The sequence below is a fragment of the Xenopus laevis genome, chromosome 2L, assembly GCF_017654675.1.
Source record: "Xenopus laevis strain J_2021 chromosome 2L, Xenopus_laevis_v10.1, whole genome shotgun sequence".
Classification (NCBI taxonomy): Eukaryota; Metazoa; Chordata; class Amphibia; order Anura; family Pipidae; genus Xenopus; species Xenopus laevis.
Window position 1 is genome coordinate 180,073,133 of NC_054373.1, and position 72,089 is coordinate 180,145,221.

At 41.2% G+C, this 72,089-nt stretch overlaps 2 protein-coding genes and 1 long non-coding RNA gene across 3 annotated transcripts; 1 reads left to right on the forward strand and 2 right to left on the reverse strand.

Moving 5' to 3' along the window:
• Positions 1-304: 304 nt before the first annotated feature.
• rrm1.L (ribonucleotide reductase M1 L homeolog) lies at positions 305-21,788 on the forward strand. Its single transcript, NM_001090843.1, is given in 19 exon segments — positions 305-417; positions 1,744-1,832; positions 3,247-3,424; positions 4,509-4,609; positions 4,799-4,858; positions 5,299-5,338; positions 5,649-5,811; positions 6,683-6,824; positions 7,123-7,206; positions 7,396-7,557; positions 7,998-8,077; positions 8,799-9,000; positions 15,479-15,628; positions 16,403-16,624; positions 16,765-16,841; positions 18,768-18,903; positions 19,296-19,391; positions 19,628-19,816; positions 21,338-21,788. Coding segments are annotated over 19 exon segments (2,394 nt in total). The 5' UTR covers positions 305-398; the 3' UTR covers positions 21,542-21,788.
• A 4,593-nt stretch (positions 21,789-26,381) lies between these two features.
• On the reverse strand, positions 26,382-27,450 carry LOC121399751 (olfactory receptor 52K1-like). The gene has a single exon (XM_041581311.1). It carries the CDS (start codon positions 27,448-27,450, stop codon positions 26,464-26,466), a length of 987 nt encoding a protein of 328 aa, XP_041437245.1. The 3' UTR covers positions 26,382-26,463.
• Positions 27,451-33,790: 6,340 nt separating this feature from the next.
• Positions 33,791-34,577, reverse strand: LOC121400070. The gene is made up of 2 exons (XR_005965533.1): positions 34,489-34,577; positions 33,791-34,090 (listed from the first exon to the last, which is right to left on the reverse strand). It is a non-coding gene; the product is annotated as an uncharacterized LOC121400070 (long non-coding RNA).
• Positions 34,578-72,089: the final 37,512 nt, after the last annotated feature.

Below are 72,089 nucleotides of genomic sequence, written 5' to 3' on the forward strand. Positions count from 1 at the left end.
TACTTTATTCACTATATACGGCAGATAAATGGTAACACCCCACGGTTTCTTGTCTGTCTGTGTCGCCTCAGGTTAAATTCAGCTTGTTCCGCCGCTCCGCCCACACACATAACCCCGCCCTTTGTGAACGTTTGCCTGATAGCTCCTCCCCTAGTGTCAGTCAGAGGGTCCCAGGCAGGTGATTGAATGGAATAAGTGTCAGTCAGTGCAGATTCTCGTGGTGTTTTTGTGGAAGCCCCGCCCAGTACCTCCCCCACGTCATTATTTGGGGCCGAATTGGCGCGTAATTTGTTTGGCCTTCGCGCCTTTTCCTGACAGGATTTTGGGTTCCAGTCTCTGCGGTGTCTCCCCTTGTCTGGAGCTTCCCGAGCCCCTGACTCTGCCCCTCAGCCGGTAATATGCACGTCATCAAGCGAGGTGAGAGCCCTGAGATTATAATCCCTCCTGATCATTTACTAATTGTCTGCGGCTCCTTATTGACTCCTGTTCTACTGTCTCACTTTATCCGCCTCATTGGTCCATTATTCCCCCCGGAACCGCATTAACCCCTTTCACTGACAGTCTGACACTTTATATTATAGTCTGTGCCCCGTCTTGTCTCCTCCTGTGTCATTCACTTTATTCTCTTCATTCTCTTCATTCTATTCCCTGTGTCTTGTTTCCTATTCATTCCTGTATCTGTCCCATTACTTGTCTCTCCTCTGTCTCATTCTGTTCTGATCAGCTCAGTGTCTCACTATTTACTCTTATCCTCTGGGCCTTGTCCTTCTCTTCTGTATAATATGTTCCCCCTTATATTTGCAGCCCCAAATCTACTGATCAATTCACACTGAGCTTGTGTCTCTGTATCCCCCCCCCACACACAGACATGTGCCCCAGGCTCCTTATTTCCCCCCAGATTATTGTCTTTGTCTCACTGTAACCCCCACTCCTTCACCTGCACCTCCCCTGTCCTTCTGTCACCCACATTCTCTTGTCTCTTGTGCCCTTATCTCTCATACCCACAGCCTATCCCTCCCACACATCCTCCATCTTTATTTGTTCTATTACATGTGTAGGAGGCTGCAGGGAGTGGCAGATTGAAACAGAATGTTTCACCCATTCAAAATAAGCACTGGCTTTGTGTGTATCTGGGAGGGATGGAGTGCAGTAGGAAGGGGTGTGTCTGGGAGGGAAGGGGTGGGTCTGGGAGGGAAGGGGTGCAGTAGGAAGGGGTGGGTCTGGGAGGGATGGGGTGCAGTAGGAAGGGGTGGGTCTGGGAGGGATGGAGTGCAGTAGGAAGGGGTGGGTCTGGGTTAGTTCTGGTAGAGAAGACACAATGGGAGAATAAGTGGGTACCAAGGTATAATTGATTTTCATAGTGTGACACCTGCTGTTACATAAGTGTTGGACAGTCCTGTTGGATTTGTCAGTTTGGACTGCTCTCTATTTCTCTCTCTATAGATAGAGCTATATCTGTTAGACTGTGTGTATGTGTATATATTATTTATATGTATGTGTGAATGTGTATATAGGGGTAGAGAGAGAGAGATTTACACACACGGTCTATCAGAGCCTCAGTAGTTCCATTTTAGTGATTTTCTTTTTCCATTATCCTTTGTTATTGCCACCAGTAACTTGCTAGGAAGAGGTTGTCGCCCATCTGGAGCTCTAGTCTCCACCTAACAGGTGGCTCATTCTAGCTTTTTATTTGAAATGGTAGAATCTCTGCTAATAGCAACTGTTGTGCTGGTTTACCCACAGATGGAAGGCAGGAGCGTGTCATGTTCGATAAGATCACGTCACGAATCCAGAAGTTGTGCTATGGACTCAACTTGGAGTTTGTTGACCCAGTAAGTACTTGCTCTGCACCAGAACCTCTCGACATATTATAATATTCAATGCCCCTTGTATCTGGTTATGACTGTTAAAACTAAATGTTTAATAAAATCTGCAAAACTGGACTAAATGCCAGGACGTTTCCTTTTCTTCACCAATCTATGATGATGACATAACTAATGTTGTTCAACTGCATATTTGGGGCAAAAAATGACTACCATTGCCACAACCTCCGTTAAAATGGCAAATTTGCATATTTTGTGCTTTCGACGTTTGATTATGCTACTCTTCTGCAACTTGAGATGTAAACTGAACCTCTACACTAACAGTCTTTATTCATCATAAAAATATCTTCTAAAAAATGCAAATTTGCTTTTCAAGGAACAGTTCAGTGTAAAAATAAAAACTGGGTAAATAGGCTGTGCAAAATAAAAAATGTATCTAAAATAGTTAGTTAGGCAAAAATGTAATGTATAAAGGCTGGAGTGACTGGATGTGTAACATAATAGCCAGAACATTACTTCCTGCTTTTCAGCTCTCTAACTCTGAGTTAGTCAGTGACTGTAAGGGGGGCCACATGGGACATATCTGTTCAGTGAGTTTGCAATTGATCCTCAGCATTCAGCTCAGATTCAAAAGCAACAGATATGACCCATGTGCCCCCCCAAGTCGCTGGTTACTGCCTGGTAACCAATCTGTGGAAAGCAAGAGAGCTGAAAAGCAGTAAGTAGTTTTCTGGCTATTATGTTAGACTTCCAATCACTTCAGCCTTTATACATTACATTTTTGGCTAACTAATTATATTAGATACATTTTTTATTTTGCACAGCCTATCTATTTATTTTTATACTGAATTCCCTTAAGAATTAACAAATGGGTTAATAACTGTGCAGAAAATGTGATAAGATTTGATTGTTTTATTCTTATGGGATGTGAAAACTGCTCCTAAGGGTTGTTGTGTATTATTGGGCAGGTGTTAATTGGTATGCCCAAATGTATTTTTAGCCCTTAATTACATTGAAGTGTGACTAAGCTGGCCATAGACATGCAGATATACCTTCAATATCAGACAAACTATCGTGAGGTGCAATCTCCCGACCTGCCACTAACCATTCAGATCAAATAAAGTAGTAAAAGAACAGATCAGACAATGTTCTGCCCCTGACGGCAATCCTACAATAGTTCTGTCTGTCAAAAACTGCTAACAGTCTCCCACTGATATTGTCAGATAGTCAATACATTCAGAGATATTATCTTTTGCAGACTAATCTTCTTACCTGTCTGATTCACTGAACACCTATTGCTGTAGCACGAAAAATGTTGGGACAATCTATACACAGTCGTAACGTTTTACGATTGAATCTGAGTGTATGGCCAGCTTTAGTCTCTTTGAGCTTTCTATCTGAAAAAAAATCCTTTGTTTTCCAGGCCCAAATTACTATGAAAGTAATACAGGGTCTTTACAGTGGGGTCACAACTATAGAGCTGGACACACTTGCAGCGGAGACGGCAGCCACCCTGACAACTAAACATCCAGATTATGCCATTCTGGCTGCTCGCGTAGCTGTTTCCAACCTGCACAAGGAAACAAAGAAAACATTTAGTGGTAAGTATGTGCTCCCTTGTGTTTGCTGCTGTCATGTAATACGATTCCAGCTCTTCAGTAGCTCCTGGAAACTGGCAGACATTGTAGCGTCAGAACGAATTGTGCAAACGTGAGCCAGTTTGCTCTGCAGCAGAATTCTGTATCTTTGTCTTACTCTTACCTATACAGGAAGAAGAGAGCAGGAATAGGGAAATAAATCCAAGTAAAGACAATACAGATGCCCTAAACCAAATGACCACACAAGCAGAGGTTACTACATGAACTTAAGTGGAACCCTTAGAGGTCCTATAACTTGCTGCCATCAGATGGTTGCAGAATGATAGTGTTGGAGACGTGCAATTTCATAACTTGTTTTTAAATCTCTTGTGATTTTTATGGTGTCGTTTTTATTTCTAAATGACACTTTTTAAACTGCAAATAATTCATGCTACCATGTAAAGTAATTCCTAACCCAATAAGTGCATTTTTAGTTGTAATATTGCTGTGTAGGCAGCCATCTTGGGTCATTTTGCCTGGTCCTGCTTTTAGAAAGAGCCAGTACTTCAGGATGGAACTACTTTCAGGCAGGCTATTGTTTCTCCTACTCGGTGTAACTGAAGAAGTTTCAGTGGACCTGGATTTTTTTCTATTGGGAGTGCTGTTCTTAGATCTACCAGTGTTACCTTCCCATTGTTCTACTGATGGGGGGGGGGGGGCTGATATTCCAACTTGCAGTGCAGCAGTAAAAAGTGAAGTTTCAGAGCACAAGTCACGTGACTGGGGTCACCTGGGAAACTGACTTTCTAGCCCCATGTCAGATTTCAGAATTGAATAAAAAAATCAGTTTGCTCTTTTAAGAAATTGATTTTAGTGCAGATGGCTGCTGGAGCAGCACTATTAACTGATGCATTTTGAAAAAAAAAAATGACAGTTTGCCTTTAACATTAACTGTTTTCCTTCTTGCAATACATTGCCAATAGTTTTATGGTTCTGTATATTGTCCTAGCATGTAGTTGTCCGTATCATTCTGCTGTTGAAATTAACTGGGTGCTGACTTCGGCCTGCTGGTTCCCTCTGTTTATATTCAGCCTTCTGCTTTCTTTAGATGTGATGGAAGATCTGTACAACTATGTGAATCCTCTAAATAGCAAACACTCGCCCATGGTCTCGAAGGAAACCCTTGACATTGTGCTGGCAAATAAAGATGTGAGTCTGATGGGGCTTGATGCATGTTTAAAGCTGAATGTTATGTGTAAATGCAAACCTTTATACTATTAAACTTTGTGGTTTATTTTAGATTGATTTATTTATGATGCGAAGTAAAGATGAATAGTGTCTACAAAACTTGTCTCTGCTACTATTTAATTTAATGCTTTTTTCCCCCCTTTTCACCAGCGTCTCAACTCCTCCATTATTTATGACCGTGACTTCTCCTATAACTTCTTTGGCTTTAAGGTAAGGAAATCAAAATGATATCTTCAATTTATGTAAAATGAATTTTCTTCTGACCCAGATCTCCATGCCAATCTTGAAATGTAAAGTTGCCCGGCAGGGATTGTGACTGCCATGACGGACCACTTCTCTTCCATTTCTCTGTCTGGCAGCAGTCTCAGACCAAGTCACTGTTGGAGTATAAAACTAGAAGACCAGCATCCTCTCATAGCGCCTGCTACAAGTAAAGCAGCTGTGTGTGTGAGGCATTATGTGGCTTGGCTGACAAATGTAGGTTGTAATTCTACTACAAGCAGGCTAAACCTCTACAATATTTTGTCTGTGAAGCATCTCTAGCTTTTCTGACCAGATGGGAATAGGGAACACTGTATTGGCTTGTAGATTGGCAGTTGTTCTGTGTTTATACATCGTTCTCCTATCTAAACAATATTATTCTCTCCTAGACACTGGAAAGGTCCTACTTATTGAAAATAAATGGAAAAGGTAATTAAACATGGTGCTTGTGGGAAGTTAGTTAAATCTTGAAAATCAAATTCAAAAATGTTTAAATATTAACTAGAATTTGGATAATTCCCTATTTGAATTTGATATATTTGACCCCAAAAAGAACTTGAAAATTCAAATTTTTAATTTGATCCTTAATAAATCTTCCCTTTTAATGTTAAGAACTTCACGTATGCTTTAACTTATTGGTTTTTATACTTTTCATGAGACATTTTAAGACTAGGGACTTCAGTATTGTTGGAGAGTAATTTTTTGGAGAAGACTAAATGACTGGTTTCTTTTCACACAGTGGCAGAGCGACCACAACACATGCTGATGAGGGTATCCGTTGGCATCCATAAAACTGACATTGATGCAGCTATTGAAACCTACAATCTGTTGTCTGAAAAATGGTTCACACATGCTTCTCCCACACTGTTCAATGCTGGTACCAACCGCCCACAGCTGTCCAGGTATGTTTCCTTACTAACAGTTTGTCAAATGAAAGTTGTTTATGTATTCTATATTACATATTCAACGTTAAGATTTGCAAAGATGAGGCATATTGTATAGTTTCTCGTCCCTCCAGAAATTTGCTTTATACAATTTTTAACGGTATGTTTCAAACTGCGATGAAAATCCAGATTGGGTATATCTGGTCTTTGTAGGGTTTTGTCTCCGTTGTACAGGTCCATTTGATAGTAAGTCATTAGCTCAGGTTTAAGTAAAAGTAAAAAAGACTTTATTAGGACATACAAAAAGCCTGTGTTTTGTGCCTTAATGGGCACTTACTCATAGGCTATAGGTCTCCCCTTGGCACAATCCTTATAAAGGGGTGTCGACCTATTAAAATACAATACATCACTGTTACATCACACTTAGTATTAACCAATGAGTGAGAGGCTCAATACAAAAATGACAGACCAATAGGAAAAAAGTTTCTGACCAATGAGCATAGGTTGTATAGTGTCTTACCCTGTAGGATAAAAATACCCAAAAAATGTGTATCAAAAATTGTTTGAAATATGCTGCACTAATAAAAAAATATATATAAATCATAGAGAAAACATTGTGTAGCCAAATCTGCTTTTGGACGTATCCTTTACTTGTGTGTCCTGCTAGATTGGATTGGTCTGTTGGAAGCTGGAATTGTTTATTTTAAAAATGTATTTGGGTATGAGCAAAGCTTTCATATGGGATGTAGGTGAACATTTACACACACAAGATGGTATTTGCTCCGTGCCTTCCTTCTACAAAATATAGAAATTGATATTTTCTTTTTGTGTTCTCCACCTGCCCCCACAATTCCCAACTTAAATGTCATAATTTTTTTTCTTTTAACAGCTGTTTCTTGCTCTGTATGAAAGATGACAGCATTGAGGGGATCTATGACACGTTGAAGCAATGTGCTCTGATCTCAAAGTCTGCTGGTGGTATTGGTGTTGCAGTTAGTTGTATCCGTGCCACTGGTAGTTACATTGCTGGGGTAAGTTTCTTATCATCACCTTAGATAAAAACTAACCTTGAACAATGCTGGTCTCTACAAAGTTAACACATAAAACCACTCCTTTGTAAAACCCTGCATCGTTTAAATTAAACCATTTTTTATAACTACAAATGGAACCTTGAACTCTTCTGTACGGCAGAACTTCTTTTCGCCAGTGTGTGCTTGGAAGTGTTTTACACATTTCCGATTGCTGTCTTGGACCTTTTGAATATAAAACTAACCCTATAATAGCATCCACTGTGGCAGATTGGTGTAAATGTCTTCCACTTTTCTTTAGACAAATGGCAACTCGAATGGCCTTGTACCAATGCTGAGAGTGTATAACAACACTGCACGATATGTGGATCAAGGTGGAAACAAGGTTGGTACATTTTTATTTATTTTATTTACACCACACTACAGGGATGCAGGAACTGAAGCTTATTCTTCTGAGTGGGACCCCCTTTTCTTTGCAAATCAATTTGCTAAAGTAGCAGTTTTCTTATCCTTTTAAGCGATTGACAAACTTGTGGCAGTGTATATGAGTGCATATACTTGTCTCTCACCCCAGAGGCCTGGTGCATTTGCCATATATCTGGAACCGTGGCATTATGATGTGTTTGATTTCCTGGACCTAAAAAAGAACACTGGAAAGGAGGAGCAGAGAGCCAGGGATCTATTCTATGCCATGTGGATACCTGATCTCTTTATGAAACGTGTAGAGAATAATCTGGTAAGGGAATGCTGTGTTTCATATGCATTTAAGATGTGCTTATTTGAATAAAAATATACGGAATGGGTTTGCATATAATGCTTACAGCCTTTTTTAATTTCACACTAAAAAGATGTCTATTTCTAAATATACACAAACTACAGATTGACGGAGAATATTGCGGTCATTCAACGCTTGTGTTAGAATTTTGCCTACTGGGGAATCAGGTGGTAGTGTCTAGCTTGTATGCATTCCTCCTGATTACTGCCAGTAATCTAATCTGAGAACACCGGTCATGTGCAATATATTTCACCCCTTTCTTTGCCAAACTAGACCACCTATTTGCCTTTTTATCATCGGTAACGTTACCTTCAACACTGGAGTGGTTTTGACTAATGTGCCATCAAATATCCATTTGGGGGGCAGAAATAAAACTGCATAACCGTTTTTTTCTTATTCAGGATTGGTCTTTAATGTGTCCCCATGAGTGTCCTGGCTTGGAAGAAGTTTGGGGAGACAAGTTTGAGGAGCTCTACGAAAAGTAAACTCTTATTCCTCCTTATATAATTGTGTGTAATTGTATATATATTGAGGTGTTGGTCTACCAGTTTGTGCCAGCAGCTTAAGGGGGTTGTTCACCTTCCAAACAATTATTTTTTTTCTTTTTTTTTGTTCATTTGTTTTCAGATTGTTCAGCAGAAATACTTTTTTTTTTTTCCCCCCCCCCCCCATTTTTTAGTTTTTCAAAATACTAAGTTTAAAGCATGTCTCTGTTGTTTGAGTCTGGCAGCTCAGTAATTCAGGTGCAGACTCTAAACTGTTAGTTTTGTAACATTTAGTGGATACATTTAGCAACTATTGCATCAATTGTAACAGCTGCTTAATGAATTCTGTTCAGCAGAACAAACGTAAGAAATGGATCAACTAATTGTATCAATTTAGAACAGTTTCGGCAAACCCCCCCTCCCATCCCAGAGCTGGTTTAGAAGGTGAAAAATTACATTTTACACTTCAGTATTAGTAAAAGGTTTAACACATGGAAAATAAATCATTGGAAAAGGTTATTTGTGGTGAACCATATGAAACCAACTAGGTGTTTAAAAGGTTTGTAGTATTAGAATTAACATTTGTTGCGCAGATTAGTCTAGTCAGTGGGAATTTTCTTGTGCTCTAACTCGTACAGATTTGAGGTATAATTTAACATTGTCTTAAATGTTATTGCTGACGCGTATTTTCAAATGTAATTGAAATCCCTTCCATAGATATGAGCGGGAGGGACGAACCCGTAAGGTGGTGAAAGCACAGCAGGTATGGCATGCCATTATAGAGTCGCAGACTGAGACTGGCACTCCGTACATGCTGTACAAGGATGCCTGCAACCGCAAGAGCAATCAGCAGAACCTGGGCACCATTAAATGCAGTAACCTGTGCACAGAGATTGTGGAGTACACCAGTGACAAAGAGGTAATGGCAGGGAAATGTTTTCTTTTGAAGGTTTGCCTCTTTGAAAATCACATTCAGATTAAGCCCCTTGATAAAGTGCCTGGTAGGCTCGAAACGTTGCCTTTTTACATATGGGCTTAATAAATTTTCATTTTTGAACACTATTGCAACCTCATTCAATGTGCTGCTGCCATTTGTCTGGACATTGTTTTGACCCGGCGACAGAAGTGGGTCTCACAGTACAGCACCTGACACTAGAAAAGTGTGATTTGGGGAGGTGAGCGCTCATTGCGTTTATAGTGGCTGTGTAGCCGTTTTTGTTTCTTGAAGCACTTAGAACCGCAAAGGAAGGCTAGTGTGTAGGGGAAAGCGCACTAGAAGACCTGAACCTTGTAAAACTTCATAGGCTCCTTTCAAATAGGGAGGTTTAGCTATACAAATTTAGAGGGGTGTTAACGATGAACAGTTCTTTTACAATATTTAAGTTTTTCTTCTGGGGCAAATGTTGCTGCAGACGTTCTTTTTGGTAATGCATAATTGTCAAAGCACATTTCTCTAGTGTGTGCTTGGGGGACACAGGGAACCATGGGGTATAGCTGATGCCATTAGGAGGTAGGACACAACAACTGAAAAACAAGCTCCTCCTCCGCTGGCTATACCCCCCAGCAGGCGGAGCCTACTCCAGTTTTTTGTTGTGTCCTCAGGAGGTCAGGACATGTTCCTTTTTCTCTCAAGAAATTTTTATTTTTATGACATAAGGAGTTATACCAGTTGCCTACACTGTGTAGGATGCCTTGGCATATATTCTCCCATCGTGGGAAGTGTTCCTGGGGTACTTGCTGCACAGCTACTACCATCCAGTTGCCTTATCACCCTCTCTCATTGTGCACAGGAGGAGTGAACTGGCCAGGACACGGAAGGCGTCGGGACCCTGGGGGAGGGTAAGTATACCTGTGTTTCCCCTAGTCTCCGGTATCTCAGTAAGAGCCTTCCTTCTCCCCCTCCCTCCCCCTTGGACCGGAGGGGAGAGTAGACTGTCACCTTACCCTACGCTACCAGCGACACACAAGGAAAGGTAACAGTGCGCACAGACGGCTTATCCGCCTAACTGATAGGGGAACATAGCCGCGGGTTCTGCCGGCATCTTTTTTTAACATGCGCGCTCCTTCTTTTATACCGCATAATTGAGGAACAGCGCACATACGCTCACAAGCGTATTACTATAGCGCTTTCGGGTAAGTGCAGCCGCATACCACGTGACGCGCACTGGCGCGAAAGCAAGGCGGCTTCAGGGGGAAAATTCTCCAACCGGAACAGCGCATTCTATTCAGGCTGCAGTCAGCGCGTATCCTGTGACTCTCAGTTGTCGGGACGGCCGCTTATTAAGCAGCGCAGCACGAGCAGGGAACTGTATATCTGCAGGACACGGTGACTAGAAAACTAGCCCCTTTTTCCCTGACTTACTCCCTAGCTCTGTCAGAGTATCTTTACTCTTATCTGCTTACCATATCATGTCTGAGGAAAACAGTGAGGCCATTTTTTCCAGGGGGAAAACAGCCTCTGTAAGATACCTTGCATGTGCCAAGTGTCGCAAAAAGCTTCCCTCAGGGCAAAAAGAGCCTATTTGCTCTAAGTGTAAAATGGCTGAGTCTGATAAGGAACCCCCAGCCCCTGCTCCTATTCAAACAGACCAAATTCCTCAGACACCTGCTGTGTCTATTCCAGACGTTTCTACTCCAGTACAGACAGTTATTCCAGACTGGGCAGCCCAGTTAGCTACTGGTATACCTAAATTAGCATTGTCTTTGGATAAAATCCTGTCAAGACTAGATAAACCCAGACATAGGGGATCAAAACGCAGAGCACCTTCGTCATCAGACGAAGAGAGTGATAATTATTCCAGAAGTTCGTCTCCAGTGCCCCTAGGCAGGGAAGAGACCCTTGGTTTATCAGAAGGGGAGTTATCTTGCAGTTCAGATACGTTAGATGAGGAACCTTCAAAATTCTCAGCTGAATCGATAGATGACTTAATCACTTCCGTTCTGGAAACTCTTAACATACAGGAACCAGAGACAAGTACAGATAAGTCTAAGATCCTATTTAAAAGAAGTAGTAGATCTTCACCTACTTTCCCTTCTCACGCGCAGCTTGAACAAATAATTCAACAAGAGTGGAACAAGCCAGAAAGTCGTTTCCAACCAAATCGCAGATTCCTCAAACTCTACCCATTCTCTGCAGATACCACAGAGAAATGGTCTTCCCCTCCTTCAGTGGATGCTCCAGTCTCTCGTTTATCCAAAAACACAGCTCTTCCAGTACCAGATGCTTCGTCCTTTAAGGACCAGATGGACAAGAAAATGGACGGGTTACTACGCTCCCTTTTCTCAGCATCAGGCACTGCCCTTCGCCCAATCCTGGCTACAGCATGGGTCAGCAGGGCAGTGCAAACATGGTCGGATTCCCTCGTTCAAGCGATCCTTTCGGGAGTGCCAAGACAAGAACTTTCGCAGCTGGCGACGCAAATTAAAGACGCAAACGAATATATTTGCGAGGCGGCATTAGACGCAACCCAGGCAGTTAGCAGAGCTTCAGCACTATCTATTGCCACTCGGCGGTCACTCTGGATGAAACTATGGTCAGCTGATTTATCGTCCAAAAAATCGCTTACATCATTGCCATTCAAGGGAAAACTCCTGTTCGGCCCAGATCTGGATAAGATCATTAGTCAAGCGACAGGAGGAAAGAGCACGCTACTTCCTCAACCAAAAGCCCGTTCTTCCTTTCGGAGAGGGAGGTTTTTTCGGCATTCACAAAACAAGAGCTCGAGACACTCTCCACCACGGAATACAACATCCAACAGAGGACGCTTCACGGGTAAACCCAGAACCTCTTGGCAGGCTCGCAAACCCTCTACCAGAACGTCGGACAAGCCCTCCACCGCATGACTGGGGGCCTCCGCCACATGGAACACCTCTGGGGGGGAAGGCTAATCCACTTTTCTCAAAGGTGGATAGAAATCACATCAGATTCTTGGATACAGGAGGTGGTAACTCAGGGTTATCACCTAGAATTAGATTTGTTGCCCCCTCGCAAATTTTTCATGTCAAGAATCCCAAGAGAACCAGCCAAGTTCAAGGCTTTTCAAAACGTGCTGTATACTCTTTCACAAACAGAGGTCATTTCCTCAGTCCCCCCAAAGGAGCACTTCAAGGGATATTATTCCAATCTTTGTCGTTCCCAAAAGAGACGGTTCAGTACGTCCAGTACTGGATCTAAAGTGACTAAACAAATTTATTCGTCCAAGAAGGTTCAAAATGGAATCTCTACGCTCTATCATTGCAGCAATGACCCCAGGCCAATTCATGACGTCCCTAGACATAAAGGACGCCTACCTACATGTGCCAGTCTTCCCTTCTCATCAAAAGTATTTACGATTCGCCATACAAAACCGCCACTACCAATTCAGGGCTCTTCCTTTTGGCCTCACACCAAGGGTGTTCACAAAAATCATGGCAGTAGCCACTGCAGAGATACGGCAGTTAGGCATATCCATAACCCCGTATCTCGACTATCTGTTAATCAAGGCACCCTCCTTAGCAGAAGCACAAAGAGTAACCCATCTTGCTATGAACAAACTACAAGAACTCGGATGGTCTATCAACCTAGAAAAATCATCCACAACACCCAGTCAGTCTATGGTGTTTCTAGGACTACTGTTCGACACACGGACACAAAGAGTGTCCCTGACTCAGGAAAAGATTGTTCATCTCAAAGCTCTCATACGTTCCTTACTAGCAAAGACAAGCCATTCGACCAGATTCTGTATGAAGGTACTGGGGGTCATGGTATCTACAATAGAAGCGGTTCCATTTGCCCAAATCCACATGCGGGAACTTCAATGGAACATTCTTACATTATGGAAAAGAAAACACTTGTCTCAAGAGATCCGTCTCTCTCACAAGACGCGAGTATCCCTGACCTGGTGGCTACGAACACAGTGCATCTCCAAGGGAAGACCTCTCGGAGAACCACAATGGAGACTAATGACGGATGCGAGCCTGTCAGGTTGGGGAGCGGTATTAGAGGGCAAATCAGCACAAGGTCTGTGGACTCAAGTGGAAAGCCGCTTGCCCATAAATCTTCTGGAGATCAGGGCTATTCGTCTAGGACTCAGGCACTGGCAAACAGAACTAGCAGGCCAACCAATAAAGATACAGTCGGACAATTCAACAGCGGTGGCCTATATAAATCACCAGGGGGGCACAAGAAGCAAGGCAGCCTTACAAGAAGTCAGGCACATTTTTCAGTGGGCGGAAAAGAACAACGCCAGACTATCGGCCATCTTCATACCAGGTCTGCAAAACTGGGAAGCAGACTTCCTCAGCCGACAAACATTAGACCCAGGAGAATGGGCGCTAAAGGAGGAGATTTTTCAAGAAATAACTGCCAGATGGGGTTTGCCGGAAGTAGACCTAATGGCGTCTCGCCACAACAGACAGGTACCAACCTTCCTTGCGTGGTGACGGGACCCTCTGGCACTAGCAGCGGACGCTCTCACAGCCCCGTGGGATTTTCAACTAGCCTACGCATTTCCTCCAATTCCACTGATACCCAGAACAATCAAAAAGGCACAAAAGGAGAACACCACCCTCATTCTCATAGCTCCGAATTGGCCTCGACGGTCGTGGTTCTCGGACCTCGTAAATATGTCGATAGAGGAGCCGTGGATTCTGCCAAACGTGTCAGACCTATTACATCAGGGCCCAATTCTACACCCGAAGCCTCACAGCCTCAACTTGACTGCGTGGCTCTTGAGACCAGCATTCTGAAGCAGAAGGGATTCTCGGACGCTGTAGTTCAAACCATGCGAGCAGCGCGAAAGCCTTCTTCGGCCAGATCATACTATCGGGTATGGATTAGTTACAGACAATGGTGCTACAGACATAAAGTAGGCTTTAAGTCTTTTTCTACGGCAAAATTGTTGGAATTCCTCCAGGAAGGTGTGTCTCTAGGATTATCTCTCGGTTCCCTCAAGTCACAGATTTCTGCCCTCTCTATTTTATTCCAGAAAAGGCTAGCCCTCCTATCGGATGTCAAAACATTTTTACAGGGAGTAGCACATGTGGTTCCTCCTTTCCCCAAATCCGTTCCGACATGGGATCTTACCTTGGTTCTTAAAGCACTACAGAGAGCTCCCTTCGAACCAATGGCATAAATACCATTACATTTGGTAACATTAAAGACAGTGTTCCTATTCGCAATTACCTCAGCAAGACGAGTGTCCGAAATCAGTGCACTATCTTGCAAATCTCCGTTCCTCACTTTTCAGCATGACAGAGCAGTGCTTCGTACAGTACCTTCCTTCCTACCCAAGGTGGTATCGGCATTTCACATCAACCAGGAAATAACTATTCCTACTTTCTGCCCTTCACCAAAAAACCCCAAGGAAGCAGCACTGCATACTTTGGATCCAGTACGTGCCTTAAAGTTCTATCTACATAGAGTACGGGAAGTACGAAAGACGGATTCTCTTTTCGTGTTAACCTCAGGTCCAATAAAAGGATCTCCAGCCACTAAGGCTTCCATATCCAGATGGATCAAGCAGACGATTCAAAGAGCTTATGTAGCACAAGGTTTAACACCTCCGGATAAAGTGAAAGCGCATTCAACAAGGGGAATGAGCACAACCTGGGCTTTTCGGAATCAGGCCTCAGCAGAACAGTTATGCAAAGCAGCTACGTGGACATCCATCCACCCCTTTGCAAAGTTCTATCATTTCGATTCATTTGCGGCACATGACACACGCTTTGGTAGAAAGGTGCTTCAGGCCGCAGTCGAAAAATCCAGTTAGGGCCTCTCCCGCCCTGAGACTGGGGGACAGCTTTGGTACGTCCCCATGGTTCCCTGTGTCCCCCAAGCACACACTAGAGAAAATGAGATTTTGTGTACTCCCCGTAAAATCTTTTTCTCTCTGGTGGCTTGGGGGACACAGGGCTTCCCTCCCTCGTGGAGGCCTCTTCTGTTTTTTCTCAGTAACATGTGTGATAAGTTTTCAAGTTAATTGTTGAAGTTTAAAAATAGTAAAACCTCCTTCGTTCCTTCTTTGGGACAAACTGGAGTAGGCTCCGCCTGCTGGGGGGTATAGCCAGCGGAGGAGGAGCTAGTTTTTCAGTTGTTGTGTCCTACCTCCTAATGGCATCAGCTATACCCCATGGTTCCCTGTGTCCCCCAAGCCACCAGAGAGAAAAAGATTTTACGGTGAGTACACAAAATCTCATTTTTACAATTTGCTTACCAAAGAAATAACTTGCACTATTCCCATATCCGCAAAGCTCTAATTATAGTAGACTTTAATCTTAGTTAGAATCTTTTTTTTAACGATTGTGCTAAAATTAAAATGTCTGCTGTATCTGTCAAGCCACATACAGTGATTTCTTTTATTTCATTCTCATTTAATCTCTCGGGTTATTAATCTGTTGAACATTCCTCCTCCCTTTAGGTTGCCGTCTGTAACTTGGCCTCTTTAGCATTGAACATGTACGTGACCCCAGAGCGAAGTTTTGACTTCAAGAAACTGGCTGACGTTACCAAAGTCATTGTCAGAAACTTGAACAAAATAATCGAAATAAACTTTTATCCAGTGCCAGAGGTGAGCCTCGTTTTATTTTCAATGTATGGGACTTTGGCTGTAGTACCATGTGCTTTAGTCCCATGTAGCTAATTTCTGTACAGCAGTTTCTTGTATATGCTATTGTGGGACAACTAAGCAGTTCTATTTAAAGGATAAGTAAACCTTTAAAATTAGTAATACTGATGAGGGGTCTATTCTAAGAACACTTACAATGTACGTTCATTTTTTTAATTCTAAGATATTAAATAAGTGTACTGTTAATATGAATGCATTTTGTTACAACAGCACCACCTGCTGGTTATTTTCCCACAGTCTGACCACCAAGTAGTCAAGGAAGTTTGTTAGGAGAAAGAAAGAGGCTGTTGTGATGTTCTTCTACTTAGGAACATCAGACTGTTTCTTTCTCCTGACAACTTCCTTGACTTCTTTCTCCTGACAACTTCCTTGACTAGTTTGTGGTCAAACTGGTGGAAAAATGACCAGCAGGTGACGTTACAATTCATTCATTTTAACAGTACATGTATCCTATTATATATTGAAATACAAAAAATAATGTACATTGAAGCGTTCTTAGAATAGCACTCATCTACTGTCACTTGAATATCCTTCTGCATCTTTGTTGTACCTCTTGTCTTTCTTTGGAAATGATGGTTAATAAAAATTTTAAATTAAAAAAAAAAAGAATAGCACTCATCAATTTTAGATTCACATTCACTTATTAAACGTTTACTTGTCCTTTAATGTCTGATCCACTGTTTTGCACTATTTTTATTGTGATCCATTTTCTAACAGGCAGAATATTCCAACAAGAAGCACCGGCCTATTGGGATTGGGGTGCAGGGCCTGGCAGATGCTTTCATCCTCATGAGATACCCATTTGAGAGTGAGAAGGCTCAAATGTTAAATAAACAAATATTTGAGACCATTTATTATGCTGCATTGGAATCTAGCTGTGAACTGGCCAAAGAGCTTGGTCCATACGAAACATATGAAGGATGCCCTGTCAGTAAAGGGGTAAGCATTGCCCATAACTTGTGATAAACCCGGCTAGTGTAGCTAAAACAGACTCCATTGCCTGTAATTTGTGGACGTGTTTTCTGCTTCTTATTTTACAACTTACAGCTGGGTTTATATATGCAATTATTTTCTTGCAGATCCTGCAGTATGACATGTGGAACGTAACTCCTACAGATCTCTGGGACTGGACTGCCTTAAAGGAGAAGATTGCAAAGTTAGTAGCTATTGTCTGTTTGGCTTCAGCTTATAATGCTCCTCCTGTTAGGGCAGAGAGACACACTGGGAGATTAGTCGCCTGGCACCAAATCTCTTCTTCAGGGCGACTAATCTCCCTGAACTTCCTTCCGCACATTAGAATAAAAATCGGCAGCAGAAAGGCACTCTGAGCGCTTCGTTTTCTGAAGTTGGCTCACAAGGAAATTTTGGGGCGACATCAGAAAACGAAGCGCTCAGTGCCTACCCTCTGGCGATTTTCATTCTAGCCGACGGAAGGCAGGGTAAGGCAGTTCGGGCGGTGTTTGTCACCCAGAAGAAGAGATTTGTCGCCAGGTGACTAATCTGCCTGTGTGTCTGCCCTTAATGCAATAACATGAAAACAAAAAAAGAGGAAAGCACACTCTGTAAATAAATAAAAACAAATTTTATTACATGCTAGTTAACCCACATGGCAACAGCATGTCGCCCTACGCGTTTCGACCTATAAAGGTCTTCATCAGGGGCACAAAAATTAAAAAAAAAGGCAGAAAGAGCAATACAAGTGAGACAGTTAAATACCTTGTGGCACATACAGTCAATCAGTGGCAATCGATCGCACATCAGCGCGTGTGAAGTCACTTCCGGTTTACAAAGTGAGCAAACCATCCCCAATGCATTATGGGAGTACTTCCGGAACGCAAATGCGTTCCAATAACCGGAAGTGAACGACACTCGTGCATTTAATAAGAGAAGAGGAAACGAAACACAATAAATTTGGTGCTACCATATAAAAAATGCAATAATATGGTGTTCAGACTCATGTTGGTTATGTCTAACGCTCCAAACTACAGTTCTGTATAACAAGATGCACTATGGGATACCCTGTGGAACGCAAATGTGTTCCACCATATAGAGGTCCCCAAATAAATGAGAATGAAGGGCCATAAGTGGGACATTCACTAAGTATGAAATATGCAGAAAATCTACAACATATGGAACAAGCATAAGAAGCAATGTATCTCAACCATTAATGCTTTTAACACTTTGAGTAACGCGTCCCTTTGGTCCACCATCTCACACGGGCACATAACCAGCATCTAGTGGGGTAATGAGTTTAACCCCTAAAACAGAAAGAAAAAATGTGTTATTAAATAAAATAAATACGATATTCACCACAGCCATTGTATATACCAGGGCAGTCATACATACCAGGAGGTATATCTCTTATGAGTCTTAGAGCATTTCCAAAGGCTGAGCATAGGCCATCCAAATTATCTGGTCTGTAAAAAGCAGGATAAGTTCAATGCATCATTTAGACCCATAGGAGTAACGGTGTCAAGGCGGAAAATCCATTCCGCCTCTCTCCTCAAAAGTAAGGTATTCTTGTCAATACCCCCCCCCGGAGGAGATTATTTGATCAATTCCCATAAGACGTAAAGATATGTTGTGCAATAATGCAATAACAAACATGGCATTGTAATTGCTGCAAAAGCTTTACCCATCCCAGGCATTCTTTCTGTCCAATCAGGCAAATTGGGTAGCAGCATGTTGGTTATATGCATCATAGCCTTTAGGTATCACAAGGAACGAAGGCTCCATAAAGTTCATATTAATTGCGGTTACTTGCATGGCTTCATATACATGAAACATTCAACAGCCCTCTGAAACAAATTCCCCATGCTGTACCATCTCATGTGTCTAACCTGTGTATTGATATGGCTTAATTGAGCTTATTTAATGAATAATTGCTAGTTAGACTTAAAGTACTTTCTAAGCATGCTCCTCTGGGAAAGATGTGTATATAACTAGAGCTACCAAGCTATTACTGGAACACACCCACATCCCATAAGCAATATACATGCTATCAAACTTTTAAACACTGCTGTTAGCCCTATATTTTAACCTGCTAGAATTCCACAATTTAAGGTTTATTTTGCTTCTACAGGTATGGCATCAGGAACAGTTTGCTTCTTGCTCCAATGCCCACAGCTTCCACTGCTCAAATCCTGGGCAATAATGAATCCATTGAGCCATATACCAGCAATATATACACACGCAGAGTCCTCTCTGGAGAGTTCCAGGTAAGAGGTGCTTCCGTTATGGGATCTGTTATTCGGAAACCCATTATGTGGAAAGACTCTCTCCCGTAGACTCCATTTTGTCCAAATCCCAAATTTTCCTTTTTCTGTGTAATAATAAAACTAGCTTGTACTTGATCCCAACTAAGATATATATATATATATATATATATATATATAATTAATCCTTATTAAAGGCAAAACAATTTGCTGGATAAAATACTTAATTTATGGACTAATACAAGTTTTAGTGATTTTAGTGTGACAAAAATGACATCACTACTCATTGCTTATAGCTACCATTTAAAATATATTCATGGACAATAAAAACAAAGGCTCTGACACCTGGGAGAGGCCTCTGGGTAGTTGTTCATTTTTATTTATTTATTTTTTAGATTGTGAATCCACATTTAATGAAAGACCTGACTGAGCAAGGGCTGTGGAATGAAGAAATGAAAAATCAGATTATCGCTAACAATGGCTCCATACAGGTATGATATCCTTAAATTAAGGTTATTTTATGGCTGAGCCCAATGTATTAGTATATATGCACATGTTAACACTTAATATCATGCTGGCTGGGAAATTATATATTATTGGTTACAAACCTGATACTTGCCTTGTTTGGAGGTCAGTGCAGAGGATATCCTGCTCTCAGTCACTTGCGTCTTTTTGCTCCTCTTTTACTTGCTTCAGAATTGTCTGACCTATTATCTTGTCTCTCTAGAACGTCCCAGATATTCCTGCTGAACTGAAAGAGCTGTACAAGACCGTGTGGGAAATATCACAGAAGACAGTCATTACAATGGCAGCAGACAGAGGAGCTTTCATTGATCAGAGCCAGTCATTGAACATCCATGTAGCAGAACCCAACTATGGCAAGCTGACCAGTATGCACTTCTATGGCTGGAAGCAGGTAATGGATTCCAACCAAATTTACAGTGCGTCCGTTACTTTGTCAATCATTTGGGTTATTCTTCCAACTTGAATTTTATTCAAATTTCCCTCTTGAATTCGTGCTGACCATGTTTTCACGATACATTCATTATTCATTCATTATTTAGACCCTCATGATTCAGTCTCTCGCATCGTACTAGCCAAAAGCAGCTTTTCACCCCCTGTGTTTTATGATTTGGGCTTTGCCCAGTGACCTTGTGCAAAGAGGGGGTTGTTCTCACACTTTGGGGGGTTGCTTTCCTGGCTACAGGATGGAGCATCTAAAGTGCTGTCTTTGGGATCAACCAAGGGAAAATAATAGATTTGCTATGGGACCAGAAACCTCAATTATGGAAAGCCCATCTCCCACAGACTCCATTTTATCTAAATAATCCTAATTTTTTAAAATGGATTTCCTTTTTTGTGTAATCATAAAACAGTAGCTTGTACTTGATCCCAGCTAAGCAAAACCAGCCAGTTGGGTTTGTTTACATGATTTTCTGGTAGACTTTAGGTATTAAGATCCAAACTAAAGAGAGCTCCATTATCCGGAAAGCCCCAGGTCCCGAGCGTTCTGGGTAACTGGTCCCATACCTGTACTTTACATGAACTCTTGCCAGGAAATCTCAAATTAGGTTAATATACCCCAATAAACTGGTGCAATAATCTTCTGGCACATATAACATTTAAATGCACCTCTGTTGGTTATATGAAAGAATAACAGTGCGTCCTCTGTTGGTTATATGAAAGAATAACAGTGACTGCAATATCACACAGCACCTTCTGTTGGTTATATGAAAGAATAACCGTGCGCCCTCTGTTGGTTATATGAAAGAATAAGTGACTGCAATATCACTCAGCGCCCTCTGTTGGTTATAGGAAGGATTAACAGTGATGGCAATATCACACAGCGCCCTCTGTTGGTTATATGAAAGAATAACTGTGCGCCCTCTGTTGGTTATATGAAAGAATAACAGTGACTGCAATATCACACAGCGCCCTCTGTTGGTTATACAAAAAATTAACAGTGATGACAATATCACACAGCACCCTCTGCACATGACAGTGGGACAATGCACATAGTAATCCGTTTGGCAATTCTCACCATCAACTTTGCAAAGAAGTCCGGTTGGTCGCTGGTGGGGGTCGCTTTGGCGGAATGTGCGCTGCTGGGAGACAAGGCTGTAGTTGTGTCTAGGCTTATACTCGAGTCAATACGTTTTCGTAGGTAAAATTAGTTACCTCGGCTTATACTCGGGTTGGCTTATACTCGAGTATATACGTTAATTGCTTTTTAACTTTACCTGAATTGACAGGTCAGATTTCTGGCTCATTTACAAACACTGGGAAGCGCTAACTCATAGTAACCAGTCAGATTTCAACTTTCATTGTTCTACCTGTAACTGGAAGGATGCCAATCCAGTGTTGGTAACTGGGCACAGATTTTGGTTGGTTCTGTGTGTAGAATGTCTTAACATTTTCTCCCATAATCTCTTGGCAGGGTTTGAAGACTGGCATGTACTATTTGCGCACACGCCCTGCTGCCAATCCCATCCAGTTCACACTTAATAAGGAGAAGTTAAAGGAAAAGGAGCTGATCGCCATGGAGACCACGGAGAAGGACAAAGAGGAGAAAGAGAAGAACAAGGCGGCCATGGTTTGCTCGCTGGAGAACAGAGATGAGTGCCTTATGTGTGGCTCATAGGGGAGTTGCTCTGTTTCAATGAGTCTTGTGTAGATCTGATAAGAGACTGGAAAATCTTGTGCCGTTTCTCTGGGCCTATTAGACGCTTACTTCCCTGAGGGTAGCTTTTATTCCTGGACTCTCGAGTGTTTCTAGGGCCCTGTCGAGAGATTTGAGTTACTGTGGCACCAACCACAAATCTAAAATATTAACTGGAGCTTTTGCCTGTTTTTTTCAGAAAAAAACATTAAAATAGGAATAAAAGCAATTGCGCTTTAATTTTGTTGTTTATGCAGGAACAAATGCATCCACAGTGCTCGCTTTCACTTATCATTTTAAGAGACGTTGTGGGTAAAAATCATTTTACACCAGTTATTGTGCCTGCCACTTTTATTATAGGGAGGGCACTGCAGGAGCAACAGTCTCATTGGCTAATAGCAGGTACATGCACCGGCACATACTGTATATGGGTACCAAAATCTACCCTCTGGGGTGTATTTTTCACACTGGAGACAAACTTCGCCAGTGGTGGTTGCCCATAGCAACCAATCTGCAAATATATCACAACAGTCACAAGTTAAAATATAAAACCAGAAATCTGGTTGCTTTACTTTCCCAATCGCCCGAAAATTCTTATTAGTGATTGAGAGGGTGGGCCGGTCATCTCTAGTCAATATACTCCTCATCAATACAGGTGTTATCCAGCATTCCCGGGGCTTTCCGTATAAGGAAATTTTAATATCTTTACCTAAAGTAAACTCCTATGGGATTGTTTTGCTTCCAAAATGGGTTCATTATATCTTTGTTTGAATCAAGTATAAGCTACTGTTATGTTACTACACAGAAAAAGTAGTGTTTACGAAAATATGAATATATGAATTATTTGATAAAAAATGGCCTGTCAGATGGCTTTCCTATCAGAACTTTTTCAACTGGTTTCTGGATAATGGGTCCAAATTACCAAATTGTACCAAATTCCTGTATTAGTCTTGCAGTGCATGTGTGTGATCAGTAGGTGTCACTTCATATGCAAAAAATTTGTCCCGAGTGCAGTTTTTTCTTCTTCAAATTTTACATCCAGCAGAAACAAATGTGTGATATATAAATAGGATTCCCTCCATAAAACTCACATCTGCCTTACAGCACCTTTGGGGTACTGGGTTTAAATCCAGACATGGAGTGTCCATGTTCTCCCTGGGTTTGTTTGGGTTTCCTCCAGGTACTCCTGTTTCCCCTCCCACCCTCCAGATATACACAGGCAGGTTGTTAAAATTTGAATGTTCTAGTTTTCTCTTGTGTAGAACAGTGAGGAGTATGTTGGCACTCTATAAAGGATATTATGATGCAGCAACTCTTCCTTCTTTCTCTTCGTTTTCCCCTTCTCTCTTTTTCTCCTGGTTTTTTTTTTTTTTTTTTATTTATTTGGTTTTTTTTTTTTCACTTGGGGGCCCCCCCCGGCCATGACCATCTTATCTGTATACACCTTAATCTCTGCTTAAAGGAAAACTATACCCCCAAACAATGTAGGTCTCTATTAAAAGATACTGAGTAAAACAGCTAATATGTAAAACCCTGCTTCATGTAAATGAACCATTATCATAATAATATACTTTTTTAGTAGTATGTGCCATTGGGTAATCATAAATAGAAAATTGCCATTTTAAAAAATAAGGGCTGCCCCCTGAGATCATAAGATTCACTGTGCACACATACAAACCACATGTAAGGTCACATGAGCCAATTAACAGACAGAGTTCTGCCTTTTGCTTCCTCACTTCTTCCTGTTACAGTTAGTGTTGTATTTCTGGTCAGGTGATCTCTGAGGCAGCACAGAGAGTCACGACATGGTGGTTCAAGGCATGAGATGTTAAAAGGCAATTTTATTTAAATATATATTCCAGTTTGGTAAGATTCTTTAATATGTCATTCAATTTGATATTAACTATCTGTTGCTTAAGTATTCATTTTGGGGGTATAGTTTTCCTTTAAGGGCGTGTATTACACGCAGATCATAAAAGGGGGGTTAAGTTACCCAGACACCAGTTTTTTTTAATAAGGCTGGGTCAGTAACACTTTGGTATTCAAGGCACTGCCCTTGTAGACTTTGGCACTATTACAGATCATAGGAAACTCCTATGTAGGGCTCAATTGGCAACACGTAATTGCTGCTCCTCCTGTCTCTGTACAATAAGAATACCTGGCCCCAAGAGGGTGTGTTTGGTTAAGAGTACAGGTGTGTAAAAGATATAAAAACCCCTGTAAGGGTAAGATCTTTTATTTTACATGTTCTTGTTCCTCCTGTCCATACACCTCCTCCCCCAGTGCCAGCACATCTGTTACTTACTCCTGAGACTCTCAAAACATTTAATCCCTTTATCCTATCGCTCAGTGCCCTGCCAACTGGTCATCTTTCCCAGTAAGATGTTGAATTGTGGCAAAAAATCCCCCCCCCATGGGATTGTCACTGTGTTGGGCCAAGAAATCGAGCCCCAGGTTTCAGGTCCTTGGCATGCCACATTTAAAGCTCTATCATCTCAACCAACTTACATAATTGTTACCTTGGTTAAGTGAAGTCCCCGTCCAATGATGTCACAGCACCAACTTTGTATATTTCTGACATTGGTGGGGCCGTGCGGGGTCAGGTTATAAAATCTACAGGGAATGTTACATGCTGCAAATTTTCTGACCACCTGTCCCTATTTCTTTTAGGGGTTCCCTCTGGGATCTGGGTTTTTTTTTTTTTAATATATTATAATGGGTATTCTTCAAGTTGGTCATAAATTCACTCGGATCATACTGGTTCTAGTAGGGCTAAGTCTTAAAGCAACTGGACCTGTTGAGTTGTTTCTTCTGCCATAACATAGGGTAATGGCTCATGGGGCTGTTTGGGGCCCTTTAATTATTTTATACACCAAGTTATTAAGTTGCCCAAACATGTGCTGTTAAAGGAGATGTAAACTTTGCAGTGTTAAATAACTAAACCTGAATGCAGTTACAATATAGAGGATGCATCACTAAGATTTGGTGTATTTGGCTTGTTTAATATCTTCCTAGCGACTCTCTCCCATCAATGTTTCCCTGACAGAGCCGCCATGATAAAGTCTCTACTTGGCATCTGTAGTCTCCTCCCCCTGTTTGACATCACCAGCCAGGTGTGTGTCTGCATTAACAGGCTGAGCTTTCATGATTAAAAAAAAATATCCTGCACATGCTCACTGGGATTTTCTCTGGAAGAAGACATGCTCAGTAAAGACCTTTTTGACTAAGTACATAGTTGCATATCTTCCCACTGGTACAGGAAGTGGAGGATTTGTGCTTTAATTATGTGAATTTGGACCCCCCCACAGACTCACACTGCTTCCAGATGACCTGACACATGGCAGTTAAAAAATGGCAGTGAGTACAAGTTGGTAAGACTGCAGAGTTAGTCTGTAGTCAATGGTACCAGGAACAACCAGCTTGAGTTTCATAATGGGAGAGGTAAGTAAATATGTTTATCTTTAATATACATACACTTTTGTGGTGTATTTATCAATGGATTATTCTTTCATACATCCGTAACTTGGCTAATAGCTGCCTGGCAAGGCTCAATGGATCTCTGGTGACTCAGTCTGCTTGTTTAAAGCTGAGAAGAAGGCTGTATGTACTGTGTGCCTTTGCGCAATGTGTTGTGCTTTACTGCATTACAGTCAATTTAATGAAATGTATGGGGAGGGGTCTAATGGAGCTTTTCTGATAAAATAGTCACCAGCTAAGGATGTATGAGTGGACAACCTGTTCAGAACTCCTGAACTGTTTCCACCTCACTGCAAGAAAAGCCACATATGGTCATTGTTTCTAACCCCCCCCCCTGTCTGTTTAACCACCATCATCATCTATAGTTCTTCAGATTTCTCGTATGTTCAATCCTCAACGGGGTTTATACCATAAAGGTCTGCAACCCCAATACACAAATGGAAGTTTCACATACAGAGGCAGTGCTCCCAGCACTCAACTGTACAAGCCACTCCAGGCTGGTCCCTCAAGTGATACATCAGGATCCATGTATATGTTATGCCCTATGGTGATTATAAGGGTCCACTATACAATGGAGAGCACAAATTGACGCAATTCATTAAGGTACTAAACTCCTGCGCTTCCATCTGGTTGCTAGGCAGTTATGACTGGATGATTCGAGCACAACCAAGCATATTGATACTGGGAATCCTGGAGTGATCCCAAATCAGTAGCTCAAAAACACGTTGCTCACCAACACCTTGGATGTTGCTTATTTTTGAATTTATTTGCATGAAAGCACGTTTTGGTTGTGTAAAAACCAGATCTACTGCCAAATAGAGCCTCCTGTAGGCTTCCAGTCCACATAAGGGCTGCCAAATAGGGAATCACAGCCCTTATTTGGTAACCTCTGGGAACATTTTTCATGCTTGTGCTGCTCCAATTATTTTTACATTTGAATGGATAAAAAAAGGTATGGGACCCCTGAAGAAGAAAATGCAGAAGGATACAAGGACTGGCTAAGTCTTGTAACCTTCTGCCCAAGTCTCTCACAACCTCGTACCTGATTCTACCCCGCCTTGTACCCAAGGCTCTCACAACCTTATACCCAACCTTCTATCAATGAGCTGGCAATAAAGACAATGAAGGCTTATCTAATTGAATTATTTGAATATTTTTATCATCGGAAACAGCAGAAAACTTACATTCTCATCCCATTACCCAGAAAAGTGAAGATCAAAGGCTCTGCTCCTGCATTCTGAGGTTTTTAAGCTCATAGGCCCAAGACCCTCTTTCTGCCTTTTCTTTATTTCAAGTGCTCAGAACATGTAGTTGCTTTATATACAAATAAAAAACCACAGCAGAGTGATTAAGTAAAGCTCCCAAATACTGATATAGAATACCTGATTGACAAGGCTTCTCATCTCAAGTTGCCTGATGTTGGTCAATTATGTATGTCCCTGTCCAACTCTGTCTTCCTTTACTAAATTCCTTCCGTAGGATTTCTTTAAGCAGAGTCTGATTTCCTTTACACGTAAGCCATAAATAAGTGGGTTGACAGCAGGTGGAACCAGGTAGTATGTGACACTGATCATATTCTGAACAGTAACAGAAACAGACAAACCTAATCTTGATAATATGCCACAGGAATAGATGAGTGCAGCCACCATCAGGTGTGTCCCGCAGGTATTCAAGGCTTTATTTTGGGCTTTCCCTGAGACCAACTTCATTGCAGTGTAGAGAATTTTAATGTACGAGAGCAGGAGAATGCCTCCATCTACCACTGAAACCATGGTCCGAACCAGCAGTCCCAACATATGCATACTTGAGACATCTCCGCACGCTAAGTTTATGAGTCCCAGGTTTTCACAAGCAAAGCTAAAGATGATGTTTGATCTGCAGAAGTGAGCCTTAGAAAGGGTTATAACAACTGGAGACACAAGCAAGACACTTCTAGACATGTTGATGACATTCAGCCAGATCAGTAGACGTTTGGTCATGATGGTGTGGTAGTGCAATGGCCGGCAGATGGCTACAAACCTGTCCAGGGCCATTACCAAGACTAGCGCAGACTCAAACACTAATGATGAGTAGATGAAGAACATTTGAACAAGACAGCCACCCAGGGAAACCTGATTCAAGCCAAAGGCAAGACCCAACAGGAACTTTGGCATGATGGAGGTGGTGCAGTACAAGTTGACGGCAAATAGAAGAGAGATGAGCCAATACATGGGATACTGAAGACTTGGTTCCACCCAAATCCTGTACATAAGGAGAGAGTTACCAGACCAGATCATGACATACAATACTAGAAATGGGATAAAGAGGACAGATCTGGATACAGTGGTCCCAGGAAATGCCAAGAGAATAAACTCTGTGTGGGAGAAACTTGTGTTGAAGGCGTCCATCATAGTCAGTGATGTCAGGTCAGTCATGTCTGAGGAGGAACAAGGAGACACCTGATGGATCAGCTGCTCTGTGTATATATATATATATATATATATATATGTGTGTGTGTGTGTATATGTATATATATATATATATATATATGTATATATATATATATATATATGTGTGTGTGTGTGTATATGTATGTGTATATATATATATATATATATATATATATATATATATATATATATATATATATATATATATATATATATAGACAAATACAAGATTCCTCTGCACTCAACCCATTATCAATATATTTAAGACAGAGACATTTTGTGCTACTGCTACTGAAAAATGCCTTACCCTTTAAACAAAACAGGGATTGTTTGTCCATATATTGCAATATATTTAAGCTGAACAACTACGTCAAAGTCATCCCATATCTGGCCAGTCCTACGCTTAATTTTCATCTGATTCATTAAGAATTCTATGGTTTAATTATCTGGACTGGCCAGATATGGGATGACTTTGGCATTTTTCAGTAGCAGTATGCACAAAATGTCTCTGTCTTAAATATATTGATAATGGGTTGAGTGCAGAGGACTCTTGTATTTGTCTATATGTATTTTGTGGTCACACCCTCATTGCACCCCCGCCTAATGATTTTAAAAACTAGTGGTGAGCACAACTTTCATTCATTCATTCTTAATGAATCAGATGAAAATTAAGCGTAGGACTGGCCAGATATGGGATGACTTTGACGTATGTATATGCTCAGTCCTATGCTCCATTTTCATCTGATTCATTAAGAATTCTATGGTTTAATTATACATTTTATAAAAGGGACGAATACGTTTTACCTGCAACTTACTAGCTGCTTTCAAAGTAAAACTCCCAAACTTGGCTGCCCTTTTATTAGACACCAGTGGGATCACCTGACTATAGTTGGAGGGGTGGGAGCTACAACATAGAGCTGGTCACTGCACCTGTATAACTATAACAAACAAGGGAAAGTTGTGCTCACCACTAGTTTTTAAAATCATTAGGCAGGGGTGCAATGAGGGTGTGACCACAAAATACATATAGTCAAATACAAGAGTCCTCTGCACTCAACCCCATTATCAATATATTTAAGACAGCGACAAAATGCACACAAAATGTCGCTGTCTTAAATATATTGATAATGGGTTGAGTGCAGAGGACTCTTGTATTTGTCTATATGTATTTTGTGGTCACACCCTCATTGCACCCCCGCCTAATGATTTTAAAAACTAGTGGTGAGCACAACTTTCCCTTGTTTGTTATATGTATATGTATATATATGTATATGTGTATATATATATGTATATGTATATATGTATGTATATATGTGTATATGTATATATATATGTATATATGTATATGTATATATGTATATGTATATATGTATGTATATATGTATGTATATATATGTATATAGTGAATAAAGTACCTCCTTTTGTAAAATATAAGGATATTATAAGTTACAGAGGAGTTTCATGACCATATAAAAGTACGAGGCCGAAGGCCGAGTGTTTTTATACAGGTCATGGAACTCCAAGGTAACTTCTAATATCCTCATATTTTACAACTGGGGGTACTTTATTTATTATAATACACGAATTTCAGTGAGTCATGTGACAGAAATGACATCAGAACTCACCGTTTATAACTGATGACATCTGAACTCACCGTTTATAAGGATATAATTTACAGGATATGCATGGCTTTTGTGTATTATGTATTAAAATATATATATATATATATATATAAATATATATATATATATATATATATATATATATATATATATATATATATATATATATATATATATATATATATATATATATCTATTGGATTTCATGTTTATATTCTGTTTTGAAAATGTAAGAAATTGTAATCGTGGGAATCTAACTTTCAGTATTAAAAAAGTGTGAATTGTTTCCTGGCCTTCCAAACCATAGTAACCTTGCAAATAATACAAAGAAATGTACGGTTGCAATGTAACCAAGGGCAATTTCTCTCTCCTGGATTTCCTCAACCTCTGTGGAGCAGATTTATCAGATAGTGGGTTAGTTTCAATTTCATGAGTAAAGGTTATTTTATGGTTTATCACATTAAAAATTATGGATGAGATTCAAGACGCATTTCATTATTTCAAATGGGACTGTACTCACACAGGCGCGTGTAGGCGCCGAACGCATGAAAAATGCAGCATGTTGCATCTCAACCTGCGTTCGGCGCCTACATGCGCCTGTGTGAGTACAGCCCCATTTGAAGTAATGAAATGCGTCTATTCCTGCGCTCCCCTGCGGCTGAACGCTGAGAAGGGGAGCGCAGGTAAAAACGCTCATGAGTAAGAGCCCTTAGGGAAGTCCGAACAATCCTTCGAAATTATCTATTCGAACAATCGTACATCAATTTTTCGGTCAGGAAATTGATCGGCCAGGTCAAAAAATCTTTGTTGGTCCCAGTGCAATCTATCTATGTTTGTAGGGCCCAGCAGGCAGCTCCTCTTTGTTTTCCTGGCAAATTGGTCTTTTTAGTTGATGGTCAATTCGTACGATCGTTCCGAGAAGATTGTGGTCTCACGATCAGGATCTGAACTTTAAAAAATCTCAACATCTATGGCCAGCTTAATGCAATTTTTAGCAGAGAAAAAGCGTAAGGGGAGTTAAGTGGGGACTGAATGATAATTCTCAGCAAGAAGATTCAATGGGTGTCTGTTTTTGTGTTGGTAACTTCAGCTTCACTGAAAATCAGAACCCTGCTGCTGGCACCCCAATATATATATATATATATATATATATATATATATATATATATATATATATATATATATATATATATATATATATATCTATCTCGTGAATTATTTTTAATTCGAATATACTCACAATTCGACTGGGAGGTTTTTAAAGAAAAAATTTTAATGTCTAATATTTGATCGAATGGTTCAGAGGAAAAAAATTCTAATCGTATACCGTTCTTATTCCATTCGTAGAAATCGAGTTTTTCTCCCGAAAAAACGTGAATGTCAGGGAGGCTATTATCTCCAAATGTTAACGGACTTCTGCCATTGACTTGTACAAGAACTAGGCAGAACTAGGTGGCCAGTATTCAAATTAGGACCGTTTCCATGGTCGAGCTGTGATAAATCTCACATTCTAATTTACATTCCAATCGGGGATTACAATTCAAATGTGTAAATTTTGAAACTGAAAAATTCGAATTTACTATTAGACTCTTGATAAATCTGCCCCATAATGTAACCCTATTTTAGCCCAGACAAAGAGCATTGGTTATACTGGACCCTCTTTCAGCTGGACATCAGAATTTTGGACGTCAGGAGTACTTGAACCAATAACCGTATCAGGTCCTGCTGCCACGGACAATATAATGCGGATTAAATACAAGCTGCCATTGACCGACACATGATAAAATGACACCCACAACAGGAGGAGGAGGCCACAATGTGCCCCATGATAACATCTCAGAAATATTTGATCTAATTCTAATAATATTAGAGCAAATTTGCTGTTAGGCAACATCTTCCCACATGGAAATGGATTGTCCACCCTAAAGAACTTGTCTCCGGCCACTGTACTTACCCTTTGTGCTGAATTTGTAATGGGGAAAAAACACCCCAATAAGTGACCAAAGACAGATTATATTATATACAGTCATATGAAAAAGTTTGGGAACCCCTCTCATCCTGCATAATACTTTACTCCACTTTTAACAAAAAAGAAAACAGTTGTATGGATAACAGTTGTATGTCTTTCATTTCCCAGCAACATCTGAGTACTGAGATGTTTTTTGAACAAAGATTTTTAGTGAAGCAGTATTCAGTTCTATGAAATTAAATGTGAAAAACTGGATGCGCAAAAATTTGTGTACCCTTGTAATATTGCTAATTTGAATGCATGTAACTGCTCAATACTGATTACTGGCAACACCAAATTGGTTGTCTTAGCTCATGAAGCCTTGAACTTTATAGGCAGGTGTGTCCAAGTTGTGCTTGTGATTGACAAGTGAAAGCATGGGATCCTCAAAGCAACTCTCAAAAGATCTGAAAACCAAGGATTGTTCAGTATCATGGTTTAGGGGAAGGCTACAAAAAACTATCTCAGAGGTTTAAACTGTCAGTTTCAACTCTATGGAATGTAATCAGGAAATGGAAGGCCACAGGCACAGTTGCTGTAAAACCCAGGTCTGGCAGGCCAAGAAAAATACAGGAGCGGCATATGCGGAGGATTGTGAGAAATGTTACAGACAACCCAAAGATCACCTCCAAAGACCTGCAAGAACATCTTGCTGCAGATGCAGGTGTATCTGTACATTGTTCTACAATTCAGCAAAGCAATTTGCACAAAGAACATCTGTATGGCAGGGGGATGAGAAAGAAGCCTTTTCTGCACTCACACAGTCACTTGTTGTATGCAAAAGCTCATTTAGACAAGCCACAGTCATTTTGGAACAAAGTGCTTTGGACTGATGAGACAAAAATGTAGTTATTTGGTTATAACAAAAAGCATTTTGCATGGCGGAAGAAGAACACCGCATTCCAAGAAAAACACCTTCAGTCAGGCACTTAATATTGTTCCCAGATACAAAGTAATAAACCCTTGTCTCATACAGTAACATAACATACAGTGACTTGCCCCGTCCTACCTGTATCCTCCGTGCCCCTCTCTTTCTTGTCCCCCCTGCTCCTCCATTATTATTCTCTACTGTTTATACCCCAGGGCCTCATTACTTGGCTGAAAGTAATTAAATGAACTAATCATGCCTGACTAATAGAGATTGTGTAATTGCATTTAGATCAAGTACCCACAAACCCCTGTGCTCCAGAGAGATGGCAACCATGGATTGATATGAATAAGAGACTGGAATATGAATAGGAGAGGCCTGAATAGAAAGGTGAGGAATAAAATAACAATACATTTGTAGCTTGACAGAGTATTTGTTGTTTACATGGGGTCAGTGACCACCATTTGTAAAGAGTCGTAGGCAAAAAAAAAAAACTATAAAAAAATAAATATCGAAGACCAAATGAAAAGTTATTTAGGATTGATCTTTCTATAACATACTAAGAGGCATGTTTATCAAGGGTCGAATTTAGCGTTTATGGAAGTTTATAAAAACTCCTTTAAGCTTGAAATTTGGGGAGAAAAAAACAACATTTATTTTAAAAAATCAAATTTTTTTAATTCAGGTGAATAGGACGCAAATTCGAATCTAATTCGATTCGTGTTTTTTCACAAAAAAAACCATGATTTACAAAAGTCCACCAAATGACTCAGAATTGATTGTAGGAGGTCCCCAGTAGGCTTAAACATCAATTTGGCAGGTTTTAGATGGCGAATAGTCAAATTCGAATTCCTAAAGGGACAGTACATGATAAATTTAAAAATTTGTATTTCGAATCTTTTTAAAACTCAAATCGAGTTAACTAGCTGAATTACACTAAAATAAACTCTAAATTCTAATTTTTAATTTCAAATTTGAAATTTGAATTTTCACTTCGTCCCTGCCCCTAAAAGTTAATGTAATGGTGAACCATCCCTTAGTCCTCATGGGAGGATTCTGGGAAGAAACCTTTTGACCTGTAGCGAAAACACCAATGTAACAAAATATCGAAAGCTTGACTACATCTAGTAACCCATAACAACCAAACAATTGACAGGACAGTCTTCTTGCTGATTGGTTGCTATGGGTTCAACCTTAAGTGAATATTTGTACCCTGGGTACCCCTGGAACTATAGCAGGGTGACCGTTACCCCAATGTTTCTATACATCTGTAACCTTGTTATGAGCTAAGGGGGCCCAGTCTGAAGGCCAGTTAGGGGGAGATTTGGGGTGAGTGTTTATTTGTACCCTGGGTACCCCTGGAACTATAGCAGGGTGACTGTTACCCCAATGTTTCTATATATCTGTAACCTTGTTATGAGCTAAGGGGGCCCTGAATAAATGTTAGTCCTCCAAGTATGACAACACTACAATAAGCCAAGGGTTATGTTAAAAATGCTCAGCTTACAGCTTCTTGGGACATTTCCACCCCCTAAAGATCAGTAACAGGATCTGTTTTTGAGGCAGGAGGCACGCAATTGAAAATAAATTATATCACTGGTTACCTTGTTAAAGTTCTAGTGACATGTTCACTGTATAAATGGGAAATACAACACTGAGCAGTAATAAGTATATGTAGGGGGTGAAGGCTTACCAACCTTTATTTCATGTAATCCCATTTTAAGGTTGTGTGAAGCACTAGTAACATGGCGAGTTTAGTTGGGAAGTCTTCTGCCAATCTTTGGTTAGTGCTGGCCAAAATGAAGAAGGAAACACTAAAAACACAAATTTGGGTCTAAAAATTGGTTTTATTGAGATTCTGTAAGTTTCTAAAAATCTTCATATTTACATTACATTAAACACTAACATATCATTTAAACTAAATCTTGACATACAAATACCAACCCTTTCACATACCCCAATACAATGAAACCTTAATTAATTAACAGTTCACACAATGAGTAACACCAGTAGGCCCACACCGTGATTACTGTCACTGGTCTTCACCAGAATATAGTGTATTTCTCCAATAGGATTATCATTCCCATTCCTTAGGTTCAGCAACATCATTCCATAAGGATTGTATGACTGGTATACAGAAGAAAACAAAAGATTATACAGTACTCTATAATCTATATCTATGTCTCCTCAAGCAAGTACTCTAGTTCCCTCCCAACAAGGTGTTCTAATGCCCCTTTCTTGGATAGAAAGGTTTAACACAAGGAGAATGAGTGGGTAAGAATGGAATTGCATATGGAGAGGGATGGCTATTGTACAGGACACAGGGTAGCGGGAGAGTAAAGACGAGAGGGGGAAGAGAAAGCGCAAAGAGGAGAGACAAAATAAAGATATAAAATGAAGAGGGCAGAGCAACTAATATAAGACAAAAGCAAGGTACAACATTTTGGAAAAATAAACAAGAGCAGAGCAAGAATGGAAGGAAGAAGCACAACAGATGGAGACATGAGAAGAAAAAGAATTTGTACCTGAGTAAAGAGGCAGCTCATATTATCTCCAGACTTCTGATGATTTCTTCTGCATTTGTCTTTGTGAGTCTTGTTTCTGCTTTTCTCAGATATGGACTTAGAGCTTCACAGGCAGAGAGACTTTCCCTCAGCTTCTCCCGTGGGATCTTCAGGGGCTCATTCTCAGGGAGGTGGAAAACAAATATCAGGTGGTTCCAGATACAGTGGGTGCCTGTATATTGGGCACATTTTCCATTCTTACAATCAGGACATTCCCGCATGTGGCACTGTTTTTCTGAGATTCTCATTTTTAAGATGTCTGCTGTAGACTCTGGTCTCCAATAAAATGTTCCATCTTCTTGGAAACGGAAGACAAAAGGCAAGGGGTTGGCATCTCTTTCAGCAATGGGCACAGGCGGTAGTTCACTGAATTCTGTAGTTTCAGGACTGTGGACTAATACAAAATGAGCAATCTCCTCTTCATACATGGCAGTGCCCAGCACCCTGAACGCTGGCTCAGAGCCTGGGCAGTGCTGCTTCTTAAACTCAGAGAGTAGATCTGATAGAGAAAAAGAGAACTTGAAGTTTCCATTAGCAGAAGCATCATCATTAAATGTAGGAGCATTGGCAAACTGGAGGTTGAAGACTTCTTCATAGTCTTTAGCATTTTGTGGTGGGACCATTCCCTGAAGACTCTGAAAAGCCTCCTGACGTGCCTCTTCTATCTGATCTTTGAGGATCTGCACACTCCAGTATGAAAGTTTGGCATTGGGGTGGCTCCAAGGCAATCTAGATTGTTCTCCGGCACGGAAATATCCAGACTGTACAATTTGTCTCATGGGATGTTCAGTTGTGACGTGCTGCAGCCTGGTAACTGGGAAGGTTATTCCTAACTGCAGGAATCGATCTGGAATTGTTCTTTCAATGTAATTAATTGTCTTCTTTCCGGCTTCACTTAAACTTTCAAGATGCTTCATCAGGCAGCTATAGACCTCTCCAACTGACAGAAACCTGTTGCCTACAAAGATGCCAACCAATTTATTTACACCACGTATTTCCCTTACTATATCTACAAACCTATCATTCTGACTCAGCAATAACCACATGCCCAAGGCAGGAAAGGTGAAGGGATGGGTGATGTTCCCCCATTTATTTATTCTCTTATTAATGACACCCAGTGATGAGAGGTCACTTTGTAAGTTACTGACAGAATTCAGAGTGTCAGCAGATACTTGATGAGGCCCCTTTTTACAGAAGTGTTTTCTTCATTTGCTGATTCCTCCCTGTGTCTGCTTTTAACAGATAAAGAACTGCAAGGCTGAGGGACAGTTGTAAGCGGGGAAACTATTTTCAGTGCGATATCTGTAGCTAAGAACATCAGTCCTCTTCCAACATTTTGGGAGGATTCAAGTTATATAACGTATGTATGTGTACTCCCATTTTAATCTATAAAAGCTTGTGAAAAGTGGAGTGTCTTTGGCAAAATGCTCGTGGGACACTTCGGTGTAACATGATCATTTTCCCAAGGCAAAACCATTAAAAATTCTTTGTTAAACTCAATAAACCTCATTTTATTTGAAATAGCCTTATCTCGATGTTTTGCCTTCCGTATAACGAGGTCATAGCAATAAAATTTCAACATATTTGGTGACTCTCCCGGCGTGATAATTTTCTGGACGCTGGACGTCTGAAATTTTCCAGTCGTATTTCTTCAAGTGCCAGTTATCAAGAGGATATACTGATGGTAGTGCAAGCGGTCTATCGCTGAGGTACGAAGTAACTCCCGCTGCGGCAGACTCCATGTGTGGGTATCAATGTTTTCAATCTGTTCTATTTTGCTCATTGTTTTGTTAAGTGTTTTGTCAATTAGTTCAAATGCCACTCATGATAGGAATATGCTTTTTCCTTACTATTTTTGTCATGTATGTCGTTCCTTATTATGAAGCATTAGACTAATCTGTCATAGAAACTACACATGCATGTTGGTTGATGAATGAGAAAGAATCCCTGTGTCTTGAGCTGGATGAATGAGGTTGAGACCAACTGGCATCAGCCTAGTGCGTGAATAAGATTTAGAATAACTATAATCTGTATGAAAGTGCCCATGAGGGAATTCGCGGCTCTTTCACAGAGTCTGTTTGTGTTTTAGGATTTTCCCTACGTTTCCTGTTTAGGAGGCGACTCCACAGGCTAGGGAATGGAAATCTAGGATCTTCCAGAGGGAATTCTTGTAGTGTGTGAAGTGTGCATCACTTTCCTGTCCATTTGAATTGGCAGATAACAAACGAGAGCCCTAGAAACATCTAGGTGTCCACCATCTGCAACTTCAAATACGGTTTCTTCACAGTTTAATTTTCGGTGTCTATTATCTGATATTAATTATTCCCAATTTTAAAATCCCAACCCTTCTAAATTACAGAGGAAAGTATTACATCATTTTTTACCTGCAGGTGACTCGAGGAGTTTATATGTCTGTTTGTCTCCACTGTTTGTTTTTATAAACAAAACAAATGTTAATAGCTTGCTGCTCCGCTTTTTTGCATTCTTATGTTGTTATATAGGTGTATTTCTACAGGTCTGTGAGAGCATATTTTGAATGTAATACTTGTGTGTATGTTAAAAAGAAAAGGACTTGACTTGACGGAAATATGAATTTGATGTGTGTGTAATGAATACATTTGCTATATTGTTTTTGGTTCTCTTTAATGTTTATATGTTTTAATAGGTACCACTTATAATATTTGTTCTATGCTTCTGTCACTATTATACTATTATTGTCATTTTGTCTTTGACTATAATGTCACTATTCTTATCTTATCCTAACATTGTCTTCTTTGTTATTTAGTTCTCTTGTGTATTTTCGTTTGTGAATGGGTTTCTCGTGAATAAGGTTAATACACTCCACTTGTCTTTATAACAGAAATATTAGTGTTATCTCTTTAAATGTTTTCTGTTATAGTTTTTGTCTCAAACTAACTTTACTTCTATTTTTTATCTTTATGGGTCAGATTGATAATTCTTTTTAAGTGTATTATGTTTTACTTGTGATCTGAATCAAAACCACTTTCCATATCTAACAATCCTCCTAGATATGCTAGTTGAGTGCCCAAAACATTTTAAGTTTTAAAGCCTTTGTTAAGTGTCACAGTGGAGGGGACAAGACTGCGTTTTCCTGGCCAGAATGCGATAGTTTTCTCCTCTCACAACTTGAAAGTCTGCTGTGACAGATTGAGGAAAATCTTATCATACTTACCGTGATTTTCTTTTCCTGGACTGTAACATGGCAGTGGGCACTAATGGGTTAACCCCCCCTCGTCATGAACGGACAGGAAATTACATCAAAATAAAAGACCTCCCTTACCCCTGACTCGTCCTCCTATTTTTGACTGTACAGATAAACTCCCCTCAAGGGTTGGGAAGTCTTGCCCACTGCCATGTTACAGTCCAGGAAAAGAAAATCACGGTAAGTATGATAAGATTTTCCTCATTCCTGGTCCTTCACATGGCAGTGGGCACTAATGGGATCTTACCAAGCAGTAAAGACTCTAAGAGGGTGGGATAATGCTACCAAGAATTTTATTTATAAGTAACAGCTTGAAGAACTGATCTTCCAAAATTTGTCTGGCTTGAAGACCAAACGTCCAATTTGTAGAATTTTATGAACGTGTTCAAATTAGACCAGACAGCAGCTTTGCATAAATCTTCTGCTGACACTTGGGCTTGGAAGGCCCAAGACGCTGAGACAGCTCTAGTGGAGTGAGCCTTAATGTTAGGCTGGACTTGCACTGCACTTGACTTATAAGCCTCTGAGATACAGGCTCTAATCCATCTTGCCACAGTAGATTTTACAACCATCCTTCATACCTGATGGAATGAGTAAGATATTCTTATCTTTTCTTACTTCCTTCACCCTATACAGGTAAGCTTTCAGGCACCTGATGACATCTAATTTGTGCCACACCGCTTCTTCCTCTGTTTTTGGAGATGGAAAAAACGCTGGTAGTATGATGTCCTGATTCATATGGAATTCGGATACAACTTTGGTTAGAAAGCTTTGAGGAGTTCTCAGAATTACACAATCCTCCTTGAAAATTAGGTGACTATCTAGGGCCAGGAGTGCTTGAATTTCTCCGACTCTCCTGGCGGAAGTTATGGCTAACAGAAAAGCCATTTTCCATGTGACGAATTTTAGGGGGGCCGTTTCCAATGGCTCAAAAGGCTCCTTTGTTAGGGCCTGAAGGACCAAAGACAGATCCCAAGGAGGAATTCTTTCTTTTTGTTTTGGTCTAATTCGTCTCAGAGCCTGAAAAAATCGAACAATCAAAGGCTTAGAAGTCCATGCCTCTCCATAAAGGGCAGACAGAGCTGACACTTGCCCTTTGAGTGTAGACACACTCAATTCTCTTTCCAAACCTTCCTGGAGAAATTCAACAATATTCTCTGGAGAGGTGGTTTCATAAGCCCTGTTGGTCTTTGTGCACCAATTGAGATAGGTCTCCCAGATTTTGTAATATTTTTGAGATGTTGATGGTTTCCTGGCTGCCAGCAATGTATCTATCGCCTTTTCTGAAAGACCTAGACATCTCATATTCAGCCTTTCAGTCGCCAGGCCGTCAACTTCCAACTTTCTGGTGCTGGGTGAAACAGTGGACCCTGCCGTAACATCTTCGAATGCACAGGGATTTTGAATGGAGGGGCTTGCTTCATGTTGAACAACTGAGGAAACCAATTCCTCCTGGGCCACCATGGTAAAACAGCAATCACCTCTGCTTTGTCCTCCCTGATCTTCCTGAGGAGTTTGGGAATCAAAGGAATGGGTGGAAATGCGTATGCCAGATTGAAGTTCCACTGGACTCTGAAACAGTCTTGAACCAAGGCCCCTTTGTTCTTGAATCTGGAACAGAATACTGTCACCTTCTTGTTTCTTGAAGTCGCCATCAGATCGATCACTGGTTGGAACCGCCACTATAAGATTGAAAGTGTTCTGATCCAATTCCCACTCTCCTGGGTGAGGATTTCGACTGAGCCAATCAACCCAGACATTCATTACCCCAGGAACATGAAGAGCTGCCAGATCTGTAAGGTGAACTTCTGCCCACTGGAAAATCAGTTGCGCACTCTGCATTAGGGATCTGCTTTTCGTGCCACCCTGTTTCATCAGGTATCTCACAGTAGTCATATTGTCTGAGTTGACCATGACAGCTTTCCCACTGATCACTTTCTTGAATTTCAGAAGAGCTAGACGGACTGCCGTAAGCTCTTTCCAATTCGATGAATACCTCATCTGATAGGATTTCCATCTGCCCCAAACTGAATTCTGTCCTGTATGGGCTCCCCATCCTATCTTGCTCGCATCTGTTGTTAGATGTAGCCATTCCGGGGTCTTCAGAGACTTTCCCTTCAGCATATTCTGAAGATTCTTCCACCACAAAAGGTTTTGCCTTACCTCTTGACTGATCTCTATGACTTGGAATTCGTGTTTTCTGTTCCATTGTCTCAGAAATTCTGACTGAAGGGGTCTTATATGGTGTAAGGCCCAATCGACTGCATCTTTTGTTGCCACTAATTTTCCCAAGAGTTGTTGGCATGTCAGTGCTGTCGAGGCTGGGAACTTGGAGAAACTGGTCACTAAATGTTGGATTTCGACAGCTTTCTCCGGAGTGAGGAAAATTCTGAAGCTTACTGTATCCAGAATTAAACCCAAAAATTTTAGCCTTTGAGTAGGAATTAGAGAAGATTTTTCTAGGTTCAAAATCCATCCGTGTTGTTGTAGAACATTTTGTACTATCAATGATTGACGAATTAGGGTTTGAAGACACGATGCTTTTATCATGATGTCGTCCAAATAGGCAAAGATTTCGATGCCCAGGGACCTGATCAGAGCCAGTATAGGAGCTAGAACCTTCGTAAAAGTATTTGGCGAAGTGGCTAAACCAAAAGGTAGAGCTGCATACTGGTAATGTCTTCCCAGAATGTAGAATCGGAGGAATCTCTGATGAGCTGGGTATACTGGCACATGTAAATAGGCGTCCTTCAGGTCTATTTTTACCATCCAATCGTTCGGTCTTATCATCTGAGATATTGAACGAATTGTCTCCATGCGAAATTTTCTTATCTGTAAATATCTGTTTAACTTTTTCAGATTCAGGATAGCTCTGAATTCGCCTGAAGATTTCTTCCTGAGGAATAAAGGGGAGTAAACCCCTTGTCTTATCTCGCTTGGAGGAACTGGTACAATTACATTCCCTTCTAATAATTGGAAGATGATTGATTCCAGAGCCCTTTCTGCTTCCTGATTCCTTGGTTTTCTTGAAGCTACAAAATTTGGTGGAGGCAAGCTCTTGAGTTCTAGACAATAGCCTTGAGACACAATTTGAATCACCCAATCGTCTGAAATAGTTTGAGCCCAAACAGCTTGAAAGTCGAGTAGCCTTCCCCCAACCTTGTGCTGCTGGACTTGCGCACCTTCATAAGTTTTTGGTCTTATCAGGTTTCCCATCTTTTTGACTTCTTTGAAAATACTGACTTTTTCCTTTCCAGTAATTCTGTCTTGAAAACCCTTTGCCTGGTCTGTAGGATTTAGCTTCTCTAAAGGACCCTCTTGAAGTTCTATTACCAAAACCTCCTGTTTGTTTCTTCTCTCTTTGTCCTGTGGTAAAAAGGAAGATTTACCTGCAGAAGCTTTGGAAATTATACTATCTAACCTCTGTCCAAACAGCAAGTTACCTTCAAAAGGAAGAGAACAAAGATTAATGTTTCGAAGGAGTATCAGCCATCCAGTGCCTTAGCCAAAGAGAACGTCTGGAAGCAACCGCTAAACTCATCCCTTTAGCCGCGAACATAACTCCATCAAGAGAGGCTTCAGATACAAAATCATTTACTGCTTTAACTTTTTCTAACATCTTTAGAATGTCATCTCTGCTGGTCTTTACTTTCAGAGCTTCTTCTAGTTCTTGGATCCAGATTTTGTTAGCTCTAGCCAAAGATGTAATGGCTATTGCTGGTTTGCAAGAAGCCCCAGCCACTAAGTAGGCCTTCTTCAGAATAGTATCCTGCCTTCTTTCCATTGCATCACGAAGTGACACCCCTTCGTCAACTGGCAGCGTGGTCTTCCTAGCTATCCTAGTAATGGAAGCATCCACCTTCGGAGCAGAGTCCCAATCTTTTACTTCCTCATCTTTAAATGGATACATCTTCTTTATTCTTCTATTTAGAAAGAATTTCTTATCTGGAGAACTCCATTCTTCCTTAATCATATCTTTGATCACTTGATGCACAGGAAAAACTTCATTTTCCTGGCGGAGGTTCTGAACATCAAATCTTCTGCTTCCGAAGTTTTCGCTGAACCAATCTTTAAGGTTTCCCCTCATGGCAGTAATGAGGGGTTCCACCAAATCCACATTGAAAGAAACTTCTTCTCTGTCATCTGTTTGCTCATCCTGAGAAAATTCTGAATTACTCGAAATGGGAGATTCTGATAGAGATACACTGTGGCTGGTTGCGGTTGTTCTCCTGTCACACTTAAGCGCAACACTTTAGACATAACATTTTCAGTTACTTTCTCAACCATATCATTCACAGTTTGATCAAAAGATGATTTCATCCATTCCATAAACATCTCTTGTGAGGTGGAAGGTCCTGCTAATTGGTCCAGACATTCCTGACATAAGTTTTTATTTATCAAAGCAGGATTGTTGCAGGAAAGGCATTCCTTCCTAGAGGATTTACTTCTGACCTCTTCCTCTCTCCTTTTACCAGGGAGCTCCTGCAACAATAACATCAACATTAGTATGATGATAACAAAAGAAAAAACACATCCAAGGCTCAGCTTTCACTGTCCACTCACCCCCTAGACGTAGAATGAGATCGCCTCCCAGAGCTCATAGCTGTTAGGGAACAGAGTAACAAGTTAGATTCTCATACCTGTTTAGCTGGTGTCAGCAGCATTAATTCCCTAGGGATGCACTTACTGCAGTGACTTAGTCCCAAACTGGAGGCTTTAGCTGTTCTCCTGTTATTTCTCTGAACGAGTAGCGGGGAAAATCCAAAGAGAACCGCTTCTTATGCGCCGATTTTCAAATCTCCCGCGATAGTGATGTCACTTCCGCCCATGCGGTCCGTCTATGCAGTTCAGGATGAACCGCGACTTACTGCGCATGCGCTCCTCAGGCAACCGGAGCATTGCGACTTACTGCGCTGGTTAGGCAACGAAAGGCCATGGCCCGGAGCAGGCCCTGCAGGGACACACAAGGCATTACGCAGGTCCCCCAGCATCAGTGGACAGAGCCCAGTATCCACCGGATTGGGTGAGTTTCCTGACGAGGGACAGGAAAAAATAGGAGGACGAGTCAGGGGTAAGGGAGGTCTTTTATTTTGATGTAATTTCCTGTCCGTTCATGACGAGGGGGGTGTGACGTGGACCCTGTGTCAGTAGCCAGACCATGTTGCAGTATCTTCTGTCAGGGTCTGTGAAGCCCAACAGCCAGTAGGGGCCAACTTTATATACTGGCCAATCAGAGGTGCTAACAAGGAGCAGTTGGTGACTGAGGGTGGCTTGGATTTTCCAGTGGGAGATTTCGGTTGAAGGGAGTTGCCTGAGCTTTTATAAAATAAAGAAGTTTGTTTTGTTTTCATCCTGCAATTGTGTTTTGCTGGAGTTTATTCACGGTATCTCACGTGACAGAAAGTGGTGGCAGCGGTGGGATAATTTTATGCAGAGACTTTTGCCAAACCACATATAATGGAGTATGAATTGGCTGAGCTTCGTCTTCCTATTCTCAAAGGTCTGTGTAAGAATCGTGGGAATCGAAAGTAATGGACTAACTAAAGCGCAGATGGCATCTCTTATTGCCCAACACACTAAGGTCACTCAGCCAGGACTGACAGATGTGGCAAGTTTATTGATGGAGCAGACAGAGGAGCAGGCAGGTCCTTCCTCAACCCAGATGACACATGTAAGTGGACTAGTCGCTACCATTACTGAACCAGAGGATGAGCTGTCAATGTATGGGGCAGCAGTGGGTCAGGTGGAGAATGACCCCACGATGGTGAGGTATCAGTCAAGGCTTACAGCTCTGGGGTCTGATCTCACTGGTTCAGAACATCTTATGCTGCTTGAATTGACTATTCAGGAAGAACAGATGAAGAGAGTTCCCATTTCTGCTGTGAACACAGTACAACTGCAGCATCCCAATACTGCGCATTTCAAACCTGTGGTCAAGCTCACCCATGCTGCCTTTCCCTCTTTTGATAACTACCAGGAAGGAATCGATAAGTACCTACACATCTTTGATATTATGTGCGAGGATTACGCTGTACCTAAGGCAGAATGGACGAAGATACTTGCTGGTAAATTGGGAGGGAAAGCGAGTGATATCTATAGAGAGATCCCATATCTCCAGCGCACTGATTATGAGGAAGTGAAACGTGTATTGTTGAATCATTATGCCATCTCTCCAGAAACATATCGACAGTCATTTCGCGCTCTAAATAAAATAGCCTCTGATACATACTGGGATTTTGGGAACCAATTGCGGAGAGCCTTCGACCAATGGGTTAACACAAGCCAGGTTCAGACAATACAGGATCTTCGCCAATTGTGTCTACTAGAGCAGTTCATGGAAAAGTGCTTACCGGAAATTCGGGGATGGATATGGGATCGTTCTCCGAAAACTTTGGAGGAAGCAGCTCGGCTGGCTGACAAGTGCTTGGAAGGGCAGCCCAAATCCGCCGTGGACGAAGTAATATTTCTTCCACAGCTCTCCCATCTGTTGGGATCCATTCGGGAACAAAACTACGGACAAGTTCTTCAACTCCTTGCCCTGTCTGGCCAGCACCACAACCACATCATACATTTAACAAGAGCTGTTTTCGCTGTGGTTCTACTACTCATCTTATTGCACAGTGTCCAAAACCACCCAGAACCTCCAATAATGCAGTTGCTCGTCCAGTAACTGCTCTCAGACAGGAAGTGACCGCTGCTCAACAACAGGCTATTCAAGCAGTACAACAACACACCCATGGGCCACTTGTACCCAAGCCATTGGAGTATGTCATTTTGGGCGTCCACTGGAATGACCAAATTTCTTGCACCAAACATATCATCCCAGTAATGCTCAATGGTAAACCGGCTGAAGGATTTCTTGATTCTGGAGCCTACATTTCCCTAGTAGAACCCCATATGCTCTCTGCCTCTGATGTCCTCCCAGGACGTTCTGTTTGTATTATTCTACCTGGAGGTACTAAGAAGGAGATTCCAGTGGCTCAGGTCAGTTTGGATGTGGGTAATGGACCTATACAGCATACAGTTGGGATTCTTGATCATCTCCCTGCTCCAGTATTAGTGGGCAATGATGTTGGAGACATCTGCTGCAGTCTCACCCCAGGAGATGTGCAATGCATTTCCCCGACAACTTCAGGAATGTCATCCAGCAACACATCAGAACAGGACAAGCTGAACAAGATCAAAACCAATGAAGCAAAATACGAGAATGAGCGGCGGCGTCTGAAAGAGGTACTAGACGCCTCTGAAAGCCGAAATACCAAACTGGAGCTGTCCCGCCGGGGGCTAGAGGGGGAACTTCAGCGACACAAACTGGTTCTTGCTGACCGGGAAGCAGAGATGCAGCAGCGCATGGAAGGACTGCAGAGACAGCTGTCGGACAGTGAGGGAAAGGTAAGCACCCTGCAGCTGTGTGTGGATCGGCTGACTGGCACCCTGGCCAAGGCTCAGGAGAGTGAGACGTCCCTGAAAGAGAAGGTGCAGAGTCTGACCGGGGCCCTGTCGGAGAGTAACTGCACCTCTGCCAGCTCCCATGACCAACTCAACCAGCTACAAAAGGTGCTGACGGCCAGTGAGCATGAGAGGCGCATCTTACAGGAGCGCCTGGAAACCGCAGTGGCAAGCTACATGGCAATGCTGATGGCTTGTCTCGACAGGAGGATTGAGATGAACCCAATGCTGTTGTTCCAAGGTTTTACCCAACAATGGGTAAACCTGGTAACACCAATTCTGGGAAGGGGGAGTGATGTGACGTGGACCCTGTGTCAGTAGCCAGACCATGTTGCAGTATCTTCTGTCAGGGTCTGTGAAGCCCAACAGCCAGTAGGGGCCAACTTTATATACTGGCCAATCAGAGGTGCTAACAAGGAGCAGTTGGTGACTGAGGGTGGCTTGGATTTTCCAGTGGGAGATTTCGGTTGAAGGGAGTTGCCTGAGCTTTTATAAAATAAAGAAGTTTGTTTTGTTTTCATCCTGCAATTGTGTTTTGCTGGAGTTTATTCACGGTATCTCACGTGACAGGGGGGTTAACCCATTAGTGCCCACTGCCATGTGAAGGACCAGGAAAAAGGATTTTATCTGCCGTAAGTGTAAACTACATTTCCCACAATTCTTAGTTGCACAATATTTCAAATGCTTAACTTTTTTCATTGACTGAGTGTCTTTTACCTACAGCTAGTATTTTTTTTAAACTTTATAGTTTCATATGCATCTGTATTTTTTCTGTATCTCCTCAATCTGTATCTTTTCACCAACATGAAGGTAATATTTCATATATTATTATTGTACTGCATTTGCAGTACAAGAGGGGAGTATTATTGTTGTTTGTATTTTTAAGCTTCAGTTTATAAAAATGCAGCTTATGTGCTTGTGCCGCTGCTATAGAAAAAATCTCCAGTATTATTGCACTTGTGTATCTTGTATCACAAGTCTGCAAGTGTAATAAAATGCAGAAGTGACTTAATGGATTTATAGTTAATTTCATCTGATAAATAGTAATTTCACTACGAAATTTGTAGAAATAAATGATGCTACTAAAATGGGTCTATGTCATTCTCATTAGGCCTAAATATATAAAAATGTTATTAAATGTTTTTTCCTGTTCCTTCACATGGCAGTGGGCACCGTTGGGTTAATCCCCAGTCACGTGATCTGACAGGATATGACAAGCAATCAATAAATGTTGGCTCCCTGCCCCGCCCTTCCATCCTCATTTCCTGTCACGAAGTTGAGCTCACCCCAACTACCAGCGGGGTCTTAGGCCTCTACCTGCTGAAGCTCAGGGACGGGGTATTACTACCTATGTGCGTCCTTTGAGGGTCTGATCCAGACCATGGCCATCCGTTGCCTCACATCGCAATAAGCCGCAAAGCCATTTTGGCACATGCGCAGTAAGTCAATGTTTGCATTTTGGGAGAAAAGTAACTCCACATTCAAGAGGGTAATGTATTGAGGGCTCTCCTCACTGTGCACTCTGTGGGATAGCATTGGACTGGAGATATTTGGACTGTTACTTGTAATCTATCTGACTCTATGGGCTTGATGCCCCAGAGTGCTTTGTGGATTAACTCCCCTGATAGTGATATTGGGAGGAGAAGTGGGTGAGTTGCAGGAAATTCAGAGGCCTAAATTCAGCAGTTTTCAATATTGCTCAGTTCAGGTAAGTAGTTAACAGAATCATCCCTTAAAGGGAGAAAGCAATGTCTTTCCATCATGTTATTAAGCACTTTCTGTGACTGGAAGCTTCTTTAACCATATAAGTCTTATGCTATATAAATGCACTATTATGGAGAAGCGTCTATGCTTGTGGCTGCAAGCTGGTGGTACTAATCTATTAAGGAATAACTCCGCATACAAGAGGCTTGTGCAACTAATTGCCATACAGCTGGGAGCTATCTGTGGCACGGATCGAATAACTGTGGTCTTAAAGGAGGTTCAATTCCCACCTCTGCCAAAAACGCAGCTCCAGTCTGCTGTGCCTAAACCATCTCACGAGAGTGATGGAAGGGCAAGTGCCAGAAGTCCATCATCCGCCTTCCATTTGGCGAGAATGGAGAATCAGGTAAATAGTCTTATTTTTCATTTTAGGAAAAATTTCCTTTTATAATAGAAGCTTAACTACCTTCCAGCCTTTATGGCTTTATTAGAGAAAGCTGTGGCTGAAGGATCGAGTACCCAAACTCGTTTGCTGTAAGCACACAAGCCTGGAGAAGCAGCTTATACCTCGAGAGAGACTTTATTGGAGCATCAGTATCCTACAAATATATGGCTGTTATATGGCGCTTACAGCAAATTGCCTGGATTCCCCCCTGAGGGCGTGGGTTTCAAGCCTTGGCTGGTACCTTTTGGCATAAGTCGCCTTTAAATTATGTGCCCAAGTATGCAATTATTGAATGCATTTGAAACTTGCAAGGATGGTATACGTTTTTTTCTTGCTGTTTTAAAAGCCATTGGTCTAAGTTAAGATAATAGTGCATGATGCACGTTTGCTGTCTTAACAAGAGGAAATTACTTATTTTGTCACTGTATTATACTATGCATTTATGCAGTCATAATTACCTTAAATGTGGTATATTCATAAATTAATTTGCCGTATCACATCATGTGACATATGTGCAATTATTCCTAAATTATATTGTGCACCTGTTCAGTATTTTATACTGTTTGCATTGGCAGTATATTGTTTAACCAGAGCATCTTTCCAGTGCAGCTCCTTTTCAGTTCACATCTTGCCAGAAATTATAGGAGTGTATGCCATCATCAATTTTACAGTAATACATTAATTACGTGTCTTATACATGGTTCAGCATATTATCATGTTCAAAAGACATATATTAACAGTCATTCTGTCGAGTTAAAATTCTAGGCTGCAACCCGGGAAGTCCTGGGGAACAAACTCCTATGTGGTAAGGGCATGGACTTAAAGAATAAACATGTTTCCAGCCATTAAGCATGAAATTATATGATGCATCAGGTAAATGATCAGCCTGCTGTGTATTTTGGTTTTACCAACTGCCTGATATATTAAATATCCAATCTGATATACAAGTAGTGGACAGAAGTTACTAGACAAAGTTACCAATATATATATATCTCCTTAAGCTTGCTGCGGCAAATCTGGCACAACTAACCAAATCAATAGTGGGGATGCATTAAAGAGGTTTTCCAGTGTCCCTATTTATCATCTTAAGTCATTAAAATGAAATGCATAATCTTGCTGTATTACTACGTTCTTACAGTTGGTACTTGGTATACTTGTGCCTACATTAATCCACTCGTATATTACAGGTTGTTACTTTCAGTACAAACCTGCGGCATTTATAATCTCCTAACAGGTAAATTGGGGAGTACGTTCTCAATTTTATTGGTCTGTTCAGTGTAACTAGATGTTCCTGGGTCCCACAGCAAATTAATTTAGGGCCCCCAACATATCCAGAAGTTCCTGGTTTATCAAGAGAGGTTGCAATTGAGCCTCATGGGGCCCCTATACCTCCTGGGCCCCCTGCAGCTGCAGGGTCTGCTTCCTCTGTAGTTACGCCCATGGTCCTGTTCCAACACAATTTTGAGCAAATCCATGCAGATTATCAGTAATCATTCTAAATGGTTATGGCCACAAGCAGGATGTTATGTTTAGTGGTATTTGTGTAGTTTTTTCTTCATATTAATCTTAGTTCGAGGATATGCATGGGCTCTCACTCACTGGAACGTAGTGGGGTATTGCTAGACTCCACGGCAGATTTTTTCGGGGGACCCAAGGTGTCTGGGCACCTTTTTTGCCAACGTTTGTTGGATTATGTATGGATCAGGGTCTCTTGGGGCCTCTGTACCTCCTGGGCCCCCCTGCGGACATGGGTTCTGTTTCTTCTGTGGTTATGCTAGAACTGTTTTGAAAGGCAGGTTCTGAAACTGAAGTCAAGCAAGGTTGTCTGGCTATTCAACATATTGCTATTTCCATTTCTGTGGGTTATTTTAAACTTCAGTACAATACTTTGTGTATTTCTACATCAGGTTGTTGCTAAATGCTGTGTTTTAATAGCCGAGGATGGGCAGAGTATAACAGTGCTTTATTAACAGGCTCATGCAGCCATTACACAACAGTAACTTAAACTCTAGCACCTTAAGCAGCAGTGTATGCACAGGATAACTCTTGTGCACAGTGACATCTACGGGCCATTGTATTAACACCACAGTAGGCACTAAGTTTGTATAATTATGCTTGTCTTCTATGGGCAGCTCACCATTTTAATGCTGCGGTCTCAATGCTACTTGGCTAATTTATGAAACTTCAGCAGAACATAGTGTTATTGCTTGGTCATCACTACCTTGCAGGTAGTTCTACCTATAAAGATGGTGCCTTGTAAATTACATCAATACATTAGGGTACTGTAGGAATAACTACTTTGTGTCTTGGGGGCTTCCTGTGGGAAATTGTACAGGGAACCTGGCAGTCTTGCTGTTTTCTCTGCACTACCTGTTATAATTGAAGTGTACATAGTTCCAGGTGCTCTGTTCCTGCAACTGGGGTTCCTCTGATGTCTGCTACCTGTTCCTGTCCCATGGGAGACTCCTGGTTCTGATGCTGGCTGGTCATCCGCCTTTCAGTTTGCCTCAAGATTTTGATCCTGTTATCTGTTTTTGACCAGGACTAATAGGAAAAATTCCAAAAAGTTTCACGAGCGGCATAAATCTTAATGTATCATTAGGATAAGCTTACTGCTTTCCCAGTTGGGTCCGGGTGCACATGCCCCAGACCTTCAGCATAGGGGACTACTTCACAACAAATCACATTAGGCAGGCACCAATCCGGAAAATCCAACGAAAGTAGATTCCAAGAGCCAGAAGTTGTGTGTGGGATGTGGTACTTTATTTTACATCACATCTAAAAAAGGTGTGATGTGGGGTAGAGTATTGTATTTTATATATAATTTTTGACCAGGACTAGTCTGTCTATTCACTGACTATTCATTAGGGCACTCTTGTGGCCCTGGTGGGAGGTGCTGGAGTCTCGCACAATAAGTCCTGGCAGTACTCGATTAACCAAGGCTGGACACAAAAAAGAGTTTTTACAGGCAGATCAGTTTGCCAAGATAGGAATCCAGGCACTCCCTGGTGTTTAGATTGCCATATATGACAGTCTATATGGTTACTCTATCTAATGCATTATCTTTTCTAATCTGCTGACAATTTGATTTGGTGTATTGCCTGCAATTTTAACAGGTATGAATTTATCTTGCAGCAGTTGATAGTTAATTTACTCTGTTCTGCACTTCAAACTGTAAGTATACTTGTTCATTTCCTTCAATATTATACTTCAAGAGTGCAGTTGAAAGTTATTTTATACATGCTGTACCTCAAGCTGTAAGTATACTCGTTCGTTTTCTTTAGTATGGCTGAAACCTATAATACTTAAGGAATGCAATTGAAAGTTATTTAATACAGTTTCTGCATCTTAAACTGTGAGCATATTCGTTCATTCCTTTATTTAGTGTTGAACACTATAATACTTCAAGAGTGGTGAGTATATTAGGTGGTTATTGACATTTGGGTCAATATCATGATAAGATCAATTGTGTTCCTCATTAGTTGGATTCTACTTTTCACTCTGCAATTGCAATAGGGTGTTTAAGGAACTTCTGTTCTTCATTGATTACAGTATATCGTCTGTGGTAGGGGGAGTATGCAGTTTATCTTAGCCTCAAATAAAAAGGCTGCTATTGCTCCTAGGTGCTGCTCTGATTAATAGGGGGCAATAGTCTGTATGGGGCTTAGCTTATTTTTCCCTCCCTAAATGTAGATGTACTGCTTGGGAAGGTCCCAACGGTGCCCACTGCCATGTGAAGGAACAGGAAATAGGAAAATCATATCATACTTACAGAGATTTTCTTTTCCTGGACTGTAACATGGCAGTGGGCACAGGTTCCCAGCCCTATGTGGGGAGAGCTCTCACCTTACAGTAAATGAGGATGGAAGGGCGGGGCAGGGAGCCAACATTTATTGATTGCTTGTCAGATCACGTGACTGGGGATTAACCCAACGGTGCCCACTGCCATGTTACAGTCCAGGAAAAGAAAATCTCTGTAAGTATGATATGATTTTCCTATTTCCTACTTATGATTAATTAAAAAATTGTTTTGTTATAAGAAGGAAACAGTACAGGTTGTAGTTGACAGTTTACACAATTACATTTTCAATTCTGTTACAAATTTTGCAAATTACACTGATACTAAGTGGAGTTGTGTCTTTGTACCATCCCACTTCCAACAACACAATTACTAGCAGCATTTGGTTGGATTTACTCCCAGCTGTCCTGTCAATTCTCTTCAACAATCCTATCAGGTGTTGTGGACTTTCTAAATTTGAATTAACCACAAGAAAACAAACGTCCTTCACTCATATCATAAATATACAACCACTTCTCATAATTGACAGTTCATACAGTGGTTTCATTAGAGTTCTTTAGCTAGTACACTAGATTACTCAAGTCAGTATTACCAGAACACTAGATATTGTCACATTGTCTCTTTGTTTCCAGGTTGGTGATCTGAGCAAAACTCCATCAGTAGCAGTTGAGATTATTCACTATATTCCAATCCATTCTATTCCAAATAGAACAACTATCATTGATCACACCACTCATTGAAGGAAACTCTACATACATACAAAGAGCCATTTCAAAAGTTTGCCATTCATATCTGTGATGCCTTTACCTCTTTTGCATATCCTAATATCGGATCTATGGACTGATTATGAACTCTTAAGAACTGTACAGAGACTGCTGAATTAACTGAATACAAGTGACTGCTGAATATTACTTCATATGCTTATCCAAACCCATGATGTCTCTCTGATTGGATTTTCCTCTATAATGAACTGATGGACTGATATTGAAATGGGTTAATTTTAAGTTTTAGATTCATACAGTATTGAATGTGATATAGTTAAATTGTGTGAAATTGACAAAAAAATGGGAATTGATAATGTAACATTTTCTCTGTATGTTTAGTTAGAGATTAGTTATGAAAACAACAAAGGTAAAATTGTATTTGTTTAAAAAAGGTTTTAGGGTAAGGCCACACTAGGCGATAGCGCGGCGATTTGACTCGCTTTTAAGCCGCAATCGCTGGCGAAACTTTGGCGCTGGCGTCTATGGGGAATCGCTGCGTAAAAACACGCGGCGATCTTTTTTCTATTGTCGCTCGAAATCACCTAGCGAGGCGATTTCGAGCGACAATAGAAAAAAGATCGCCGCGTGTGTTTTTACGCTAGCGATTTGTCGCGATTCCCCATAGACGCCAGCGCCAAAGTTTCCCCAGCGATTGCCGCTTAAAAGTCGCGGCGAAAAGTCGCCGCGAGTCAAATCGCCGCGCTATCGCCTAGTGTGGCCTTACCCTTAGAAGAAAAGTTTCCTGTAATTACTCAATTGTATTATTGCCCCAGGTCCTCAGCTCTATATGTAGCTGGTTGTGTGTAAACGGCACTGACATAAACAAAATGATAGACCCCATAATAATAGAACTTTGTCATGTGCTAATATTAGTATTGAGTAGAGTCTAGATTCCAAGACTAGCCCCACCCATAATGTTAATATCTATAAATCTATCACCGTCATAAACATAGAGGTTGTCTAAATAAATAGAGTAGCTGACCAACATAGTGTGACTTTAGATTAGTATGTGTTTTGATAGGAGAAAAAAGGTTGTACTCATATTGTTTCTGAAATGTTTGTTGAATGTCATATAGCAAAAGTTTTAGAGCTACAACAATTAGTGCAATTTTTTATAGAAGAGTTCAGTTATTACCAATGATTAGGTAAAGTTTATTGCGGGTTAAACAACTCCATTTCAAGTTTTGTTAAGTCTATCCATGTCATCTTAGCATTAATACTTGGTCTATATTTCTCTGTTAGAATTCTGCTTTGTGCTATAATTAGAAAAAAATAATAATTTTATCTTAAAAGAATAATTTTACTTTAAAGATGCAATATGTTCAGTATTATTTAATTCATTTTTGCTTAGTTATGTTTTTATGCATATGCAATGTTTTCTTTCAAACGTATATGTTTTTGCATATATTTTCTTTAAGCCTTATATAACATGATAGCATATAGATATCCACATTCAAATATTTTTGTGAGGTTTCCTGTTGCCAACTATATCTCAGCCAAGTTACTTCCTCAAAACAGGATTTACTTTTAGACCCTTTAGCCTCCTGTTTTTCTTATCTGATCTCAGTTTGAAGTTTTCACTTCTGTGACTGGTGCTGTCATGATGTTTAACTGTAACTCACAAGACCACTGTTTTCATTATGACAAACCCTCCCTTGTTCTCAGGGTTCCTCTCAGTACCCTTAAAATGCTAACGACAGGGTAATATGAAACGCATTTCTGCGTTTCAAGATAGGATATGATAATATATTTTTTATATGAACACATTTATATGAGGACAGCCTATTCCAATGACGGACAAATGGTTATGTGTCAGAGTGTAAGAATAATAAAGTCTAATAACAAATGCCCCTATCATTCTGACTCAGCAATAACCACATGCCCAAGGCAGGAAAGGTGAAGGGATGGGTGATGTTCCCCCATTTATTTATTCTCTTATTAATGACACCCAGTGATGAGAGGTCACTTTGTAAGTTACTGACAGAATTCAGAGTGTCAGCAGATACTTGATGAGGCCCCTTTTTACAGAAGTGTTTTCTTCATTTGCTGATTCCTCCCTGTGTCTGCTTTTAACAGATAAAGAACTGCAAGGCTGAGGGACAGTTGTAAGCAGGAAACTATTTTCAGTGCGATATCTGTAGCTAAGAACATCAGTCCTCTTCCAACATTTTGGGAGGATTCAAGTTATATAACTTTTGTATTTGTACTCCCATTTTAATCTATAAAAGCTTGTGAAAAGTGGAGTGTCTTTGGCTAAATGCTCGTGGGACACTTCGGTGTAACATGATCATTTTCCCAAGGCAAAACCATTAAAAATTCTTTGTTAAACTCAATAAACCTCATTTTATTTGAAATAGCCTTATCTCGATGTTTTGCCTTCCATATAACGAGGTCATAGCAAAAAAATTTCAACAAGGGCTAGTTAGTAAGAAGTGAAACTAAGAACATGATTGCCAACATTCCTCTGTATGTACATATAACTTTATTTATGTATCGCTACTAGTGATCTACAATATGTGGAAAAACACAAACAGGGAAGACAAACACTGCAATCAATACATAACAATACACAGAGTGCCATAAAGTAAGAGTCACAGTCAAAAGGAGGAGTGTAACATGTAAAAAGATAGCCCATGCAAAATAAAACACGTATCTAATATAGTCAGTGGAAACCAAGAGAGCTGAAAAGCTATTTTCTTGTTGCCTTCATGTTGTTGCCTCTCCAACAATGGAAATGGAAACATATGGAGGCAAAAAGTTCTCCAGCATATAAAAGCCCGGGTTTCCTAATAACAAACAAGGGGCTAGGTACTGGTGGGCTAGGGCAGCACTAACAAGATTCATAGCAACAAAATCTCAATGTAATGGTCTAGTGGGGTGGTGGGGATGCCTGCCGCGCCGCCATCGGTGGGGACGCCCGCCACGTGGTCCTCTACCTGTGCCATCTTGCCTTCCTAAGGGCGCGTGCGGCACGCCTGCGTGTTGTTTATAGGCGCAAACATGCTGCCGTGTTTGCGCCATCGCCTTTTGGCGCGAATGTGCACGTTTTTGGTGCAAATTCTTTCCCCTTTAAAAGGCCCATTCTGACTGCAGACAGAGGCCCGTGATAGAACTTGTTTACTTGTGGTTCCTGTAGCCTTGTGCATCTGATCTGTATCCTGTTTGTTTGATTACCCGTGTTTGACTCCAGCCTGTTCTTGACTACTCTGCATTCTGTATCCTGACCCTTGCCTGCATTCGACAACTCTTCCAGCTTAACCCCTTGATTGACAACCCGGTTTGACCCTTGCCTGCCTGACGATTCTGATAGCTGCCTGCCTCGAACCAGCCTGTCTGACCATCCTTCTGCCTAATCCTTTTGTAGTGTGACCTTCGGCCCAAAAGACTTTGCTAACAGCCGTGCCCCTTTACCAGCCAGAACATCTCGCCTTGTACCCCTTGTTAAGTCCAGGTGGCACCCAAGTAAGCTGAGGGCTCCTCCCAAGCCCAACGGTGGTCAAACTACTGGTGAAGCCGAGACCAGGGTGCTTGGCACTTGTTCTGGTATTGTGTGCCGGTCGTGACACTCAAGACAGGAGGAAACTAATAAAATATCTTCTTGGGTGTAACATATTCATCATATGGGTGTGAGCAGGATCATACGAACAGACAGGTCTTGAACAGGGTAAAGTCCATTTATTGTTCACATATAATGATTCTGTGAGCAAAGCAGCATAAAACAAAAATAAAACAAAACAAAATCCTTGCCCCACTTGGGCTCTAACTAATACACAGAGTAGTTTCCCTCTCTACTACCGACCCCCTACTGGGATTTCCGGTCAAACACAAACAGTACAACTCCCCAGAGTCACAGTACCTTAGGCAAAAGTCCTTTCCCTTTGGGGAAACATAAACAGCTGTTCCAATGGCCACACTCAGCTCCCAGCTCTGTGTGTGTCTCCAGCTTTCACTCTGAGCCCCAACCCTCTCTAGCAGCTAGCTGATCTAGCCTCCTAATTATTCCCCAGGTGAGACTTTCTAGGGGAATTAACCCACTCACTGCTGTACATATGGGAGTAAGACATGAACCTAGGGGAAATATATCTTCCTTCACACTGTGCTCCAGTTACCGGTTCACAGGGGATTGTGTAATTTCTGGTGCTCAGTGTCAAAATGGTGTCCGTGCCTGGTTGTGTAGCTGCCACGCCTATTGACCCTGGCTGCTGTGGGAACTCTGGAGCAACTGCCAGCTTGAAGGTACAGTTTGTTCCCTGGTTCCACTGGGTCAGTAGGTGCTAATATTGGCACAATGTGATTAGGAGCCCATTTGGACAGCAAAATGACCAGGGAACCAGCATGCAGGAAGAAGTGACATAACTTCTGCCCAGTGGCAGATTGATGAGATGTGGGGCCCCCTCGACTACATACACAGACTCCCCTTCTTGGCTACTGCTCAGTCTGGAGCAGTAGGGTTCTGGCAGGGGCCGGAGCCCTTGTGTCTGTGCAGCAAGGCCGATACCAGTGGATGTCACTAGGTGTCACTGCTGCACCACTTGACTATAAATAGCAGAACAGGGTCGGACTGGGGGGCTTGGGGCCCACCGGGGCTAGTGCCCGAGAGCCCCCCTCTGCCCCCCCTGCTGCTCCGGGCTGCTGTTTTGGCGCGCCACATTTCTGTGTATGTGCGCGGCACCGGGTCTGTGTGTGCGCGCACACGCTGTGCAGGGTTTGTGCACACGTGTAGCCGCAATTCTGCGCACACACGAAATTTAAGTTTTTTTTTACTTTCCAGCATTAAGAAATAGATCTGGGCCAACGAGGCCCGCCGGGTTTTTTCCCGGTTTCCCACCGGCCCAGTCAGACGCTGTAGGAGAACCATGTGCTCACACAGCCATTACTGTCTTACTGCTGGATACTACTTCACTGAGGAGATAGTGATTCGAGCTGCCAAGATGTAGAGGCAGGAGGTCTCTGAGGCTGGGGTAGGCGACCCCATGCCTGGGAGCTAGACCAGGAGGGTCTGAAGCTTCTTAATTCCAAATCTAGATTTGGAGTGCTTGTGCTATAGACAGTGCTGGGAGCTACAGTTCAGCTATGGATTAAGCAACCGTGTACCAGCATTATGGACAGTGCTGAGAGCCATTGTCATATGGATCAAGCAAGTTGTAGGCTCGGCTAGGAGAGCCTGCGGATGCCTGCCCCCGGGTGAGTGGCCTGGGGGAGGGTAGAAAAGGAAAGGATCCAGCAGAACCCATGTTTGAGATACAGGTTTTTGTATCTTGGGAGCAAATCTGCCCAGCGGAGAGGTATTTTGGGGTGCTACCTGGGACCAATTGTACTCATTGGGGATAAGGGACTGAGACTTTGTATCTGCCAATTGAGTAGTGCGGGACTTTGCCTGGTAGCGATGTGCCAGGACTGGACTGTCACAGGATCCCCAGGGTAGTTGGTCATGCTACGTGAATGCATTTATTATAAGTGATAGTTTACTTTGCATTTAAACTACACTTTCTCTTATATAAAGTTATTTGTTGTACAGTACTAAGTGTGTTTGGAATGTTTTTTCCTAATGGGGCCACCCGCAGGTGTATTCCTGGATCCCATTAGGTGGAGGCACTGCCATGAGAAGAATTCCCAGTACCCTTTCACCTTGCAAAGGGGACTCAGGACCCGAGTTGGTAAGATGGTACAACCTTGGCACCAGAGGGGTCACCAAGTGGGTGTTACAAATATATACATTTTAAAAGGAAAAAATATGGAAATAACAATTGGGAAAAAAAGCTGGATCTGCCCATGATCACACTGGACCCCTACATAGCCTGTGCATTATCTGTTCCACCAACACTAAGGGTCATATTTATCAAGGTACGAATTTCGAATCTGAAAAACTTCAAAATTTGAATTCAAAAAGATCAACCGAAATTAATTTTATTTTGGCTGAATAGGTCCGTTTTCGATCTAATAGGACGGATTTGGCCGAATTAGAATCCTACGAATTGAAGTAATAGCGCATTCGATCAAATTTGAATCTAAAAACTTAGATTTTCCGAAGTCCACCAATTGACTGCAAATAGGCTCTAGCAGGTTAAAACAGCAATTCGGCAGGTATTAGATGGTGAATGGTTGAAGTCGAATTTTTAAAGGGACAGTACAGGATAAATTTAAATATTCGGACTTTCCAATTTTTTTCAAATTCGAATAGAATTTGGACTATTCCCTATTCGAGGTACACAAAAAATAGCTTGAATTTTGAATTTTTTTTAATTTGAAAATTCACCTCGACCTTTGATATAACTGCACCCAAGTCAGCAGTTGCAATGAGAAGTTTTATTCCCATGCAAATAATGGCGTAACCTACTTCTCCCATTGCTCTGCCCATGTGCTAATTCCAAATACCCTGTATCAATGTGCCACCTGCTGGGCATTCAGCCTAACTGGCGCTTCTATAAATCAAAGCCAACCCTGTAGAGCTAATCTCATACTAAACGACATGGTATGACTTCAGTTATGGCTCTCATATCCCTGGACAAACTTTCCATATCCCTGAATGTATTAATTATAAAGCAGAGTTTGAGGTGTAATTACTGAAGAGCCTTGTAGTTTGTTATACATTGGGGAGACTACAAGGCCACTTACACCCAGGTTAGTCAGCTCCAGTTCATGGGCATTGAAAGAATCTATACCCCCAGGAGACAGGGAATTCTCTCTTAAACAATGGGAATTTCAGTGGATCTATAGGTTGGATACAGTCTCTCCAATGAGGAATGGGATTTAACATATACACTGATGGCTGAACAATACGTGAGGAAAATTTAATACGATGAAGATGAAGCTGTTGGAGAAAAGAAGAATTAAATATTATTATTTATATACTTATGCACTTGGAATGTTTTCCTCCTGGGTGAATATATTGATGGTTTATATAGTTCTTGAATTAAGTTCATATTATTATATTAATGTTCATTGTTTTCATAAGTATTGGCATTTTATTTGCCCAATTTGCACTTTGTTTTTATTCCCTTTAAGTGGATAGTTTAAAATTAAGGTTCTATATTTGTCATATTATGTGATCCATATTTGTAAATACTTGGATTGCTATTTATTATATATTTTATTATATTACATGTGTGGGATCAGTTATCCGGAAACCCATTATCCAGAAATCTTGTTATTACGGAAAGGCTGTCTCCCATAGACTCCATTTTATACAAATAATCCAAATTTGTAAAATGTTTTTCCTTTTTCTGTGTAATAATAAAATGGTAGCTTGTACTTGATCCCAACTACGATATAATTAATCCTTATTGGCAGCAAAACCAGCCTATTGGGTTTATTTAATGTTTATATGATTTTCTAGTAGACTTAAGATCCAAATTATGGAAAGATCTGTTATCCGGAAAACCCCAAGTCCAGGTCCCATACCTGTAAAATATTTTTGCATCTTGTAGGCATTGCTTACACTTTAAATTAGGGATGCACCGGTTTGGGATTCGGCCTTTTTCAGCAGGATTCGGATTCGGCCGAACCCTTCTGCCTGGCCGAAACGAATCCAAATCCTAATTTGTATAAGCAAATTAGGGATAGGAAATTGCGTGACTTTTTGTCACAAAACAAGGAAGTAAAAAAATCATATCCCTTCCCACCCCTAATTTGCACATTCGCGAAGGATTCGGGGGTTCGGCCGAATCCAAAATAGTGGGTTCGGTGCATCCCTACTTTAAATCTTATTCTTCAGTGTATGTTTTTGCAGCTTATAGCCGTAACTGAGAGTAACTATATGTCATACCATGTTTAATATGAGCTGTGGTGGGAAGGCTTTGATTTATAGAGGCGCCAGTTAGGCTGAATGCCCAGCAGGTGGCACATTGATACATGATATGTGGAATTAGCACATGGCAGAGCAATGGGAGAAGCAGGTTACGCCATTATTTGGCATGGGAATAGAATCGCTTGTTGCAACTGCAGACGAGGAGGCCTATTTATCAACAGTCTCATGGTTTTAGAGGTTTCGAGTTTTCTTTTTTAACCCGGAAAATTTGAGGTTTTTTTTAAGAAATACAACTTCTTGAACTCAAATTTTTTTTCTGGAAAGAAAACCCTCTAGAACCTTAATAAATCTGCCCCTTAATAAATCTAAAATTTGTAGAGATTTAAGGAAAACCACACATTTTAGAGATTTGTGCAAAATCAAAATTTGATTGTTAGTAAATGGGCCCTTTAGTGCCAGTGGAAGTGATGTACGCTGGTTTTTTTGGTCATTTTAGCATCCAAGGCTAATTAAATTACAGATTTGAAGTATAAAGTAGAATCCCTTGACAAAGACACGTTGGGCTATTCCCATTCTGATTTGTATTTTTAGATTAGTTTGTAATCATTTAATTTTTGATGCAATATTATATTACTGTCTTTGTGTAGCTTTTGTATCGGTATCTGTATTGTTCTTGGCTCTAATTGAGAAGTAGTCTTTATTCTTGCACCCTACTCTCATTTTATATTTAAGGAGTGACCTCCATTGACTATTGACTGAACAGCCTAAAATGCTTCATCCGCTATATCACCAGGGGAGACCTGTACACTCCAGTAGGAAAGTTTGGCATTGGGGTGGTTCCATGGGAAAATGGTTGGGTTTCCTGTACGGAAACATCCAGACAACACAATTTTTTTCATAGAATCTTGGAATTGTGACATGATGCAGCTTGGTGACTGGGAAGGTTATTCCTAACTCCGGGGATCCATCCGGAAGTGTTCTCTCCAAGTAACCGCTCATCTTCTTTCCTTCCTTATTTAATTCTCCTTGATGATTCCGTAGGCAGTCAGAGATGTCTTCTACTGACAAAAACTTGCCACCTACAAACTTACACTTGAATTTTTTTAAACCACGTAGTTCTGTTAGTGTATCTACAGGCTGATTGGCTGCCACTGCTCCTGGGTGGGGGAGGGTGCCTGGCACAGGGGTGAGTGAAACTGCTCCTGCCCAATTTGGAGAGTGAAAAATACAGAATTTTGCCGTGAATCCATGCCTGCCGAAAAAATGTGCTCATCACAAGTCATATATTGTTTACTATTGTTTTATTATCACTGAAAGGGAGAATTCCTTTCTGACTCCAGAAGAGCAATTGAACCAGTCCCGGGATCACCTTTGTAGAGTTTATTGTCTGTTTATTTTAACTGGTGGGAGCCACAGGGGTATAGTTTGGGGTCTGGTGATTGAATAACAAGGTGCTTCAGGGCTGGCGGCCTTAATGTCTTACAGTAATATGTTTCTTATGCAGGAAAATATTCTATAACATGTGCTTTTCTGTATCCCTGGGTGACATCAGCCCCTATTAGTCTCTGTCCCTTCAGTGTTGAGCATGATCACTACTCCCACTACACACCGAGGGCCCATGCCTGCCGAGTACAATTGTATTGGACCGAGCATTCCCCAAAGATGCTGATCTGGTCATGTATGAACCCCATTCTCCATTCCTATATATAAATCCATAATGGTGGCTGCTAAAGGGGTGAATCTAGAATGAATCATTACTTGGTACTGTGCAAGGAGCATGTGTTAAACTATGCACTCATGGTGGGCGTGGCGTGATGCGGTGCTGGATAGACGTGCGTAGAGTCAGCTCCCGGCCCAAGCACCTTATATTACACCATCCTAACAGCTTCCAGCAACTTAGAATGGGTGGTAAGAAACAACCACCAAACACTCCAGCTTCCACGCAAAGTAGCCAAAACGACATGACCAGATACGTGGACAGACAAACTAAACACAGGGCCTTACAGGAGGAATCCAAGATGGTGGAGGCAGCGAGGCGCAGTACAAGCCCTGCAGGTTCCACAGCATCAGGGTTCAGCTCGACTTCCCTCTCGATGGACATACGCACTATTCTTGCCAATCTGCCTACTAAAGCTGATCTCAATGCAGTGGCGCAAACAATACAAGAAGCGCACAAAGCGGATTTATCTGAACTTAAAGTGGACCTCCAGGCCCTAGGAGAAGCGCATACGCAAACGGTTGAATCTACTTTCAACGGTATCATCAACCGAACCAACGATCATCACCGCTTTATATATTGACTGCGCAAACACATGGAAGTCCTCGATAACAGAGGCAGGAGAAATAATCTCAGTATAAGGGGAATACCTGAATCAATTCCGCAAGCAGATCTTCGATCTACGGTATGTGCTATATTTAATACTGTATTGGAGAAAGCAGTCTCTGACCCTTTGGAGCTGGACAGAGTACATAGAACCTTGAGGCCGTAAAGATACAGATCAGAGAAACCTATAGACTTAATATGTTGTGTACACAATTTTTCTATTAAAGAAGGTATTTTGCGTAAAACGCGCGACCGTCAAACATTCTCCTATCAAAATTATGAGGTCACCATTTTTCCAGATCTGGCATGGCTTACTATGCATCATTGCAGAGCATTAAAATCTCTGACGATCAAATTAAAAGATAAAGGTATATTATACCGTTGGAGCTTCCCTTTTGCCCTTATTGCCTCTAAAGACAACAAACTATTTTCTCTAAAGGAACCAGTTGAAATAGACTCCTTTTGTCAAGCTTTGGATCTCCCCAAAATACAACTAACAGATTGGGCTGAGCTAGCTTATAAGAGAGATGGAGATCTTTTGGAACACTTATGCACAGATCACTGGAGTCCTGCACGCCAGCGTACATTCCGTACAGGAATAAAGACACGTTATTATAACTACACCATGCTGGGTTAAAGCTAGATACTCATAACAGAGACCGTATCTAAACGAACTATAACTATGCATAGCACCTGTCAACCCAAATCCAGTCTCTCCACATAGGACTGAAAAAATGAGGTTATACTCAACAATTTATATGAATATTCACTTGAGGACACAAACGAATAATCACTGAGAACTAAAGGAAACCCTCACAACTTCCCTACCTTAAGCGATAGCATATTTAACACATCCTTTGACTACATTTGTCCCGTTAATTCGGCAACCCTCCCCTAGCTATTTATTACTTATGGCTGGAAATACAGACTTTACATTTGGGGGCACATTCACTTAGTTCGAGTGAAGGAATAGAATAAAAAAAACTTCGAATTTCAAATGATTTTTTTGGCTACTTCCTCCATCGAATAGGCTACTTCGACCTTCGACTACGACTTCAAATCGAACGATTCGAACTAAAAATTGTTCAAATATTCGACCATTTGATAGTCGAAGTACTGTCTCTTTAAAAAAACTTCGACCCCCTACTTCGCCATCTAAAACCTACCAAAACTCAATGTTAGCCTATGGGGAAGGTCGAAGCTTTTTTTGGTCGAAGAAAAATCATTTGATCGATGTATTAAAATCCTTCGAATCGAACGAATTGCGGTAAATCTTTCCACTTCGATATTCGAAGTTGAAGGATTTACCTTCGGCAGTCGAAGGTTAATTAACCCTCGATATTCGACCATATGTAAATCTGCCATCAGGTGTATCATTTAAAGTGAATGGGGCTCGGGCCGGGACAGACCCTCCTTTGCTCCCATCACCTACAACCGTAAGACTCTACCCGTAGGGGAATTGGCTGATTATCTTTCATACCACTTAATAGTATCTATTCTACTACAAGAAGTATGTGTTCACTGAATAACCTTTTCTTTCCTTCTCCTTCTAGCTCGTCAATCATTTCATCTATTTCTGACACCCTCGGAGTAGGAGTGGGAGGATCCAGCTTTCGTCCACCCTCACCTCATAATGGCTACGGTAAACATATGCACCCTCACTGTGAAAGGCCTGAACACCCCTTATAAATGCCACAGACTATGTCAGGAAATGAAGCGATTGCAAGTACACATTATGCTTATCCAGGAAACGCATTTCAAAAGGGGACAGGTTCCAAAATTATGGTTCAAAGGGTTCTCCACACTGCGTACTAGTAATCCCTATCTAACTAAAAAGAGGGGCACTGCCATTTTGGTCTCAGATGCTTTGGGCTTCTCCTTACTGGATGTGAGAGCAGATCCTTTAAAAGGGTTTTTATTTACTGCTGGTAGCAAATAGCATTTTTTTTTTCTCCTTTCCCTCTTTCTTCTAATTAAGGGGGAGGGGTTAATCAGGTAAATTCTGAACAGGCTTTGAGTGCTCTGGTTGAAACCTTACACTTGTGAAGGCAAAGCGAGTGTGGGAGCTGCTTAGCGAGTGTTGCATGTGATCGAAGTGTTGCATGTGAATTAAGTGTTAAGCAGCGTTAAAAACCTTCAGGCGTTTAAAACAGAAAAGGTGTTGGTGAGGAATTACATTTGGGAGACTGTAAGTACCCAGTGTAAATATGAGTGGGTTTGCTGGTATTACTCAGTGTGTGTCTTGTCACATGTATGTGGTGTTGGAGCAGCAGTTCCATGCAGTGTTTACATGTGAGAGATGTCGGTGGGTTTTCATCTTGGAATCTGAGCTGCAGACTCTAAGGGGTGAACTTGCAGCACTGAGAGCATCGGCAAACGAGGGGGAGGAAAGGAGGCTCGCAGAGCAACCACTGGCAGGGGCTAGTGGAGTGGGGGGAGGAGAAGGGGCAGTGGAGGCTAATGAGGGAGGAAGGTTTGTGACAGTCAAGAGGGGAAGTAGGGGACAGAAGAGTAGGGGGGCTGGTCCACAGTTTGTCCAAAACAGCAAATTCGCCGTTTTGGCTGAAGATGCTGGGGAGGAAAACTCCGAACTGGCGTGTATGGAGCAGGCTGACTCTCGGAGCACCCCGGGAGGCAGTGGCTCTAATACGGGTGGTGGGGGGAGTGCAAGGAAGGAAAGGCAGGTTCTAGTTAGAGGGGATTCAATTATTAGAAAGGTGGATAGGGTAATCTGTCGCAAGGCCCCTACATGCCGAACAGTCTGCTGCTTGCCTGGTGCTAGGGTTCGGCATGTGGTGGAACGAGTTGACAGATTATTGGGAGGGGCTGGGGAAGACCCAGCGGTCTTGGTACACATAGGTACCAATGACAAAGTTAGAGGAGGTGGTGAAGTCCTCAAAAATGATTTTAAAAAACTAGGTTCAAAGCTGAGGGCGAGGACTTCCAAGGTAATTTTCTCAGAGATATTACCTGAGCCACGAGCAACGCTAAGGAGACAGCGGGAGCGTAGGGAGATTAATGCGTGGCTAAAAGATTGGTGTAGGGAGGAGGGTTTTGGGTTTTTGGAGAACTGGGCTGATTTTTCAGTCGGCTACAGGCTCTTTGCTAGGGATGGGCTGCACCTCAATGATGATGGGGCAGCTGTTTTGGGAGAGAAGATGGCTAAAGGGTTGGAGGAGATTTTAAACTAGGTGTGGGGGGGAGGGTTCAGTAAAAGATTCAGTGGTAGACAGGTTAGATGAGATAGTGGGCAAAGAAAGGGAAAATGGGGGAGGAGATTTGGCTAGGGATACTGTTAAGGATAGGGAGGACCACATGTCATATGTTCAATATGGTGCCAGTATTAAATGTATGTTTACAAATGCAAGAAGTCTGACTGGTAAAATGGGAGAGCTGGAGCTGCTGGTGTTGGAAGGAAAATATGATGTGATTGGTGTGGCCGAAACATGGCTGAATGAGTCGCATGACTGGGCAGTAAATATCAGTGGCTATACTTTGTTTCGGAGGGACAGAGGCAATAGAAAAGGAGGAGGGTTATGTCTGTATGTTAGGCAGGATTTAAAAGCTCATATAAAGGAGGAGGTTATGTTAGAAAATGAGGGACCAGAAGTCGTATGGGTGGAGTTCTTCACCAATTGTAAAGAATCCAGCAAATTAATTGTAGGAGTATGCTATAGACCCCCAAATGTAAGTGAGGAGGAAGAGACAAAGCTCCTAATGCAAATAGAAAAGGCTGCTAGTTTAGGTAAAGTAATGATAATGGGGGATTTTAATTACCCAGATATTGACTGGAGCAACGGTACTGCTAGATCAGTTAATGGGAACAAGTTTATAAACTTATTGCACGACAATTTTTTAGCACAGGTTGTTGAGGAGCCTACCAGAAAAAATGCTATTCTTGATTTAGTGATCTCAAATGACCCAGAACTTATAGCAAATGTGCAAGTCATTGAACCCCTGGGTAATAGTGACCATAATGTTATATCTTTTAATGTCTGGTGCAAAAAACAAAAATATACTGGGGCAACAAAAACCATGAATTTTGCCAAAGCTAATTTTAGTGCCTTGAGGGCTGCCCTACAGAGCATTGATTGGGGCATTAGGTTTTCAGCTAAAAACACAGAACAGAAATGGTTGTCCTTTAAAATGATATTAAATCATTACTGTTCTCAATTTATTCCCTTAAGGACTAAACGTAGAAGCTCTAAGAATCATCCTGTGTGGCTTAATACAGAGGTAAAGATGTTAATGGGAAAGAAGAGAAAGGCATTTAAAAACTACAAATCTGTAGGGACAGAAGCTGCATTTAATGAATATAAACACTGTAATAAATGTTGTAAATCAGCAATCCGGAAGGCTAAGAAAAGAAATGAAGAGTTAATTGCGGTGGAGGTGAAAACTAACCCTAAAAAGTTTTTAAATATATTAATAGTAAAAAGATGCAGGTTGAGAGTGTTGCTCCATTAAATAATGGTACCAGTATGGTTGTAACAGATACAGATAAGGCAAATGTGTTAAATCAGTTCTTTTCTTCAGTGTATACAATAGAGGAGTCTGGGTTCACAGGCTCACTTAATAACTGCACGAATGGTTCAGCTCAATCTAGTCAGTAGCTGACTCAGGATATGATTCAAAAAGCTTTAATACAAATTAATGTAAACAAGGCTCCAGGGCCTGATGGCATACATCCCCGGGTTCTAAGAGAGCTTAGTTCAGTTTTAGACCAGCCCTTATTTCTGATTTTCTCAGATTCACTGTCATCTGGTATGGTGCCTATGGATTGGAGAAAAGCTGATGTTATTCCAATATTTAAAAAGGGATTACGATCTCAGCCTGGCAATTATAGGCCAGTAAGCTTGACATCTGTGGTGGGCAAATTATTTGAAGGCTTGTTAAGGGATCACATTCAAAATTTTGTCCTAATGAATGGCATTATGAGCAACAATCAGCATGGCTTTATGAAGGATAGGTCATGTCAGACGAATTTGATTGCATTTTATGATGTGGTAAGTAAGATTCTGGATAGTGGGGGGGCAGTAGATGTGATCTATTTGGATTTTGCCAAAGCGTTTGATACTGTGCCCCACAAACGACTGCTTTCTAAACTAAGGTCTGTTGGGCTTAATGAAGTCGTTTGCACGTGGATAGGAAACTGGCTACAGGATCGGGTACAGAGGGTGGTTGTTAATGGGACATTCTCTACTTGGAGTAAGGTTCTTAGTGGGGTCCCCCAGGGCTCAGTATTGGGTCCACTTTTATTTAACTTGTTCATTAATGACTTAGGGGAGGGTGTTGTAAGTAATGTATCAGTGTTTGCAGATGACACAAAATTATCCAGCCCAATTAATTCCATCCAGGATGTGGCATCCTTGCAACAGGATCTTGACAAACTGGCAATCTGGGCAGCTAAGTGGCAAATGAGATTCAATGTTGATAAATGTAAAGTCATGCACCTGGGATGTAAAAATATCCAAGCCACTTATACCCTTAATGGGACTGCACTAGGCAAATCCATTATGGAAAAGGACCTTGGAGTCCTTGTAGATGATAAACTTGGCTGTAGCAAGCAATGCCAGTCAGCAGCATCAAGGGCAAATAAGGTCTTGAGCTGTATTAAAAGGGGCATAGAGTCACGGGAGGAGGGGGTCATTCTTCCACTGTATAGAGCACTTGTAAGGCCCCATCTAGAATATGCCGTACAGTTTTGGTCTCCATCACTCAAACAGGACATTATTGTATTAGAGAGGGTACAGAGAAGGGCAACTAAGCTGGTAAAAGGTATTGAAAATCTTAGCTATGAGGAAAGACTGGCCAAATTGGGGATGTTCACGCTGGAGAAGAGGCGCTTAAGGGGTGATATGATGACTATGTATAAATATATAAGGGGATCATATAACAATCTCTCTAATGCTTTATTTACCAGTAGGTCTTTCCAGCTGACACGAGGTCACCCATTCCGATTAGAAGAAAAGAGGTTCCGCCTAAATATTCGGAAGGGGTTTTTTACAGTGAGAGCTGTGAAGATGTGGAATTCTCTCCCTGAATCAGTTGTACAGGCTGATACATTAGATAGCTTTAAGAAGGGGTTGGATGGCTTTTTAGCAAGTAAGGGAATACAGGGTTGTGGGAAATAGCTCATAGTCCAAGTTGATCCAGGGACTAGTCCGATTGCCATTTTGGAGTCAGGAAGGAATTTTTCCCCCTCTAAGGCAAATTGGAGAGGCTTCAGATGGGTTTTTTGCCTTCCTCTGGATCAACTGGCAGATAGGTAGTTAATAAACAAAAAAAAAAAACCAAAAAAAAAAAAGGTTGAACTCGATGGACATGTGTCTTTTTTCAACCTTACTTACCATGTTACTATGTTACTATGTTACTATGTTACTATGTTATTAAAAGAACATATTAACAATATTAAATACACGATAGCCTTAGTTTATCTCCCTCCCACAGAACAATTGCCAGCATTAAAAGATTTCATTTCAGTACTAAATGACTTTGGGAAAGGTATCTTGGTAAGGGTAGTGTGATCTCTGGATTACTTATGTTGGGCTTCTAAATGATGTATCTTTGTAATCAGTTGTTTCAATGATTAGTTTTTTTCTGCTTTTTATTGGCTCCTATTTTGATGAGTTCCCCTCTAATTACGCATTTGTGCGCTTGCCAGATTATCCAAGATTACCCTCAGTTTTATTATCATTAAAATAGTTGCGTAATATAGTAACCACTTCCTGTTTCAGGTTTGGGTCTTTAATAATGGAGTTATTTAATCTCCAGGACTGGGCACGTCTATGAATTGGAGGGAGCGTAAGAGAACAAATCACTGGTGCATGGTCTGACCACGATATTATATCGATTTTAGCCTTTTCTAGTAGAGCAATGTCGTTGTGTTTGAGGAATATGTAGTCTAACCTACTGTAGAAATTATGAGGATGGGAGAAGTATGTGTAACCTTTATCAGAGGGATTCAGTATTCTCCAAGAGTCAATCAGGGCGTTATCTCTAAGTAATTTCTTATAAGTAGTCAGAGTTTTGCAAGAAAGGCTCGATATACCTGTTGAGGAATCAGGACTAGGTTCCAACGTGATATTGAAGTCGCCGCCAATAAGCAAGGTTCACAATCACCTACTATAAAGAACTTGGAGACTTCTTAGCACCCACCTAACAGATGCAGCTATCTCTATGGGGCAAATTCACTAACATGCGAAGTTGCGCCAGGCGCAACTTCGCCGCACTTCGCCAGGCGTAGTTTCGCCAGGGCTCCGCAAATTCACTAAAATCCGAAGTTGTGCACAGGGGTAGCGTAAGGTTGCGGAGTTGCGCTAGCGTTGATTCACTATATAAAGCGAAGTTATGCTAGCGAAGGCTAATTTGCATACGGCGCGAAATTCAAATTTCAATGGAGGAACACGTATCTGCACTACAAATGCCTAGAAAACCTTCAAATCAGCAAATAAAATTTTTATTTTGCCCTACACATGTGCCCACTGTCTAGGTAAGTTGCCATGAGTCAGGAAATGTAGGGGGAAGGAAGGGGAGCCCCAAAAATTTTTTGATCTTTTTCAGCCTATCAGCCATCATGTAGAAAACACGCCAGCGTTTTTTGGGACTTAGAAAAAAAATTGACTTTTTTTTAAACAATCCCTATCTACTCTATTGCGCTTCGCCAGGTCTGAGGTGGCGAAGGAAGTCTAGAGTAAAAGGTAGCGTTTAGTACACTGCGCAAGTTAGTGAATTTGCGTAGTTTCGTCGCTAGCGAAAATCCGCCTGGCGTAAGGTTGCGAAATAACACTAGCGAAACTACGCCAGCGTTCGTTAGTGAATTTGCGCAGTAGCGAAAATGCCAAACGTTCGGCGCTTCGCGGCTTAGTGAATTTGCCCCTATAAATCTAGAGTAACCTATACCCAAAGAAGCCCTAGAAGCACACATTTCACTCATATATAAAAAAGGTAAAGACACAAGATCCAGGGGGTTATAGACCCATTTCTCTATTAAATGTAGATCTCAAATTATATTCCAAAGTGTTAGCACAAAGTATCCAGGGCCTTCTCCCATCTCTCATTAATCAAGAACAAGCTGGTTTTGTCCCCGGCTGAGAGGCAAGAGAGAATACCAACAGATTATTCGCTGTCATGCATTTTTTTCAAAAGCGTAAGATACCGATTATGCTCCTATCAACGGACGCTGGAAAAGCATTCGAAAGGGTTGATTGGAAATTTTCTCACAGAATCACTCAAAACAATAGGAATAGGCCCTCAAATGCTCAGCTGGATCTTAACATTGTATACAGTACGTCACCCTCAGCAAGACTGAAAATTAATGGCACCCTCTCAAACCCTTTTCAGATCCATAATGGTACACGCCAGGGATGTCCTTTATCCCCCTTGTTATTTGCCATATCGATTGAAAGCTTTCTCAACTGCGTTAGGCTCAATCCTGATATTAAGGGAATAGAAGCAGGGGGAAAGATACATAAAATAGCAGCATATGAGGACAATTTACTATTTTTTTTCAGCCACCCACAGATTTCCTTACCTAGCTTATTGACAGAATTCACTCAATTTAATAAGCTCAGTAACTGTAAGATAAATTTAGCCAAATCTGAGGCACTAAATATACTATTACCCAACGATGATTATGACAACCTCATGATGAATTTCTCTTTTAAACGTACCCAATCACATTTCACATACATTGGCCTAAAAATATACTGATCAATAAAAACAAATTACGAAGACCTGTATAACAAGGTATGCCATGACCTAAAGCAATGGGAAAAAGCTTCATTTATATGGTTTGGAAGAGTTAATATAACTAAAATGAATATCTTACCTAGATTTTTATACTTATTCCAAACTATACCATACCCCCCCACCCAAACAGATTCTTCCAAATCTAAGAAGATTAATTATACAATATATGTGGGCCCGTAAAAACCCCAGAATAGCAACCTCGAAATTGATGGCGTTGAAATCAAACACAGGTATAGGGCTGCCAGAATGGGATTCCTATTTTATAGCGGCACAAATCAATAGCTGTATAGATTGGGTATTTGATGGTTCATACAAATTATGGGTGAGCATTGAACAGGAATCAGCACAGACACCTCTTTGGACACTTCAATGGGCATCATCCAAAGATAGACGTATTTTGGATAAAACGGACACAAAGTTAATGTATACATTGCATACTTGGGATAATCTAGCCAAATCTGGAAAATGGATTAGCACTCCGTCGCGTTTTACCCCAATCTTTAGCAACCCCCTCTTCCCACCTGGATTAGATCCACGACCTTTCAGTAACTGGCCAATAAAGTTATACCAAGGGGTTTACTCCTTCCTCTCAGGCTCAACTATCTCCACCTGGGAACTACTTTTTCCGAATACGCAGCCTACACCATTAGATTTCGATACAATCAAATCAAACATTTAATAATCACCCAACACCTGCAATCTACCACCAAACCCCCTCCCACTTCGATTGAGCTCTTATGGGCATCGAAAGACTTGTCACATAGAACCATTTCTTATATATATAAAAGCATATTATATACCAAAAACTCCTCAAATAATAAATTTAAACTCAAATGGGAAGAAGAACTAGGCCTCACATTAGAAGAGGAGGAATGGCAGAAAATAGTTACACTAACGCATTCAACTTCAATATGCTGTAAAATACAAGAACCAAATTACAATATATTAAGTAAATGGTATAGAACACCAGTAAAATAAGCTAAAATCTATAGAACATTCTCCCCCACATGTTGGAGATGCAACACGGAACAGGGCACTTTCTCTCACATTTTTTGGGGATGCCCAGTGTTATCTGATTATTGGACCAAGGTCAGGGAAATTATAAAAGTGATCACAGATGTGGAGATCCCGAATGCACCATTGAATCTGCTCCTTCATCATACCCTTAAACCAACAGAAATATTTTGGAAAACATTAGTACCAATCATGTTAGATATGGCAAAATTTTTAATACCTCAAAAATGGAAACAAACCGTACCTCCCCTTAATCACTGATTGGTTACATAAGATTTCTGAAATTGAACGATTTGAAAGCTATAAAATATCAACCATACAAGAAAAGCAACGTTACTCTCAA

Coding starts and splice junctions, on each gene's coding strand:
- LOC121399751 (XM_041581311.1), bottom strand. CDS start 27,450: ATGACTGACCTGACATCACTGACTATGATGGACGCCTTCAACACAAGT.